General features: G+C 42.6%; 1 protein-coding gene across 1 annotated transcript; it reads left to right on the top strand.

The window, feature by feature from the left end:
• Positions 1-23,822: 23,822 nt before the first annotated feature.
• On the top strand, positions 23,823-71,720 carry ERCC6L2 (ERCC excision repair 6 like 2). Its single transcript, XM_033164043.1, has 19 exons — positions 23,823-23,930; positions 24,128-24,552; positions 27,416-27,535; positions 28,624-28,817; positions 30,946-31,107; positions 31,729-31,936; positions 33,864-34,004; positions 37,001-37,114; positions 37,443-37,562; positions 42,309-42,380; positions 43,817-43,962; positions 47,372-47,467; positions 47,581-47,680; positions 51,401-51,553; positions 52,957-53,037; positions 53,858-55,019; positions 57,328-57,482; positions 69,860-70,047; positions 70,726-71,720. The coding sequence occupies exons 1-19, from the start codon at positions 23,912-23,914 to the stop codon at positions 71,651-71,653; spliced, it is 4,584 nt and encodes a 1,527-aa protein (XP_033019934.1). The 5' UTR covers positions 23,823-23,911; the 3' UTR covers positions 71,654-71,720.
• The last annotated feature ends 369 nt before the right edge of the window (positions 71,721-72,089 follow it).

Raw genomic sequence — 72,089 nt, 5'->3', positions numbered from 1 at the left:
AACGCAGCTCGTTGGCCCCGCCCCACAAAAATAATAAAGCACAAATATCAACCAAAGGAGAACTTACCTTCCCAAATGAAGACGGGCCAGTCGAGCTCGTTTCACAGCAGGCCAAATATTCTGCAAGAAAGAGCTTTCACGAGTAAAAATAATTTCCACAAAACATGCAGTACTTTTTCTTCTAAAAAAAAATGTTTAGGGGTACTCTCATTTTGACTCAAGAAAATCACCTTTTTATAGTTCAAATTGGGGGGAATAAATACAGTAAATGGACAAAAGCACAAAGATTCACAAAATGTTTAGGGGGTATGCGTAACCCCCCCCCCAAAAAAAGCACTGAAAACATGGCTCTCCAAAAGAATTAATGTCAAGAAGATCTTGTCAAATTATTACAATGTAGCATAACTGGGGATCAATTAAACTGATGATATGGGTAGATAAATGGAAATTGATGATATAAATTAAACTGATTACTAAATCATTTTCTCAGTAACTGATAAATGGCATTTGATTATATGAATTAAACTGATAACTAAATCATTTTCACAATAATTCATATGCATGTCATTAAAGTTGATGGCTCTCTTAACTCAGAGAGTGAACATAAATGATCTTTTCGTTAATGATACAAGTTAATTTTAAATCAGTACAATTTCTATCAGGTTTAATAAATCCTGATAATTATGAATATGGAATCAGTGTTCCAGGCTAATACCTAACACAGTTCTGCATTAATTTAACATGTTTAATTGTGAACATTTGAACTGTGGAAAAATCCCAGTGAAATCAACAAAGCTATTTACTGTATATACTTGTTGTTGTTTTTTACAGTTTAAATGCAACAGTTTGTACTCTTGCACCATTTGCTAATGACCGGTAAAAGCCCATCTATTTATTGTACTAAGTTTATCGCATTGAATGCCGAAAAGCGCCATTTAACGCTTGGCTGCTGTACTAGTTAACTTACAAGTTAAATTAATATAAGATGTTTTTGACAGTGTGGAAAGAAACTAGGTACACGCCCACTATACATTTTCTCTGCTCACTGAACACAAAATTGAGGGAGGTGGTCTCAAGTGGAATATTAGGACGGAGAATTGCTCGGAACAAAACGTTTCATGACAAGTTGCTTGCTACTATTCAATGACCTCTGGAATAAACTGTACATAGCGTGTCTGAGGATGGATTCTTGGGCAGGGGATTCATTCATATGTACAGAATCCTCCCCAATTGCAACTGCTACTGTAGTTTAAGCATGGCCAAGAGCGACTTTAAAAGCCTTTCATGCGGAGGCAGATGAAACGGACAGTTATACTTCCCGGCTGGCATGCTTACTTTGTCTCTGCTGCAAAACAAAAGGTCTCTGTGCGAGGTCACTGTATAATGAGCCTCCGTTCAGCCGCAAATACATTGCCAATGTTTCCGTCCCAGTGCAGAACAAAAGGGGCATGTCCCAATTCGGGTCAACACTTTGCAACATCATCATTTGATGAGAAAAACAATTTTTTGTCATCAGTTGTGTGCTACGCATCTCCACTTCATGGGAAGCAGGCTTTCCGGATAGATACGACAGTGACTGTGATGTCAAATGCCTGCCATTGCCCTCTTTAATCTTAATTGATGGATATTGGCTCTGAACCTTACTGTAGGTCTTTCTTTCTTTCTTTCTTTCTTTCTTTCTTTCTTTCTTTCTTTCTTTCTTTCTTTCCACACTTGGTATATGTGTGTCAGTCCTGTTTGGTCCTCTTTTGTCCTTCAGAGTCATGGTCAGTCGAAAAGAGAGGGCTGCCTCCATTGTTTGGATGAAGATAACACACTTAGGCTTCAAAACATCAACCTAAATAAGTTTTTTTGTAGTTTACAATATAATGCATGCCTTCGTTGATCATCAGACAGCAAGATTTCTTCAGATCCAAGGATCCGAAAAGAATGCTGGTAGCAAAGGGGTTAACATCCTACTCCCCACAGACTTGAAACCCCAAGGAGGCTTCTTAGGAACACCAATACAGGTGACCGTCCAACTTTGCCGGATCGTTGCAAAGATAATAGAGATAAGGGAACGGGAGCCAGCTTTCACATGCAGAAGGACACCTTTGGATCCACACACCATTCGAAACTGGATCTTAAGTTGCTCCTCCGTTTGTGTAAAGAGGGGTGGAGTCCATCAAATCTCTTCTCAATTTGTAGTCCTCTATGCTACACCAGGGGTTGAATACTTTTGGACAACCGTCTAAAGGCCACTTGCCAGTCATAGGCAAAATTGGACAGAGCAGAAAACGGAACTCCACAGAATCCAATCTCTTATGAACATATCAGGCACACAGCTCTGACATATGCAACACATTATTCTGGTTGTAAACTGTGCTCCGTATTGACTTTTTGCAATTACAGTATGTGTTGTTCTGTTATTTTTGACATAACTGTTTTAAATGTGCCAATTGTTGTGAAAAGGGTGTAAAAACACATTGTATTAATTCACAGTGCCCTTAACACTTTGGGTCAGCCCTGCCTAATCCCTCACACACACACACACCCCATCACTGAGATCTTGGGGGAAGCCACTCACTGTTTGTGGTTCCCCATGGCTTGTAGCCCCACGGCAAGTATCAATCACGGGCCAGATTTTGTGGGTCCATCTATATGGAACTTCCTTCTAGCCGAGGTCACTATTGAACTTCTGTCTCCTATAGAAGACCTTTCTTTTTACAGCAGTAGGCATTTTAATTGAAGTTTGATTTGATAGTTTTAACTGATTTTTTTCCTTTACTTTTTGCATCGTATCCTCTTAAACCGCTTGGATAGGATAATAGTTAAGCTGTATATAAAATGTTTGGGTAAATAAAGAAATGTTTTAGCTGTTTACGGCTTTACAAAAAAGCAATAAATATCTCTTGAATGAGATGCCTGTTTCATGAAGTGAATGAGAAATGAAACACAGAACGGTAGAATATGGGGGTAGTACTCCAGCAATTTGCAGTTTTTGAAAGAAGGAAGGGGTCACGAGACCCAAAGATTTTGTAAAAGTGACTTGTTTACACTGCCTTTCTACAATGGCACCGCCCAAGAAATAAATCACACTCCTATGATTAATGAAAGACCCATTGAGGGAGCTGGGTATGTTTAGCCTGGAGAAGAGAAGGTTAAGGGGTGATAAGATAGCCATGTTCAAATATATAAAAGGATGTCATATAGAGGAGGGTGAAAGGTTGTTTTCTGCTGCTCCAGAGAAGCGGACACGGGGCAATGGATTCAAACTACAAGAAAGAAGATTCCACCTAAACATTAGGAAGAACTTCCTGACAGTGAGAGCTGTTCGACAGTGGAATTTGCTACCAAGGAGTGTGGTGGAGTCTCCTTCTTTGGAGGTCTTTAAGCAGAGGCTTGACAGCCATCTGTCAGGAATGCTTTGATGGTGTTTCCTGCTTGGCAGGGGGTTGGACTGGATGGCCCTTGTGGTCTCTTCCAACTCTATGATTCTATGAGACCCTTGTTCTTGACCCAAATGCTTCAGCATTTTATGGTTATTCTTAATGAGGACTACACACTTGGGGGTCACTTGAGATTGTCTGGGTAAAGCCAACAGACTTGTGATTTATTATGCAATTGTAATTTGTGGTCTAATATATATATATATATATACACACACACAGTGAAAAAAATCCCAGCTGCTATTTATTTATTTAAATAATTAATGTCAATATTCCACCGCAACAAAGCTTTCCAATTAGTTAAAAATGTCATCTCCAAACACTTTAAAAAATGTGAAAGAATAATATTAATATTTATTTTTAGCTGGTGTTACCTGTTCGCAGGTAACACCCAGAAGTGATACCTCTACCAATTCTTATGCAAGTGTCTCAGAATGCCTCACACAGATGCTGTGTACAGGAACAGAGGTATCATGTGAAGAGACCATTAATCATACACCAGGTGTGCTAAGTGCAGAAACATAATTTCTATCACCTAGGTTGAGCAATTTGCTAATTAACGTTTCCAGGGTGTCCTCCCCCTCCCCCCCAGCCCTTAAATTGTAAACTGAGAAAATGATGTCAGGATTACTTTAAACCCATAAATACCAGGTTGATTTGGTATGCTCCTCTTGGCTGCTAGCGCTGTAGGGGGAAAATAGTTGAATGCTTTCCAGTCATATAAAAGTCCCGAATTTAATAGAAGCAACCAGCCAAAAGTTGGCTTCCGTTCCACTTAATTTTGGTTTTGTAAATTACAGAGTGTTGTAAATAGGATGCTAATATTCTTATAACACACCAGCCCACTCTTCTGGTGCCTGTTGCCAACGGCTTTCAGAGTATTTGGGCGGGGTGTGTGTGTGTGTGAATTACGCTTTATAGCACTGTGTGAGGTAGACTGCTATTTTTATCTCTACATGGAGATAAGTGTGAATGCTGCGGTGGTGAATCCATCAACGGCATGCAGCCTTACAGTCCCGCAGGATGTCGTATCATTCTTGTTGCTAAATTGTAGTTAGAATACTGGAATATTTCACATTTCTGCATGGTTAGTCATTTGTTCCCAGGCATGGGCGTACATCGGGGGGGGGGGGTGGTTGGTGCAGGTGCCCCCTCTAAATCAATAAAAATACTTAATTAACTGACCAATTGCACCAATGGTGCTTAGAGAATAACTTGCACCTAAATATTAGCAAGACAAAGGAGGTGGTGTTGGACTTTCGGAGGAAGAGAGGGGAACTAGCCGTGTTGTATATGGGGGGTGGGTGGGTTGTGTGGAGAGAGTCTCTTCCTTTGAATTCCTGGGAGTTTACCTTAGTGAAGACCTCACTTGGAAAAACTCAGGTGGTTAGGAAGGCCCAACAGAGACTCCATTTTCTCAGGGTCTTGCGAAAGAACAATGTTATACAACAACCAATGACCTCCTTCTACCGGTCCACAATAGAAAGTGTCCTCTCATATTGTATCACAGTGTGGTACGTCGGCTTGACAGCCATGGACAGAAAATCTTTACAGAGGGTGGTGAACACAGCACATGATATTATGGGCTGTCCCCTGAGCCTGCTAGATGACATCGCAAGGGATCATTGCCTTAGGAGAGTGAGAAAAATTCTCAGGGGCGATTCACACGCCGGCCAGCACCTCTTTAATCTTCTACCCTCGGGCAGGAGATATAGAAGTATAATCAGTCGTACCAACAGGCTAAAAAACAGTTTCTATCCGTGGGCTGTTAGGCTGCTGAACGGAAAATGATATAGGGGTTTTTGGGGTTGGTGTGTTGTGCAACAAGCACACAGAGTGCAATGAGACTGAGTGTTTGGGTTGGAGGGAGGCTCGGTTAATTTCATTGTACACAGGTTGTACATTGACAATAAAGGTATTATTATTATTATTATTATTATTATTATTATTATTATTTAGGAAATAATGTTTAGGGAAGCTTTTAATGTTTGATTGTTTATTGTATTTTAATGTTTTGTTGGAAGCCACCCAGAGTGGCTGGGGTATAAATAATAATAATAATAATAATAATAATAATAATTATTATTATTATTATTACTATTAGCCACACAGCTGCCTACCTTTCCCTACTAAATCCACAAAGGCCTTACCTCTATTTATTGAATCAAATTTCACGAGAGAGCACTGTGTTTAGGTTTACATTCCGCTTTAGATGATCTTTAACTGTAATTTCCTTCGAGGGGCTTTTATAATGTTGCTGCTATTGGCAAAAGATTCAAAGCTTGCTTTAAGTCCTTTTGCTTTCCCAGTGCAATGTGGACAGCACATTGTCATGCGCCTTGATCCTTCAGTGTGCTGTAAATCAAGACCTAACCTGCAAGAATTGATCTCTAGTGAGTTAGATGAAAGGATCTTGCTTCTCGGGAACATTCATTCCTGCCCTTTAGCAGAGCAAAGCCAGTGTGCCAAATGTGATATACGATACAGATTACAGTCCAAAAGGAACTTGGCTTATTTTGCTTAGGACCTTTAAGAGACCTCTGATCACGATGAATTCTCTTCATCCTGGTGAAAGATAAACTGTAAACTTTAATTCAGAGCTAACTTTTGGTGAACTCTATGCACTCTCCCCTTCAGGTTTCCCAACACTTGCATAGTGAATGATGTAACTTACATTTTGAGTAATAATAATTCTGATTCCAGCCAAATGAAGTTATCACGTTATCTGGGAAATGGTTAAGATCACTGAGTTATCGGGTGTGACGATCAGATTTGTATCCAAATGTCACTCAGTAATAGTAATAGTAATAGTAATAGTAAGGCTACATCTAGGCCAGAGCTAGCAAAACATATCTTTAAGGGTGCATACTGTGGCTAGGGGACGTGGGTGGTGCTGTGGTCTAAACCACTGAGCCTTGGGCTTGCTGATCAGAAGGTCGGCGGTTCGAATCCCCACGACGGGGTGAGCTCCCGTTGTTCGGTCCCAGCTCCTGCCAACCTAGCAGTTCAAAAGCACGTCAAAGTGCAAGTAGATAAATAGGTACCGCTCTGGCGGGAAGGTAAACGGTATTTCCGTGCGCTGCTCTTGTTCACCAGAAGCGGCTTAGTCATGCTGACCACATGACCCGGAAGCTGTCTGCAAACAAATGCCAGCTCCCTCGGCCTATAGAGCGAGATGAGCGCCGCAACCCTAGAGTCGTCCGCGACTGGACCTAATGGTCAGGGGTACCTTTACCTTTACAGTAGAAGAAGAAGAAGAGTTTGGATTTGATATCATGCTTTTCACTACCCGAAGAAGTCTCAAAGCGGCTAACATTCTCCTTTCCCTTCCTCCCCCACAACAAACACTCTGTGAGGTGAGAGGGGCTGAGAGACTTCAGAGAAGTGTGACTAGCCCAAGGTCACCCAGCAGCTGCATGTGGAAGAGTGGAGACACGAACCCGGTTCCCCAGATTACGAGTCTACCGCTCTTAACCACTACACCACACTCTTTCTCCACATGACACACAATTAATTGAACTAGTGCTAGTGTGTCTTTAGTAGCAGTCATACAGTCAGTGCTTTTTTTCTAGAAAAATAGGTGCCGAAACTCACCATGAAGTTGTTTCAGTAAGTGCCACACTTTTTAATAACAGGAAAAGAGGTGCCAGTACTATGTGCCCTTGAGTACCCCCTGGGGGGAAGCATGGCACGCAGTGTTTTTATAGCCTTATTTTTTGATAGAAGAAGAGTTTGGATTTGATACCCCGCTTTATCACTACCCTAAGGAGTCCCAGAGCAGCTAACAATCTCCTTTCCCTTCCTCCCCCACAACAAACACTCTGTGAGGTGAGTGGGGCTGAGAGACTTCAGAGAAGTGTGACTAGCCCAAGGTCACCCCACAGCTGCATTCGGAAGAGCGGGGATGCGAACCCTGTTCACCAGATTATGAGTCCACCGCTCTTCACCACTACACCACACTGCATCCACCAAATAAGCGACTACGGTGGCAACTTAGGCTACCATGGTTTGACACTTGAAAACTAGACTTCGGAAAGCTTGTCCATCTATTCAGTTGTCTAGTAATTAGCTAGGGGTTGTCAAGGAGAACTGACTGAACTTGAAAACCTTTTGCAAACGTGGAAGTAGATGAGAAATAAAATACATGGGCAGGGATGGTGTTGATTCCTCAGCATGAAAACACAACTCCTCCACGCTCTTACTTTAGATGGACCAACCTCCTCTGTACAAACCGTCAGCATTCAGTAGGGAATGCCCATAAACTGGTTAAGGGGGGGGGGCTGTTTCAACAATGACTCAGGTTTTTAAATGAGTACATTTGAGAAGGTCTTCCAAAGTCCGTGGGGTGATGGACTGAGATGGCTTTTTGAAATTAGCATGCTAATAGTTTCAGGACTTATGTAGTCAAAACAGCACCAAACATACACAAGGTAAAAGGACCCCTGACCATTAGGTCCAGTTGCGGACGACTCTGGAGTTGTGGTGTTCATCTTGCTTTATTGGCCGAGGGAGCTGGCATACAGCTTCCAGGTCATGTGGCCAGCATGACTAAGCCGTTTCTGGCGAACCACAGCAGCGGATGGAAACGCCATTTACCTTCCCACCGGAGCGGTACCTATTTATCTACTTGCACTTTGACCGAGCAATGGGAGCTCACCCTATCACGGGGATTCAAACCGCCGACCTTCTGATCGGCAAGCCCTAGGCTCTGTGGTTTAACCCACAGCGCCACCCGCATCCCCTAAACATACACAAGAGGGAGGTATAAGCAGGCTTGGGAGAAATCACAGGGTTTGAAGATGTGCAACAAATCTGAATAAAATAATTCCCATAGTGAACCCCCAAAACCAGCCCAGTGAGGACTGAGCATGCTTAGTGGACATGGAGCACTGACTGGTGGTTAGGATTAAAAACAAGCAAGCAAGCAAGCAAATACACCCTGGGGAGACAAAATAGAATAGAATCTCCTAAAGAGAAGCTCTTCACACTGCAACATTTTATTGCAGGCCCGACTTGTTAAGGTTCTTATTTTCCTTCTGTAAGCCTGCACTTTAGATGCCGAGACTCCCTTCTGAAAAATGAATATTCAAATGTGTTGTCTTTTTGCTTTGGCGAAGCAGCAACATCAAATGCACTCTGTGCGCAACAGCCCCTACATGCAGATAACTGACAAATCCCAGCTACACCACCCGGTGAGGGTGATGTGAAAGCTTCAGTGTAGCCGTTCTCGAAACATTCAGTAGAATCGACTGATTTCTTATGTTTATACAGATCTGTGGAGCTTATTTAGCTGACAAATTGGATTTCATTTCCTAGTTAACTATATCTTTCAATGACCGATCATCATCGAAACCTGAAATAAATGCTACCTGATTAAAGTAGTAAAGGTTAAAATATTTAAAACACATGCCGTAGACCCGAGAAATCAAGTCAAGATGTGTATGGGTAAGAATTATTAGAGGGTTTATGAAATCTGCCCCGAACAAATTAATTCATCTGTTTAGCCAAAGGCCTGTCAATGAATTCAAGAGCCATTTTAGAAAAGAGAACATCTGTTGCATATTTAAAGGTTCTGTTTATATGTGAACATAGTGGATTATTCTGTCCGAGGGAGGATACACAGTTTACATAAATGTAGTCGGAAGTTAATTTTAAATTGCTCTTATGTCACTGAGGATCAAGATTAATCTAATAATTCTAAGTTTTTTTTGTTATTTTTTTAAACTCTCCAGGATCCATGGAAGAAGGTGACTTAGATCTGGATCGGGACTGGGAAAGAGATACAACAATATAGTATAAACACTTTTACCATCAACGCTCTCCTGCTTGGACTACTGCAATATGCTCTACATGGGGCTACCTTTGAAGGTGACCCGGAAACTACAACTCATCCAGAATGCAACTAGACTGGTGACTGGGAGTGGCCGCCGAGACCATAACACCAGTCCTGAAAAACCTACATTGGCTCCCAGTACATTTTCGAGCACAATTCAAAGTGTTGGTGCTGACCTTTAAAGCCCTAAACGGCATCGGTCCAGTATACCCGAAGGAGTGTCTGCACCCCCATTGTCCAGCCCAGACACTGAGGTCCAGCGCCGAGGGCCTTCTGGCGGTTCCCTCACTGCGAGAAGCAAAGCTACAGGGAACCAGGCAGAGGGCCTTCTCGGTAGTGGCGCCCGCCCTGTGGAACACCCTCCCATCAGTTGTCAAGGAAATAAACAACTATCTGACTTTTAGAAGACATCTGAAGGCAGCCCAGTTTAGGGAAGTTTTTAATGTTTGGTATTTTATCGCTTTTTAAACATTCTTTTGGAAGCCACCCAGAGTGGCTGGGGAAACCCAACCAGATGGGCGGGGTATAAAATTATTATTATTATTATTATTATTATTATTATTATTATTATTATTATTATTGTTGTTGTTGTTGTTGTTGTTGTTGTTGTTGTTTTTGTTTTTGTTGTTATTGTTATTATTACAATTGTAATAATAAAATTTAGGGCATTCAGATGGAAGCCCTTTATCCCTTCATCCTCTCCCAAATATGTTTCTTTCTTTCTTAAGCAAGCACAGGTTGTAGGGGTGGGAATCTGTGGTCCTTCGGATGTCACTACAACACACATCATCAGTGATCATTGACTATCCCACAACCTGAGGGTCTCAGGTTCCCTACCCCGGTCATATATATAGGCTTATCATTCAAAAAGCAATTAGGCTTTTAATTCATGGCTGAGAATGCCCCGGTTGCCCATATTAACGTTCTTTGTTAGGAGAAAGACAGAGGAAGTGTTGCCTCGCTCATTTTCCTTGAACTTCTGGTGGCTCTGAGTGCCATTGCACATGGTCTTCCTTTGCGTCAATTGCATGCATTGGGAGCAGAGGGCACTTTCTTGCAGTGGTTCCATTCCTACCACATTTGGTGATTTCAGAAGGGGGGGGGGGTTCCGATGTGGTTCTGCAGGGATATATTCTATTGCCCATGGTTGTTGTTGTTGTTTAAATAACTGTACGTGAAACCACCAATAAAGGTCATCCAAAAGTTTGGAGTAGATTGTCATATGCAGGCTGAATTGTCACCCAGCTCTGTCTCCTTTCTGTTGAAACCAGGCTTAGCAGCTTTGGGCCTTGAATGAGTAGCTGGCCATAAAATGTGGAATGGCAAATTATGTGGCCAAGTCCTGATTCAAAACACTGGTGGATGTGGTGGGTAGGAAGAAGGGTGCCGCACCATATCCCCTTCTTCTGCTTTCTTCCTGCAACTTTCCTGTAACCATTTTCTCTCCCCCCCCCCCCAGCAGGGTTCCAGATGAGAGTTTGCTCTCCCAAATGCACTTCTGGGACCTTGGTTGGAGGAAAAACACTGTCAGGGGGCGGTGGAAGACTAGCTGATTGGGGGGGGGGGTAATTGGTGGGAAGGGTTAACATTGAACAGGAATAAGTTAGAAGCAATGTGTTGGAGTTTGAAGGGCATTTGGAGACACATGTATGTGCACAGTCCCCCTTTTCCAGGATGCTTCTCTGTAGTGGACTGAGGTTCTCCTTTCTGCAGTGGTTTCATCCAGTGCCTTTTCAACCTTCCTTGTGCCTTGTCTGCTTCTGTCTTGCAGCAGATCCTGGGCTATCTTTGCAGAGATGTGCTTAGGTCGTCGCATGCTATGCCTAATGAACTGGAAGCATGCCCTAGAAAGGCCTTCGCCAACCTCATGCCCTCTAGTTGCTGGACAGCAACATGCAGTGCCCAGCATGGCTGCAATTCCCATTGGCTCCATATATGGCTGTGGTCTAAACCACAGAGCCTAGGGCTTGCCGATCAGAAGGTCGGCGGTTCGAATCCCTGCGACGGGGTGAGCTCCCATTGCTTGGTCCCAGCTCCTGCCCACCTAGCAGTTCAAAAGCACGCCAAAGTGCAAGTAGATAAATAGGTACTGCTCCGGCGGGAAGGTAAAGGGCGTTTCCGTGCGCTGCTCTGGTTCACCAGAAGAGGCTTAGTCATGCTGGCAACATGACACAGAAGCTGTCTGCAGACAAACGCCAGCTCCTTTGGCCTATAGAGCGAGATGAGTGCGCAACCCTAGAGTTGTCCACGACTGGACCTAACGGTCAGAGGTCCATTTACCTTTATCTTATGGCTGTGGTGGGCAGGGCTGATGGGATCTAAATATACGGAGGCTGCTGAAAACTTTCCTACGAGTTCTAGAAAACACCCAGCATTGCCCCTTGTCTGTGTTTTGCAAAAGATTATTAGTCACATTAAACATGCTGTCCTTTGGCGAAGAGTGACTATAGCGATGTCTCGGAGAACACCCCTACCCTGGGTTCCCTAAAAAAATATTTCAAAAGCCACTGGTTTAATATAACAATGAGTTATATTAAAGGATGCCAATTGATCTGTCATCCTAAGAGTGTCCATTCATTGATTTGGTGTGCAAAATAGTACAGGACATCTGAGAAACCTACTATCCACAAAGTTAAACAAAGAAAACAGCAGCCCTTTTACCGAGAGGTGGGATAGAATCAAAGATTTCTCCATAGTCATCTGCACATACATGTTTCCATCCTTCATACAGGCAAGTAAGAGTCACTATCTCAGTCAAAGGACACATTTCATAAGACATGTCTAGGTCCTGCGAAAGGTGTGGCCCGGGGAGAATCTCAATGGCTATTTAGAGAGGACTTCGTTTGGCGCTGGGCCTGAGATTCCCCATTCTGCCTTAACCAATTATTGTGCACTGTGTTCGCAGAATCAGAGTTAGAAGTGACCACGAGGATCATCTAGTAGTCCAACTCCTAGCAGTGCAGGAATCTTTTACCCAACATGGGGCTTGAACCGATGACTCTGAGACTAAGGGTCTCATGCTTCACCAACTGGATGCCACTGTTGTCAACAATCTTAGTGGGGGTGACTGAAGTCATGTCTTCTCCAGCTGATTCACTCTGTGGAACATCTGTTGTTGGCAATTTGGAGACAAGTCTATAAAGGTCCTGTAAGCCACTGAAAGGTTCTGATCCCTCTGTTTATTTACCTACATGTTATACATGTAGGCTCTCAGTGACGCTCCCTGGCTTTTTAACAGTTTGAACACTGGCTAAATGCCACTCTGAAGAAACTGTAGTTTGTAAAAATGGCCGTGTGGTCTGAGTTAAGAATGCACAGGAAAATAATACACTTTGAAAACCCCACACATTATTTTTAAACTGCAAAGCCAACACCCAGAAACTTTAAGAGCTGCGGTTTGTGACAGAGATTCTCCAAGATGTGCTTATTTGTCCAGAGGCCCTGGAAACACTGACATAAAACAATGGCTTTGAGTGCTTTAGGGGGTTAGATAGGAGGAGAGAGAATGGAATACTTCTGGGATGAATGCAGTCCAAACCTATGCATGTTTACTCAGAGGTAAGTTCCACTGAGTTCAATGTAATATATTCCCACATAAGTGTTTACAGGATGGCAAACCTCAGCGAATTGCAAATGAATATATTTTCAAACATGAGAAATAAAGAAGATTGGCAAACATACTGCATAAATCTAAGATACAATTGTTGCAAAACCCCTTTATAATAACATCCCATGCCGACTTTGCAAAACAAGACAAAAATAGAATTCCATAAGCAAAGACCTTTTAGCATGTTGTAGTAAAATCAACAAAAAAGCCCCAAGTTCAAAGTGCTAAAAGGGGTTGTAAGCCTGCAGGCAGCGCTTGTCTTTAATGTTATTTATCATACAACACTTTGTTTTGCAAGAGCTTTAGAAACAATTACAATGAATAAATAAAGCACGTAGTGCAGATTGCTCTCAGGGAAGTGCATGTTGAATTGCAATCTTAATTAAACAGGTTTGTAGACAAGCAGGAGTGTGGAGGAGCTCTTAGGCTGCACCAAAGACTTCTGTGTCAAAGAAGATGCAATGATCAATGAAAATAGGAATTACTCCCATGATACTAATCATAGGGGGTGCGGGCGGCGCTGTGCTATAAACCACTGAGCCTAGGGCTTGCCGATCAGAAGGTCGGCGGTTCGAATCCCCGCGACAGGGTGAGCTTCCGTCGTTCGGTCCCTGCTCCTGCCCACCTAGCAGTTCGAAAGAATGTCAGAGTGCAAGTAGATAAATAGGTATTGTTCCGGCGGGAAGGTAAACGGCTTTTCCGTGCGCTGCTCTGGTTTTGCCAGAAGTGGCTTAGTCATGCTGACCACATGACCCGGAAGCTGTCTGCAGACAAACGCCGGCTCCCCCGGCCTATAGAGCGAGATGAGCGCCGCAACCCCAGAGTCGTCCGCGACTGGACCTAACGGTCAGGGGTACCTTTACCTTTCTAATCATTCATTGCAGTACTTGTTTTCTGTCACCATAAATAAATATTTTTTGAGGTTAAGGGTGGTATTGAACACTATTCCTACTCAGAATAGACTCAATGAAGTTAACAGACATGATAAACCCAGGTTCATTAGAATGGGTCTACTCTGAGTAGGATTTAGTTGAATACAACCTAAAATACATTTGTAATCTCCATAAAGCTTTTCCTGCAACTACTATGTCTGGTGGGAAAGTTCTGTTGTGTTCTTGGAACCATGTTCTTTCTTTCTTTCTTTCCCCCGCTTTTAAGTGAAGTAACTAACACATAATAAAAAAACCCTCTGAAGGATAATTAATTACTTTGATTCAACGGAACCAGAGTCACCATAGAAGTGAGATTGCTTAACTTCTCTCCTCTAAGTGTTCACATGCTTTTTTGAGAAAAAGAAAACAGGGCCATTCCGCATAAAAATCAGCTACAAATCCAATAGAACTGACAAGCATCGTTATGTTGCTCATTCTAGCTAACTGTGTAAGCTGAGTGTTGCTGACATGATCCATTTATGGACAATATTTATTTAAGGACGCGATTTCAGAGTTTCTTCAGGTCGCCCATTAATTAAATAGACACAGTGGGGAAATGAATCAACAGTACATAGCATTTGTAGAATCAAATACTTTCAAGGTTACGCAAGCTGAAAGACACACCTTCCGATTTGCAACACATTTTGGAAAAGGTAATATTTCTGGGTGGCTAGGGAGATTTTTGGCTTGTTGGGGAAACATAAAGTGGCATATTATAGGTATATAATAGAGTATAAAACTCACTATAACCTTTCTGACAACATACTTCAGCATTGGTAAAATTATTTTATTTTTAGAAGTGAAGTGTCCTCTGAGAAAAACTGGCCTAATGATTTACAAAAAGGATTGTTCATCACTGAAGAATTACTAGAGATGCCCTAGATTGAAATGAACATTTGATCAGTCTAAAGCTGCAATATTGTCCTATTTTGAAATATTTCTACATCATAAATCATAGTAACACTAGTCAGCATTTAAAATGCTACTGTGATATCCTTATATCTTGCCCCTTTAGTCCTGATAATTTTCTAGATTGTCCCTGATCCGGAGTTTTAAAAAAGGTAAAGGATCCCTGACAGTGAAGTCCAGTCGCGGACAACTCTGGGGTTGCGGCGCTCATCTCCCTTTACAAGCCAAGGGAGCCGGCATTTGCCCACAGACAGTTTTTCCAGGTCATGTGGCCAGCATGACAAAACCGCTTCTGGCGAAAACAGAGCAGCACACGGAAACGCCATTTACCTTCCCGCTGGAGCGGTACCTATTTATCTACTTGCACTTTTGGGCGTGCTTTTGAACTGCTAGGTTGGCAGGAGCTGGGACCAAGCAACGGGAGCTCATCCCGTTGCGGGGATTCAAGACTCAGTGGTTTAGACCACAGTGCCACCCACGTTCCTTGATCCAGAGTTTGTTGTTGTTTAATCGTGTCCGACTCTTCGTGACCCCATGGACCAGAGCACGCCAGGCACTCCTGACTTCCACTGCCTCCCGCAGTTTGGTCAGACTCATGTTGGTAGCTTCAAGAACACTGTCCAACCATCTCGTCCTCTGTCGTCCCCTTCTCCCTGTGCCCTCCATCTTTCCCAACATCAGGGTCTTTTCTAGGGAGTCTTCTCTTCTCATGAGGTGGCCAAAGTACTGGAGCCTCAACTTCAGGATCTGTCCTTCTAGTGAGCACTCAGGGCTGATTTCTTTGAGAATGGATAGGTTTGATCTTCTTGCAGTCCATGGGACTCTCAAGAGTCTCCTCCAGCACCAGAATTCAAAAGCATCAATTCTTCAGCGATCATCCTTCTTTATGGTCCAGCTCTCTCTTCCATACATCACTAATGGGAAAACCATAGCTTTAACTATACGGACTTTTGTCGGCAAGGTGATGTATCTGCTTTTTAAGATGCTGTCTAGGTTTGTCGTTGCTTTTCTCCCAAGAAGCAGGCGTCTTTTAATTTCGTGACTGCTGTCACCATCTGCAGTGATCATGGATCCCAAGAAAGTAAAATCTTTCACTGCCTCCATTTCTTCCCCTTCTATTTGCCAGGAGGTGATGGGACCAGTGGCCATGATCTTAGTTTTTTTGATGTTGAGCTTCAGACCATATTCTGCGCTCTCCTCTTTCACCCTCATTAAAAGGTTCTTTAATTTCTCACTTTCTGCCATCAAGGTTGTGTCATCAGCATATCTGAGTTTGTTGATATTTCTTCCGGCAATCTTAATTCCGGTTTACCAGGAATCTTAATTCCAGAGTTTACCAGGGGGCAAATAAAACCAACAAAACCAGGACCTGCATTTTTTCCCCATTTGTGTTAATTTGAACCATATTCTTACGGTGTAATCCTCTGCGCATCTACCTATGACTAAGCTCCACTGGACAAACTGGGAGTTACTTCTTGGTAAACATGCAGAAGATTGTGCTGTCAAAAAGCAAAAATGCTGAAAGGTTTGTGGTGGCTTGAGGCTGAACGGTACACTGAAGTATTCTTTGCTTGCTTCCCCTGTGATAACAGATGACCCCCCCCCCCAAGAACAAAAGTTTATCTCTAGCCCAACAGTGAGGCGTGTTCTTGCAAAGAGCATAAACGTGTCACTACGGTTTCATCCAACAGAACATGTACTGTATCTTTCGCTCCATAAGACGCACTTTTTTCCTCCTAAAAAGTAAGGGGAAATACCTGTGCGTCTTATGGAGCGAGTGGTGGTCCCTGGAGCTGAATTGCCCAGGGGCCAAAAGCAGATTGTGCTTTTTATTTTACAAAGAGAAAAGGGAGTGTTGAAAGGACCCCACTCAGCAGCTGATCAGCAAGAGATCAGGAGAGAGATAAGAGTCCCGGCTCCCTTTCAGCCCCGCCCTCCTTTGTTGAATGTGCTGCAGAGGGAGGTTGTTTGTTTCCCCAGGACATGTGACTGGCTGATTAGATTATCTGTCTGGAAACTGTAGAAAAGGCTCCCTTTCCTTAAGATTTTTCAGAAATGTGAGTTAAACCCCATAAAAATGGGCCTTTTCCTCTTTGCTTTTCCCCCTTTGTAAAAAAAAGCTGCAAAACCTTTAGCTGATCCTTAAAAAAGGCCTTTTGCCTTTGCAAAAACAGCTGCAAAACTTTTAGCAGATCCTCAAAAAAAACAAACAAAAAAAAAAAACCAAAAAAACCACCAGGGCTTTTAGAGGAGGAAAACCAGAAAAATATTTTTTTTCTTGTTTCCTCCTCTAAAAATGAGGTGCGCCCTATTGTCCGGTGCATCCTATGGAGCGAAAAATATGGTATTTTGAGTAAATACCAGTTACATTATTTAGACCAGAGGTGGCTAACCCGTGGCCCTCCAAATGTTGTTGGACTTGAATTCCCACCATGCCCAATGGGAATTGTAGTACAACATTTGGAGAGCTACAGGTACCATATTATGATTTAGACAAAACAATGGCAGATGAAGATTGTGCTACATTTTAGGACAGGACAGATTATGAGACAGTAAGCCAGAGTGTTAAAAACCAGGGAAGGTGAATGTGCTCATTCATCTGGCTGATAGATTTCTTTATATCTTGATCAGGAATATGGAACATTGGAAAAAGTTTAGAGAACCTAAATTTGTTTTCTATCCACATTTATTTTTAATATTGCTTATTCTAATTAAGTGCATCCTATTTTAGATGTGTTGCACAGTCAGTTGTTAGGTAGGTGAGGAAGAATGAACCATTATGCATATTGGTAACATGCAACTGGCATCAGACAAAGTGGTCTGTGATATTACAGTATCTGGGATAGTTCAAATATGAAGAATACCAATCCTGATATCAGCAATGAATACCTTTTAATTTCCCTGCAACTCAGTTGTGTTGCCTCAAACACAGGATAAGGAAATGGCAAATATGTTTGCAGCTGGCGGAAAACTGAGGACACTGCTTCCTGTGTATCACAAGAAAACTGAGGACACTGCGGAAAACTGAGGACACTGCTTCCTGTGTATCACAAGAAAAAATGAATTCATGCATCTCTCATATGGTTAAATGTTTGTGTTGTATGGGCAGCTGTTTTATTTATGTATTTAATTTGTATTCCCCCTTTTTACCAAATGGTGCTCAAGGTGGCTCACTGCGATCAAACAGATAAAATAAACTACAACTAAAACAGCAACAGAGAACCAAGTAAAGAACATTAAAACGCAAGTAAAACATTAATTCAATCGAAGACAACCAATTAAAACCAAGCAGAGCATATTTTAAAGTCCGTTTATAGGTCTGCCTAAATAAAAATATTTCAGGTTGCAATCCGAACCCCTGAATTCAGTAGGACTTATTTAGGTGCAAACATGTTGTTGTTGTTGTTCAGTCGTTCAGTCGTGTCCGACTCTTCGTGACCCCATGGACCAGAGCACGCCAGGCACGCCTATCCTTCACTGCCTCTCGCAGTTTGGCCAAACTCATGTTAGTAGCTTCGAGAACACTGTCCAACCATCTCATCCTCTGTCGTCCCCTTCTCCTTGTGCCCTCCATCTTTCCCAACATCAGGGTCTTTTCTAGGGAGTCTTCTCTTCTCATGAGGTGGCCAAAGTACTGGAGCCTCAACTTCAGGATCTGTCCTTCTAGTGAGCACTCAGGGCTGATTTCTTTGAGAATGGATAGGTTTGATCTTCTTGCAGTCCATGGGACTCTCAAGAGTCTCCTCCAGCACCATAACTGCAAACATAACTAAACAAAATTCCAAACATGAGGCTTATGATCTGTTGTTCCCTAGAACTGCCACTCCGCTTTGCCCACAAGGGTGGTTTTTTTTTTGGTCTACTTATATTTTCAGCAAAACAAACCACCAAGTAAGAACACACCTGTCCATACAAAGGGATTCCCAGCTTAAGGTGCTCAGGATGTATTGTGTTCTGCAACCACTTCGTAATTCCCAAGCATTATGTATCTATGCACACTCCATGCTTTTTTTGTACTAGCATGGATTTGGTGGCATATTAAGTTCAAATAAACAAAAGTACTGTAAAAAAATTAAATACAGAATATTGTTGGTCCTCAAGGATAGAGCAACAGTAAGAATTTTCCTGATTAGTGCAGCTAGCTGGTTTTCTAAGATCCCATGTAGGGCAATATATATTATTTCTCAAGGGCAGGCAAATCCCTATTATTTATTTTATCATATTTAATGTCATACACTGACCTATGTTCACAGATCACATTTACAGTAAGTAGTGTATTTCTTGTGGCATGGCTTCAGAATGAAAGTAGTCAAATTTCCAGTTGTTTGTGTATTTTGGCTAGTGCCAGTTCGTTGGTACTAGATTACATTTGATTTTTAGCAACCTCCCTTCAATTCCAAAACGGCTAGCGTGAAATCCGAGTAGATATTTCCTTGTGCTGCAATAGTACTCTGATGGTTCATGTTCTGAGGATTAACCAGCTATAAACCATCTTTCATAGTTTCTGTTAAGACCGTGGTCTTCTCCAGAGACAAATGGATCAAATATCTGCTATGTTTGGAACTGAAAATCTCTACAGGGGAAACTGTAGTCTCGTTTCGAGGCTGTAAATCAATTATCCAGTGCCAGATTGGTGTGATTACTGTTGCGAAGTCATAGAAGAGCAAATATGGAACACCCATACTTTTTTTTGTACACAACGGCATTGTTATTAATTATTCCTATTAAAATTGCCTATATGGCTACTTGAATTATCTTGCTTGACTGCACAACATCACGAGAGCACTATAAAAATGGAAGCTTTTAATATTTGATGAATTATTGTATTTTAATATTTTGCTGGAAGCCGCCTAGAGCGGCTGGGGAAACCCAGTCAGTTGGGTTGAGTATAAATAATAATTAGTTTTATGAATGATGGTAAACGCGAGTCTGAGCAGCAGCTTCCCCAAGGGTTAGGCTTCCCATTGTAACCAAGCTCAGAAAACTACTCTAAGGAGTCCAAATTCAGCAGTGGGTTTGTACTACAGGAGCAGACAAAACACAGAATTGCTGCTGAAAGGCCATTTCACAGCAGGCAGAAAACAAGCAGGCGCAGCGTTTCCCCAAGATGGCGGTGCACTGATAGGCTGCACCTGTTGAATTTCTGCCTGCCGCGACGCTGCTGAATCATGATGCTGCCAGAAAGCAGCTCTAGGCGCAATAACTGCTCAGAAAAGTGGCTGCGCTTCAGAGCCTCGACCCATAACGACACAGGGCTTTATTTTTATTTTTTTCACAGCTCTTTGGCTTTGGCTCCTTTATTGCTGCGGTCTAAGCTCCAGCCACCGCGCCAAACGAACAAGCGGAGGCAACGAGCGAGCGCAACCCGTCCAACCTCCAGGCGAGCAAAGCGAGAACTGAACGCAGCAGGGGAAGCAGCAAAGGCCGGGAGGGGAGCACCAAACTTCGTTATCGCGAGAATAGCCGTTCGTTGTCCCGCTAGAGATAGGAAAAAAGTGTAGAGTCGAACGATTCGGAAGTCGGGAATTTCTTAAGATCAGGAACTCCTGCTTGCTCCTCTCCTTGGCTTGGGCAGGCTTCTTCTGCTCATCTCCCATCGTGCCCTGTGGGGATTCTTCTTCGGCGCCGACAAGCGAGGGTGAGACAAGGAATGACGCTCGAAAGTCTCTGCTGGCGGGCGACTCTGCACTGTTAAGTCTAGGGCGATTTCATCCTGAGAGGAGATGCACTGTGGAGACCCGGAATCCCGCGACACTACGGCTGGCTCTCGCGAGAGCTTTGAAATCCCGGAAGTGGCAGAAGCTGCTGCGGCGGCGGCTTCTCCGCACGTGAGTTTTTGCCTCGCGCGGGAGAACTTCCTTTCCCCCATCCCGGAAGTTGGCGTCGTTGCCCTTTAATTCTAGATATTCCTGCCTACATCTTAATGCTAAAACAATGAACAGGGTTGACTACTGCAAATCGACACCACGAAAATATCAACAATTATCTGAAATACAGTTTACAGGTAATGTCACCTGTAAACAAAACACTAAACGTCCATAAAAATGGCAATAGTAGTTTCTTTCCCAAATAGGTTTAAATTTGTGAGCCCTGCCCATGTTTCCTAAGGAGGTTTAACAAACTGAAGGGCATCGTCCTCTTCCTATGCTCCTCCCGATGGAAACATGCAGATGGGGACAGGTAAGTTTCTACAGAGTATTTTTTGTATTAGTGAGACTTGGCGGGGTAGGAACTAGGTATGTGCAAATAGACTAGTTATTGTCTCGCCTTTATACCTTTGCTTTAAGCCGCTTACATACCATCTTCCCTTGTATATCGTTTACTACAAAGTTATGCCTTGAATGCAGTTAAGGCAGAACTTTGTAGTTAACTGCATTCTCAGCGTATTTTTTTGGTTTAATTTCCCTTATTCTGCTTGTTAATTCGGTGCAATTCTGTTACAGTAGATTTTGACAGCTCAGTGACTAAAGGCATTCAGCAACGAAACGTTGTTTTACCAGGACGAAGTCCGAACGCTGAACCACTGGTAAATCGCAAGTGGACTCTTTATTTACTGCGTTTGCGATTGTTCAAGATAAATTATATTTTGGAAAGAGAAGAAATGAGCACTGAACCGCTGACAAGTGAACTCTTTATTTACTGTGTTTGCTATTGTTTAAGATAAAACTGATTTGGGACAGAAGCTACTTTTGCCATTTCTATGGATGCTTATTGTTTGTTTACAGATAGTTGCCTTGGTGATACTATCTTCTGCATCTTAATGCGTTGCCTTTGTGTGCGTTCTTGGGCTGAGGCTGCTCTAACCTGATGTCAGGGCTGATGGGGAAATCTGTGGCTCTCCAGAGGTTGCTGCATTTCAGTTGCATTTTCAGCCTGGTCAGGGGTGTTGTAAGGGCAGGGCAAAAGCACATGTCTTATTCATGGACATAGCTAGGATTTATGTTTGGGGGAGGGGTTAGGACACCCACCTGTTATCCACCTCTGTCTAGCAGATTTGGAAGTAAAAAAAGAAAGTAAAAATTAACACCAGGGAGTACCTTTCCCACAGTTAATGAGTACCGGTATATTTTGCAAAATTACAAAGAACACACCTTTTATCTTCTTATTTTTTTAAAAAAAATATCTTGGATTTGCTGAAATTTTTCTCAGCATTTCCTTCTCCAATTCCTCCTTTCCCCCAAATGCGGTTTTTCTGTGCGCACTCAGTAAGCATTACCCATGGGGACGCTCCCTTGCAATCATCACCCTTAGCCAGGTTTTTACTCTCCGCAATGTACCGAATGACTGTTCTAGGGTACAAGGGGAGCATGGCTGAGCAAGAGAGATGAGCAGAACCTTTTCTGTGGTTGGATAAAAGATTTATGCCTCTTTTACTAGATCTACTATGTCCAGCTCTTTCAGCTGCTCTTTGCTGAGTTTCTTCTCCTTCCACATGGTGTACCATAGTCCATTACTCAGTCGGGTTGCCAGTTGCTTTGCTTGAATGCGCCACAACATCATCCAAGTGACTTCAACAAGCATTTCAGTTTCAAATATTCTGATTATTTCTACTTTTTAGTTACTGGTAAGTATTTTTATTTATTTGCTTGATGGAAGGGGGCAGCTACCTCCCCCTGCCCCCTGGCTACGCCCATGGCCCTATTGGTTCAGAACAGATAAAAGAAAGCACTTCTTCACACAATTTGGAAATTGCTTGCACAGGAGGCAGTGATGGTCACCAGCTTGGATAGCTTCAAAAGAGGATTAGATAACCTCAAGGAGGCTATTGGTGGCTACTAGTCATAATGATTATGCTAATGCTGCTGAATGCCAGTTGCTGGAAACTGCAGGACAGGAGAGTCGTCTTGTGCTCGGGTCCTGCTTGAGAGTTTCTTACGGGCATCTGGTTGGCCACTGTGAGAACAGGATGCTGTTGGCTTGATCCAGCATGCTCTTTTTACATTTACTGTCCAGAGGATGTGGCTAATGAGCGGTCTATAAATACCAATAAACAAATAATAGTTTTCAGCTTCTGCTGTCTTTCCTGCCACCTGCTGCTTGCCGATAATTGAGTCAGTTTAGTCACATACTAGCCTCTTTCTCAAGAGATGTTTAGGCTGCAGCTCACTGCACACTTTCCTGGGCCAAAGCCCCTTTGTCTATATGTAGTAAGACTGTCTTCTGAGTAAGCATTCAGGGGATCAAACTGTCAGCATTTTATACTGATTTCTTGCAGACTGGTGTTTCATAAAGAACCCCACTTCAGCTATGCTTGTCGCCTTTAAATATATATATATATATAATTATAATTATACCGGTAATCAGTCAGTCAGTTTTATTACGGCAAAAGCCAGCAGCACAGAAAATCATAAATCCAAACAGAGAAAAATCGACAACAACATCACCAGAGATCAAACTATATTACACAAAGGAACTTTACAATGTGTTATTCAATAAAAGAGATTTACGCTTCTCAATAGCTAAAGTGCAGAATTTAGCCACATCATATGATCCTAGACTTGAAGAATCCTCCAGAAGATATTTTCGTAAAATTTCGGGGAAGGATTCCAAATAGTGTTGTAAGGGTGTAAACTTTGTTAAAAGGGGTAAAATAAATCGAGCACATTCTTCACTATAGAATTCGCAAAATAAAAGGATGTGAGTAACGGATTCTACCTTGTTAGACATGCAGGGGCAGAGACGCGAATGCATTGGAACCTTCATAAATTTGCCATACAGCACTGCTGAATTGAGGGGGAGACTTTTTGCCATAGTGCAGAGCACTGTTATTCGCTCTCATAGGGATGTAGGAGAAGAGGGACTGGTCTCTTAGCTTGATATGATGCCTCACCTAAGATCTCCTAAAGCATGGATGACTAACCTGAATCCCTCCAGAAGATGCTTGACTACAACTGTTGACTGCTGGCTGGGGCTGATGGCAGCTGGAGCCCAACAACATCTGGAGGGACAGTTTCCCCCTCCCCTAAAGTGAAAAGTACAGTTAGCTCAATGTGGTGCTTTTTCCAGCACGGAGGTGTCATTATTTTGGACAAAATGTTTTGATAGCATTTGTTTCGGGTGTTCCTTTATGGAGGTTAATCGTATGTTCGAAATGTTCGATACTTGCCTCTTGTTAATACTGATTTTTTGCTTATGCTTGTTTCTTTTCTCCCTTTCAGTTTTTTATAGGTATTTGGGAATCCATGCTTATCTGTAACTAAGAATGTGTGATGATTTGGCAGGTGGGTGATTTATCTGTTACCTTGAAGAGAATGGTGCTAGGATGTGTCTTGATTTTTGTAGGACTAATTTAAAACAGTTTGCATCCCAATTTTATGTGTGCTTATTCAGAAAAAAATGAGTAGAATTTAATTAAGTACAGTCCACTGAATTTCATTCAGGTTGAAACAATGTTTTTGTTGTATGTGATTTTTAACAGGCAGATGGCATGTTGGAGACAAATGCCTTGCTCCTTTTCCTGAAAATGAGAAGCTTTGTGAAGCCACAATAACATCCTTGGAAACAGATGAAAATGGGAATTCTTTTGCAGTTGTATCTTTTAGGGGCTCTCAAGAAAAGAAAATACTAGTAGCAAAACTCTGTAGTATCAAAACCAGTAAATATGCCCAGAAGAACTTAATATTTGATGATGAAGATTTGGAGAAGCCTCGTTTCCCTGGCAGAAGATTTCCCTCATCTGCAGTTGACTATGAGCTGTCTAAGGATGGAGATCGGATCCCATATACAATTAATAGATATCTACGTGATTATCAAAGAAAAGGGGCCCAGTTTTTACATGGACACTCTGTTTGTGGTAATGGATGCATTCTTGGAGATGACATGGGTCTCGGAAAAACAGTACAGGTATCTTAACTCCTCTCTGCTAGTCTAAGGACAAAAATGTGTTGATGTCTGGAGCAGAGTAAAGAATTGGCTGAGTTTTGTGAGGGTCTCTCATGTTCATGATGACTTGAGCTCATGATGATATTGGGCACTCACAAATTTTGTTGAGTTGCCAGTCATTTGAATGACGGTTGTTTTCTGCTTTTAATGGTTCTAAGTTTTTGCTAGGGGCTGCCATCTCTGTTTGCTCCGCTAATCAAGCCTGCTTACCCCTTTGTCAACTCCCCTTCCTTCATACCTGGTCACACCTGACCCTTAGCATCTCAGCTATGTCTTTGCCTACCCCCCCCCTTTGGTGAAATTCAACATTGTGTTTAGTCTGTGCCAAGTATTGCAGCTTGCCAGGTGGAACGATCACCCTTTCCTCTCCAGAGGGGGAGGACAGGGACGAAAAACCCATTGTGTGAACATCTGAGGACGGCTAAATGACTCCTGCCCCTTGATTTGTTCTGCTTCTTAGTATTGTGTTTGTCTGTAGCTGCTTTGATAATATTTATACCTGGGTTTTATAATTAGATAATTAACGAAACGAAACTTATTAAGCCACAGCCACGCCTCTCCCCCCCCCCCCGCCCCAGTTTTTCTCTCCTCGGTTGTGAGGCCTTTAGATGCTTCAGATGTTTAAAAAAGCCCTCTAGAAAGAATTAAGCTAATGATATTAATGAGAAAGTTGGAAGTCCATTCTTCTGTCCTGACCATGATATTTGATAAACCTGGAAGGCAAACAGATGGTGAGACTGGAGTGAGGTCTTTTATTTTCCAGAATTGTCGCAAAGTGGGAAATAACTTAAGACAGTGATCATGCTTTTTTTTTAAAGGCTGATTTCCTCTTGCTTTTTTATATTGCCTGTTGGGGAATTTTATTACACTCTTTCCCCAGACACTGGTATATACCACTGATTGCAAAATGGCAGTATGTGAGGAAAGATAGACTGTAAAATATGCTTTCTTGTCAGCGTGAAGAAGGAAGCCTGCAACATTATTTTCTCAGAATGGCAATTCATTCTTTCACTCCAAGGATGAAATAGCACTCTGCTGTGTGAGACATCCAGGGATTAAACTCCAGACTGGTTTTTATTCTACAGCTTCTTTCCATAATTTACCACTTTCTCTTTTTTTTTTAAAAAAAAAGTTTCCATGCATGGCTTGCCACCTATTTTGTGTGTCATTATACTTGATAATAGCAGTGGCTCATGATGAGAACCAGGAATCCAATTAGAAGCATCTTTTTCACAACAGTTTGAATTTCATTGTAAGCTGGAAGTGGATATGTGGGTGAATATTTTCTTTTCTTTTTAAAAGTATTTTCGTGGAATTTTATCCATATGACCCAAATAAAATAAAACTTCATGAGACAAATGCATAAAAACCAAGCTGAATCCAAACCAAGACTGGCATGGGATGTTACATTTACAAGAAGAAATGATAAAGCTGGTTAATGAATGGATATTTTAAACTTGCCTGTTTTTTTCATCCTGGTCACCTGGCTGAACAGTAAAATTATGTTCGCATGCACACGAAAGCTCATACCAAGAACAAACTTAGTTGGTCTCTAAGGTGCTACTGGAAGGAATTTATTTTTATTTTTATTTTTTGTTTTGACTACGGCAGACCAACACGGCTACCTACCTGTAACTAGTAAAATTCTGGTTTAAGCAAGATTACTATGTGAATGTGATTAAAGTAATATTGACTTTTTATGCTACAACAAGCTAAGGGCATCACTGCATGTAACTAAATTAGTGAAATCAAAGCAAGTGCTGCAAATTGTCTTATACGGGTCATTTTCTGTGCCTACATGGATCTCTTTATAGCAAGGGTGGAGAATCTGTGACGCTCGATCTATTTTTGAGCTCCAGCTCCTATCCACCCCAGCCAGTGTGGCCAAGGGTCAAGGATGATAGGTGTTACAACCCACCATCTGGAAGGCTACAGTTTGCTACCCTTTATTTATATGCTGCCCATTCCATCTTGGGACTTGCATTAGAACTGTACCTCTGGTGGGTCCAGATGCCCTGACTCTGATTCTGCCCAGGAAGGATGAGCCTTGTGTATCAATAAAAGGAGTGAGATACTCCTAGTAGAAGAGATTGGACTCCCAGTTAGGCTTACAAGCACAAATTACTTGCATTTGTTGTCAGGAAGACCCTGCTTTCTGCAGCCTAGTTGGCACATGTTTCCTCATCTTGAGAGCTGGAGACTGTGACAGATGAAGAGTGTTTTGGGGACCATGCCTTCCCTTCCCTTGCTTAGCTGTGGGATGCTGTACAGTGGTACCTCGAGTTACAAACACTTCAGGTTACAAACTCCGCTAACCTGGAAGAGTTACCTTGAGTTGAGAACTTTGCCCCAGGATGAGAACGGAAATCGTGTGCTGGCGGCACAGCGGCAGCAAGAGGCTCCATTACCGAAAGCACGCCTCTAGTTAAGAACAGTTTCAGGTTAAGAACGGACCTCCGGAACGAATTAACTTCGTAACTAGAGGTACCACTGTATCTGGTTGCAGCAGTGGGGTTGGCTGAGGTTCTGTTGAGATTCCTTGTCTTCGGATTCCTATATCTATATGAGGTCTGAGAAAACAAGTCTTAGCAAAATGTCTTTCCCGTTTGTTGTGGATCTCACCTGCTTGTTTGTGGAAAAGGCCGTTTCACCAGTTGAACCAACATCAAATTTCTACTTCTTCCCACAGTTCTTTGGATATGCGAACAGAGCTATGTAGTCTTTCGCTGTGCACCTTGGAGTTCAAACCAGAGTTTTGTTCGGAGTGCAATTTGGTTATTATTTTCTCTTTCTTAAACACTTCAAAAATTGCGTTTCTTTCTAGGTTATTTCCTTTCTGGCTGCAGTGCTGCACAAAAAGGGGACACGTGCAGATATTGAAAATAACATGCCTGAATTTTTGCGAAGAACTCTGAAAAAAGAAATGCAACCTGCTCCAAAGAAAGTAAGCTTAGGGGCATCTTGAAGATACAGTACAATCCAAACCATTTTTAAATGGAGATATGCTTTATGTACGTGAGGTTCTATGGACCACAATTACACAGCGTGACACCCCCCCCCCCCACACACAATATATTATAGAATATGGTGGTGGTGGTTGGTGGCATGGAGAACTCTGATCCATAGGCTTCCTCGTCTCCTGTGATAATTCAAGGACCATTTGCTGACCCTTCCAGTAGCTTAGAGAATAATTGCACTTGCCTGGAAAACATTTATTTGTGACCCCGATAAAGCCTAAGCCTAAGCAATCTCTACAGGCTTCAGATAATTTAAGTGGGCTCTTGATTCCTAACAAGCAGCTGAAGGGGGATATGTTTCACTTCCCCATTAATATACAGGGGGATTCTTTCACCTTCTTGCCTCTGTACATCTCACCCCTAGTTGGGCTGGCCTTCAACGTGACACTACTAGGTTCTGCTTCCTGGCCTACCTTTTGTTCCTACCTCTTTCTTAGTCACCTGTGTTAAAATCCCTAGGTGGTTGGTAACAGGACGCAGACAGATCTTCCTTCCCTGCTTTGAGAGGGTGACTTTCTAAGGTTGATATAAATTAAAAACAGTGGATTTTGAGGATCCCACCTCCATCACCACGAAGAGTCTTCTCTCAAACTTTGCTTGTCACCAGATCTTGGCTAGGAGCCAACTGACACTCTTTGACATTCCCTTGCCACCTGTTCTTCCCCTCGTCTTGGGGATTTCCCAGGTTTGCTCCAAGTAGGCATGCTTAGAACTTGCATGTCCCTGAGCAAAAATGGGGAGAGGGGTGTTCTGTCAACTGGCAGGCCTCCGTATGGGCTGCTTGCCATAGAAACAAGACGGTGGCTACATTGAAAGAAACTCTTCTGGCTGGGTCTTAATGAGCTTGAAGAACCTTTTTATTCTGGGTTTCTCTCACTGTGCTGTGCCCAGGCAGCTGAAAAGTATAGGATAGCATAGGAATATTTACAGTGTGGGGGTTTTGTACTCAGACACAGCTTGTATGTATTCAGCACCTTGTATCTATTCAGAAACCACATCACATTCTTCTTTCCAGCCTTTCCTGATTGTGGCACCCCTTTCTGTCCTGTATAATTGGAAAGATGAATTGGATACCTGGGGCTATTTCAAGGTGATAATTCTGCATGGCAATAGAAAGGACTATGAAATGAGCCGAATCAAGCAGGGGAAATGTGAAGTCGCACTAACAACATATGAAACCCTTCGCCTATGTTTGGATGACCTTAACAGGTAACACAATTCTAAAAGTTACCTCTACTGCAGACAATAAGTGTGTGGTTGTTGTTGTTGTTTTTACATCCTAAAGGTACTCTTGCAAACCTAGGACACCGAACGCTTGAAACCTTTGGGAGAAATAAGAGAAAATGCATTGAGCATATATATTGTGGCTGTAATCCTATGCACACAAGTTGTCAGTGATTCCATTGCAAACTGTGGGACTTAATTTTCAATTAAACATGCATAGGAGAATGAAAATGTCTTCAACTGCATTGCAGAAATATATGCGCAAAGGGGAAACGGTCAATTTTCTGTTTGGAGTGGAGAAATACTTCTCTAGTGTTTTTTAATTGCAACGAGTGACATTTGATGAAGGCTGGGGCAGGGAACATTTCGGCAACCACCAGTAAGAGGGTGTAGGGAAAGGGGCTGTAGCCAGAAAACCACTCTCACTCTAGGTAAGCTTCAGTAATGCAATAGAACCATGATCTTTCTGAAATGTGAAACATTTAGCGCTTTTATGAAATGCTAGCCCCGTTTCCTCATGTAATTTTGAAAAATGTATTCAGTAGACTGACCACCAACCCTCACTTCTCCCCTACAGTATGAATATATCACTCTGAAATGGATTCTTGGTGGATGGCAAATAATGTATTGTACTTGGTTTAATCTCCCGACCATCAGTTCTAAGTCATTCTTAATTGGTGCGATCAAATGTTATTTAGCCCTGTTAAGTCATGGCTGTTATGGACTTCTTTGGATAATTACAAAATCCCAGCTGAAAGTTCTGTTCAGTTCCTCTCCCTGTCTCCCTTCAAAGTTAAACCCTTTCTCCCTTATACAGAAATCAGTTCTTTTCTCTGGCTGTTTGGAAGGAGTGTCAAGAGTTTCTCTGTAGGTACAAAGAAGCAGGAAAGTCTGGTCACAGTCAGTTGGCGCAACCCAGTCAGATGGGTGACAAGCAAGCAAATAAATTATCTATCATCTATCTATCTATCTATTATCTATCTATCTATTCCCAGGGAAAGATAAGCCAGGTCTCTCTGATCAAGCCAGGTACCTGGGCATCTCCCAATGGGCCCTGCTGGCTGAGCTAAGACCGTACTAGGTGTTCTGCAAGCTTGCAAGGACTATACTGCACTTGGCAATGCTGTCTTAAAAGGCCCTTGTCCAATTCTGTCGGTACTGACATCTGTGCTGGAGGGGATGTCAGTGGGTGCTCCTCTCAGAGAAAACCAAGCAAGCTATGTCCACAGGCCAAGGAGGCTCAGGGGAGGGGTTGAATCCCATGAGTGGAATGGTCTGTATTTTCCCCTTACCTGTTTCTTCTTCAAGCTTGTATGAGGGGCTGGGTTTGGGGGTCGTCATCGTCATCCATATAATTTATTACCACCAAATTTCTGAGGGTGGTGGAACAGCCAAGCAGCAGGGGGGGGGGGGTTGTAGGGAAAGTGGTGGCCTTTCAGGTATTTGGGGCTTGAGCCATGACAAACATGCAATATGGAGCATAGATAGTAGGGAGTGCATTGAAACTTTTTTTTTTTTTTTTTACTTTTCAGCTACATTTTTTTAAAAAAACTTGCTGTATTTTTTAAACCCCCCTTTTTTTGATACTCTGTACTCTCATTCTAGGGGGACCCAGGTGGCGCTGTGGGTTAAACCACAGAGCCTAGGGCTTGCTGATCAGAAGGTCGGCAGTTCGAATCCCTGCCACGGGGTGAGCTCCCGTTGCTCGGTCCCAGCTCCTGCCCACCTAGCAGTTCGAAAGCACGTCAAAGTGCAAGTAGATAAATAGGGACCGCTCCAGCGGGAAGGTAAACGGCGTTTCTGTGCGCTGCTCTGGTTCGCCAGAAGTGGCTTTGTCATGCTGGCCACATGACCCGGAAGCTGTCTGCGGACAAACGCCGGCTCCCTCGGCCTATAGAGCGAGATGAGCGCCGCAACCCCAGAGTCGGACACGACTGGACCTGATGGTCAGGAGTCCCTTTACCTTTACCTTTACTTCTCCCAGAACCATGGAAAGTTCAGTCTTGAGTGTCATTGTTTTGCATAATATGGGAAACCTCGTTGGCAATAGCTTATGAAATAATATATTTGGAGGATTTAGGGAGACTCTCCTAATTTCTGGTTGTTTTCACAGCTTAGAGTGGTCGGCTGTCATTGTAGACGAAGTGCATAGAATCAAGAATCCGAAATCGCAGATAACCCAGACCATGAAGGCTCTAAAGTGCAAGGTTCGATTGGGACTTACTGGGACGATTTTGCAGAACAACATGAAGGAACTTTGGTGTGTCATGGACTGGTAAGCAAAATAAAAGTGAGCCTTGCAAGTATAGGTTGAACGCTCATTCACTGTTGGTGCCATTTTATTATTTATCTACATACAAAGATAGTGTTTTTGCACAGCGTTTTAGTTATGGCACGGCCAGTTTTATAAATGCTCCAATACAGTCGTACCTCGGGTTACGTCCACTTCAGGTTACATACTCCGGTAACCCGGAAGTGTTTTTCGCCGCGCACTTCGCGCATGCGCAGAAACATTCTGCGCGGCCTGCGCATGCACAAAGCGCAATATCGCCATTCAGGTTACGTACTTTATGGGTTACGAATGGCACCGCGGAACCAATTAAGTACGTAACCCGAGGTACCACTGTATTACGTTTCAGTCCATGTGGTGACATGGACATCACTCTTAGGGGTACATCCTCAGGTACCTAGAAAATGAACATATTTAAAAGTATGAATGGGAATTTAGTTAGCCAGCAGATGGAACACAACAGCAGACAGAGAATCTGGATGTTTGGTTGTAGAATCCTACTGGATATGTGAGTGCCGGAGTGACACACAAGAAATCACAGCAGACGGAAGAAAGAGGTCACAACAAGAATGATAATATGTCTACTGATTTTTTCCCGTCTCTTAGGGCTGTTCCGGGACTTTTGGGTAATGAAGTGCGCTTCAAGAAGGAATTTTCTGATCCAGTAGAACATGGTCAGAGGCACACTGCAACCAAAAGAGAACTAGCAACAGGTCGAAAAGCAATGCAGAGGCTAGCTCAGAAAATGTCTCGCTACTTCTTAAGGCGTACAAAAGCTCTTATAAATGACCAGTTGCCCAAGAAGGAGGACAGAGTAAGAATGATAAGCTACAAAAAATTTGTCCATAGCTATTCAATGTGGATTTAATGGTGGTGTAAACCACTGAGTCTTGGGCTTGCCGATCAGAAGGTTGGCGGTTCGAATCCCCGCGACAGGGTGAGCTCCCGTTGTTTGGTCCCAGCTCCTGCCCACCTAGCAATTCGAAAGCACATCAAAGTGCAAGTAGATAAATAGGTACCGCTCCGGCGGGAAGGTAAACAGCGTTTCCGTGTGCTGCTCTGGTTTCGCCAGAAGCGGCTTGGTCATGCTGGCCACATGACCCGAAAAACTGTCTGTGGACAAACGTTGGCTCTCTCAGCCAGTAAAGTGAGATGAGCGCCGCAATCCCAGAGTCGTTTGGGACTGGACTTAACTGTCCCGGGTCCTTTACCTTTACCTAACCTTGTAGACATCTGGGGTGGGTGGGAGATCCACTCTGTCTTTTGCATGTGGGAATGCACATGTGTTTGTGCACTAGACTGGGGCTGGTGGTGTTTTGAGGTGCAGTTATGGGAAATCCATTTGCTGTTACCACTGCTCTGCAGGTACGTAGGCATGAATGGGTCTAGAGGAGGACTGAATCGTTTCCTTGATTGCTAAAATGTGTTTTCCTAATAATTCTAGCATTGTGAGTCAGTGTAAGGAAAGGGTCAAATATTGCTGTTAAGCAATACTGTTTTTGTCATTTGCAATTTTTCTCAATATGGGACTTTCCGCAGACAAATGATTTTTCTCATCTAACCATTCATGTTTTGTCCAGAATTTGTAATTACAAGCCCAAATAACTTCCGTAGCTCAGTCTGCAAGCCTAACGTCTTCAGTTCCCATGCAAAAATTTGTTAATGGACCCGAGTTCTGAAGAGGGATTCATTTAAAAGACTAGCGAGAGGCTTTTTGCTCTCATACTTTCTTTTCTTATGATAAATGCATGTAAAAATGATAAATGCATGTAAAAACCTAATTGAATTGTTAAATGGAAAAACACTGTCTGGGCTTCGCATCACCATCATGAAAGAGTACATGCATTTCGCTTGCCTTGCCTTGTACGTTGAGCATAAAGAGTACATTTTAGAGAATACACAATCACACATACTTTTAATAAAGATGCACATTTGTCGGCTGCTTTTCCTTCCTTATTTATACCTACCTTTTAGCCAAAGCCTGTAATAATACAGTCTAAACTGGGCTTTCTAAAGAGAAGATTAACAGCAATGCCACTCGGTTGCCTTTAATCTTGCAGCTTTCATTTCATTTCATTCTCTTGATAATGTGAGTATATGTTCAAGATACTTTTGGATTATTATAGCACAGCATGGTGCTGCTGCTTTGTGGGTGGCCTAAATTCAGGAGTGATCTTGGGATTTCTGCATCCTGCTGGTTTAGACCAAAAGATGTCATGGAGATGCCACCCATGGTCTTTGAGAGGAAGGATAAAGTTTTGTCATACCACTGTACAGAGCCCCTCCCTCCTACATCAGCAATTCAGAATGTCAATGGATATCTTAAGAGCTGGCTGTTTCCCTTTATCCCCTTTGTCTGCATTAGTGTTCTGCAATAGTATGTGCCAGGAAATGGCAAAATAGATCTTTTAAGTGGTTCGCAATCTTTGTAGCCTTGCACTGATGCATTTTGGGGTCCTTTCCCCTCCTGCACATACTGGTTGCAGATTGAGAAGTATTGCCACAATTTAACTTTCATAATCGTAACAGAATGTGTCATTTAAATCTAAGATATTAGCCAACTACATCCCCCCCAATTAATATGGTGCTAAAGTTTACATTTATTTTGCAACAACAATGAAACATGGCATTGAGTTGGGTTGCGCCTGTCACGATCATTATTTTCTTGCAATTGTTCATAATAGCTTAACATTTTTATTTGTGGTGGTTTCTTCCCCCCGCTTTGCATTTTATCCTGCCAGATGGTGTATTGTTCTCTGACAGAGTTCCAGAGGGCTGTGTATAAGACTGTGCTGGAGACAGAGGATGTGCACTTGGTGCTGCGAGCAGGTGAACCATGCAGCTGCAACAGTGGTCGCAAAAGGAAATATTGCTGCTACAAAGTAAGATGTTTGATCGTATTGCCAATTTCCCTTCTACCATGTGCATCTGGCGCACTCTGCTTCCAGGCTGGCTTTTCACTCATGGACCTGAAAGTGGGGCACAGGCGATTGATACAACATGGCATGAAACTCGCTTACTCACCCCTCTGGCAGTCTAGGTTTTTGGATTCCCAGCACTTTCTTTTACCACTCACTTTTCTTCTTTCCGTTTGGATTTAATAAGCACTGAGGTTGAGTTACTCAAAAAGTCATCATTAAATAGCAGCCAAAACATGTTGTTGTTGTTAGACTTGTTCCTCTTAGACAGGGGCGGAGGGAGGGGGGGTGCGGTGGGTGTGGTCCGCCCCAGGTCTCACCACTGAGGGGGGTGACATAAGCACTCATCGCAGGGCCTGCAGTGCGCCCGAGCCACGCTTCTCTCCTGCAGTGCGCCCACAGTGCGCCCTGTCCCTATGGGCAGCTCTCCTTGCCCCGCCCCTTGGCATGCCACCCCAGGCACCTGAGCGGCTTCCTCCACCGCTGGTCTTAGGTTTGGCATTTAAAGTATTCACCCTTTTAAAAAGAGGCCAGAAATGTTCCTGTTAAGTATTTTACCAGAGATCAAAAAAACAGAAAGAGTATTGTGTATGTATGGTTTAACAGCAGCGAGAATGCTAGTGGCAAGAAATTGGAAAAATAAAGTTGCACCAACCACAGCAGATTGGCAAAATCTAATGTTAGAGTACTTGCAACTAGCCAAAACAACGGGTAAAATAAGAAGACAAATGACACAAGAAGTATGGAAAGAATGGAGGATATTTAAAGAATATTTAAGGAATAATGGTATAAATGGAATCCTAGTGGCAGATGTAGACTGAACCCTCAAACAAGTAATTAGAAATTTAAAGATGAAAAAATGAAATAGAAATAGAAATTATAACTGTACACTATATAAATACAATTCTACAAAATACAATGAGGATAATTGGAGGTACGAGAAGGTGTGTGTGTAAAGGTGGGTGGTAGTTATGTATGTAAATATTTGAATTTGAAGAAGTTGATGTATATGGTGTAGAAGAAGAAGAGAAGAAGAAGAGTTTGGATTTGATATCCCGCTTTTCACTACCCGAAGGAGTCTCAAAGCGGCTAACATTCTCCTTTCCCTTCCTCCCCCACAACAAACACTCTGTGAGGTGAGTGGGGCTGAGAGACTTCAAAGAAGTGTGACTAGCCCAAGGTCACCCAGCAGCTGCATGTGGAGGAGCGGAGACGCGAACCCGGTTCCCCAGATAACGAGTCTACCGCTCTTAACCACTACACCACACTGGCTCTCAGTGTATAGGTGTTTCTGTGTGTTTTTAAATAATAAAGAGAGAATTAAAAAAAAAAAAGTATTCACCCTTTCAGATCTAATTTTTGATACCACATAGAGTTTTACTGGTTTACCTGGGAGCCTGCTTCTTCAGATGCAAATGTGGATTGGCTGGCAACAAGTGAATGTTGCCCTTATTAGTTACACATATAAGGCATAAATGGAACGGTGTGGGAAGCAGCAACGTGGGGCGTGCGGTAGGGAAACTGGGGGTCATCATGTTCAAAAGCAGTTGCATGTGCTTAGGCTCAGATCAGACGTAATGCCAAATTATGGTTTGCCAGCTGAGAAGAGTTTTGTGGGCACAGGTGCTCTTTCCGCTGCTTCTCAACTTCCTGGCTTTCTTAATCCATAGCTTGCAGGCATCCACTTTGACAGAATGTGGTTCGGTGCCTCGACCCACGGCTTGAAGTGGGTTTGGAAGCCATACCTTCAAATACTGGTTTAGAAGGGAGGTACTAATCATCGGTTGCCCATTTAGATGTCATGGAAAACCTGCTGATAAAATGAGGGAGGGTGTGTGCTTCCAGTTGCCAAACCGTGACTTGGTGTTTCAGCCACATTGAGCCTTTGTTTCACATAGGGTTAAGGGACTAAGCCGTGTAGGTTTTGAAGATTACTCCCACTGCCTGTGGTCTTTTTTGCACTAATATAAACATTTCCTTTACACGATTCTCTTTGTGCTATTATAAAACCTTTTGTGGCGGGTGGTTTCTTTGCATCTGTGCTGTCATGACTGGCTTCAGCCAAAACAGCTGACATAAAAATGAAATAAAATGAAGCCCCACAAATAGACAAGGGGTGAAGAATAACCCCTTGTAAAACATTGTTATGTATGGTATACTTTTTCAACAGCATTGGTAAAATAGTAAGCAGACAACAGGTAGAAAATAATTGAGGAAAACACTTCTGGAAAAGCATACCTTGTTGTTTAGTCGTGTCCGACTCTTTGTGACCCCATGGACCAGAGCACGCCAGGCACTCCTGTCTTCCACTGCCTCCCACAGTTTGGTCAGACTCACGTTGGTAGCTTCGAGAACACTGTCCAACCATCTCATCCTCTGTCGTCCCCTTCTCCTTGTGCCCTCCATCTTTCCCAACACAAGGCTTTTTTCCAGGGAGTCTTCTCTTCTCATGAGGTGACCAAAGTATTGGAGCCTCAGCTTCAGGATCTGTCCTTCCAGTGAGCACTCAGGGCTGATTTCCTTCAGAATGGATAGCTTTGAACTTCTTGCAGTCCATGGGACTCTCAAGAGTCTCCTCCAGCACCATAGGGGTCTTAATATTTTTTTTAAAGGACACCAACCAACCATCCAGTTTTTGCAACAGGCAAGACCATTTCTATAGAGGTGGGAGGAGGGAGATCTGTGCTATAGGTTTGTACTGTCCAGGGGAAATTATTACTGAGCAGTAAAATGGGAGGCCCTGCAATGTCTGCATTCTTTTCAATGCCGTGCATTCAAAAATTCCTGTCAGTTGCATGCAGAGTAGATGCACAAGGTGGTTGAGAGTGGCCTGTACCACTTCCAAGTGCAGATGGGGCGTTGCCATTTTTGAAAGTTCTGCCAAAGCTTCCTGTCAGTGATCTGCCTTGAGCTTCTCTTCCCCTTTCTAAGATGGTTTATTTTTATATATATTTCTGCAGACAAATGCTCATGGCGAAACAATGCGGGCATTGTATTTCAGTTACCTGACGGTCCTTCGTAAGATTGCTAACCATGCTGCACTGTTACAAACGGACAACACGAGCAAACAGCAGGTCAGTTTCCTTTAGCCCACAGCATTTTGAGGGAGAACTTGCTGCTAAATGACATTGCTTTTCCCATTTTGATCTTCTGTTAATTGTTCATACTGTTGAAAATTATTTCAATCTTATTCAGCTCATATTCAGAAAACACAGTACTAATTCCTATAGCTTTTAATCTATTTTTCAACCCTTAAAAGTTAGTCGGACCGTCTTGCTTGGTTTCTTCCCTTGCTCCTGTAACTGTTGAAAAAGTGTTTTCGATTTCTTCTTAGGCCCAGGATGTTAATTACAGATTTGCCAGATTTTATCCTGCTTCTGCACAATTTGTGTTTCATTTCAGGAAGCCTACATCACAAGGGTGTGCAGCCAAGTGTTTTCCAGATTTCCTGATTTTGTGAAGCTTAGCAAAGATGCAGCCTTTGAAACCATTTCTGATCCAAAGTATAGTGGGAAAATGAAGGTAAATATATGAAGGGATTGAAGTATATATTTTGTGGCAAAAAATATTTGGTATTAGCTTTGATTTAGCACGCATGGTTTCTTTAAGATAAATTTCCACTGTTTACATTTCCATTACCATGTAATTCAATGAAATTTGAAATTTTCTGCATATTTCATTGTTATTCTACTCATGACAAATACGTTGATGCAAATTTATTGCTACCAGTACAAGAAACTGAGTTTCTGTGCAAACAGATATAACATCTATGGGCATGTTGAAACTCCTGTGAATCAGGTTGTGTATATATCGAGTTTGCCTGTTTCCACCCTAACTTTATTGCAGGTAAGATACCTGGAAAGAAATAGACCAGAGCACACATGGAAAAGAATGAACCTTCTTCTCCATGTAATCAGGTGCCTGGCTTTACAGTCTTCTGCATTTTTATAATCTATACTTTACTACTACAGATGCACTTTAAAAAATGAAAATAGCAAGACACCAGTAAAATAAAAGGCTTTAATCAGATATTGTTGGCCTCAGGAGATTTGTTCTAATTTTAAACAGTCTGCCAAGCTGCAGCTAAGAGAAGGTTATGAAAATATTGCAGAGACAGCTTTTAAAATTAAGTTTTACTTCAAAAGCTCAACTATTTTAATTCTGGGGTTTTTAACATATAAAAAGGCAGGCATAACCAATGTCAATAAACCACTACGGCCGAAAGATTGAGCAAGAGTGAAAGAGCTGGCTGAATAGCTATGGCAGTAGTAAGGTGGGGTTTGGGATTTTTAATTTTTTTATTGCATCGACTTGTGCAGTTTGCAGAGTATTTCAGCTCTGCCGTGCCCCTGCTTCTGTTCGTCCACAGAATATCAAGGATAACTTCTGTGTGAAATAACACAGGAGGAACCTGACACGACATTATTGGGCACTACTTAATGAGCGTTTTTCCTGAAATAAGACTGTTGAAGTGTCCTGCTGATCAGGCCAGTGACTTGTCTAGTGTGCTGGTCTCACAGTGACCAATCAGATGCCTGTGGGAAGCCCCAGAGCAGGAACTGAGAGCAATATACTCTTCCCATTGGTAATGCCAGCAACCAGTACAGTCGTACCTTGGTTTGCAACCGTTTTGGATTACAACCACGTCAAACCCGGAAGTGTGTGTCCCCTTTTTTGGATTACAACCCTCTTTTTTTGGGGGGGGGAGGCCCCATTGGCGAAAGCGCGCCTTGGGTTACAACCTGTTTTGGTTTACAACCGGACCTCCGGAACAGATTATGGTTGTAAACCAAGGTACCACTGTATTCAGAAGTAGGCTAGGTTGAGAAGCAATGACTGTAATTTTGTTAAGAAGCCTGAAGCTTTCTTATTAGGTATTGTAGGTACAGACATTGAAAAGAAGGACATTAGACTTTTCCAATACGCAGTGACTGCAGCTAGGATTTTGCTAGCACAAAAATGGAAACCAAGAAGAATTACCGACGAAAGAAGAATGGACAGTGAAATTGACGGAATATGCAGAACTGGGTAAAATGACGGGAAGAATCCGGGAACAGCGGGACCAGAAATTCATCAAAGACTGGTTAAAGTTTACGAACTATTTAAAAGACAATTTACAATTGAATACGCTGATAGGATTTCAAGAAGTTTTGTAGTTAATGTGTAGAAATATTATTGTAAGTAGGGTAGTTAAAGTAAGCAGGAATTTTATGATAATGTAAGCAATGGTTGATTAAAGAAGTATAATATCAAGATATAATTCCGAAAGCCATGTGGAGGGATTGAGGGAAGTCATGGCTTTGTAAGCCAAAGTGGAAAATGTATGAAAATGTTGGAATTATTTTATATTGTAGTAAGGTAAAGGTAAAGGGACCCCTGACCATCAGGTCCAGTCGTGTCCGACTCTGGGGTTGCGGCGCTCATCTCGCTCTATAGGCCGAGGGAGCCAGCGTTTGTCCGCAGACAGCTTCCGGGTCATGTGGCCAGCATGACAAAGCCGCTTCTGGCGAACCAGAGCAGCGCACGGAAACGCCGTTTACCTTCCCGCTGGAGCGGTCCCTATTTATCTACTTGCACTTTGACGTGCTTTCGAACTGCTAGGTGGGCAGGAGCTGGGACCGAGCAACGGGAGCTCACCCCGTGGCAGGGATTCGAACCGCCAACCTTCTGATCAGCAAGCCCTAGACTCTGTGGTTTAACCCACAGCGCCACCTGGGTCCCCATATTGTAGTAGTATAGTGTAAAAAAATAAAAAAAATCATATAAAAAAGAGAAGCAATGACTGGCCTAGTGGGCTTTATGCCTGAGTAGGCATTTGAATCCTGGTCTCCCAGGTCTTAGTCCAACACTGTAACTGCTACACCATATTGGTTCTCTCTCATATCTGTGTTGATCTGCTTATCTTTTATGCTTTGGGCATTCTGGATTCATACGGTTTCCCTTTTCAGTCTTAGCTATTTGTTCCTCACCTTTCTTCTGATCTGCCCTGCGGAATACTGAAATACCTACCATGCTGTGGAGGCCTCGTAAATTCCAAAATGACATGACATTGGTTTATTTTCTTTAAGCAAAGTGGATTTGTTTTCAGGATACCCATTTGGGAATTAATTATGTGAGCATATTTGTTCTCCTCGCTTTCCCCCCCTGGTTGTTTTGTAGGTAAACTCATTTTACCCTTTAATTCGACCTCCTTGTACCTAAGAAAATAGAATTGGAGTCTGAAATGGCAGGACTTGATTATTTTTTACCCATTAAAACGATCCAGTTTTGACAATTTCTAATTGAATTGAAAACCAAAGCTCTCCAAATATTTCCAATTCGTGCCTCTTCAATTCACCGTGAAATTGGATGATTGGGCCTACAGTGTGGGTTATGAATAGTACGATTGCTGCTTTGTATTCAAGATTTTATCTGCCATTATAGAATTAATCAGATAAGTCTCCTCTTGTCATTTGGAATGTTTTGCTTTCAGGAAAATCTGTGCAAATTAAGAGGTTAAGTATTTATCACTGAATCAATAGCATTGTTTAAATATTTATTGCCCATTGGGAATAGGCTACAGACATTGGACAGAAAAATTCCTCTTTCCCCTTTTGTGTCTTGCTTCTGCACGGTGCTCTGGATTTACTGTTTGCCAGATGTGGACATGCTTCTTTTGAGAATAACAGTATCACTGTTATACAGAATGCTCTGGATTATTTGCTTCCCTACCAGAAGAGCATTGCGTGTGGGCGGATTATTGGCATTTTAAGGTCTGTGCAAAGTCTGGGAAGCCACGACCTACTGTAAACAGACCAACAGAGGACACTGGAAGCGGGGAGGGACATACAGCTGGCTGATTATTATGAGAAGCCAAGTTCCAAGAAGCTCTGAACTTGGATGTTGTGCAGCAGGCTTAAAAGAGCGCTGGCTCACTTCAGGGTGACTTATTATGCTCTGGGTTTTTAAAAAAATGTCCTGTGGTCATGGCCTCGTAGATTAAGGCTATCAAATGATGGGCAGCTATAATGCTACAAATGTGTGATTTGCCATCCTTGCATTGTGTTTGCATTAAGATCACACCTCCTGCACTGTTTCATGGATTTTCTTTTATAGCTGTTTTAACCAAAGTCGTGCATTATCTGTACATTTTGTAAAATGTGCACATCTATATCTCTGATCGCCGAAGAATTGATGCTTTTGAATTATGGTGCTGGAGGAGACTCTTGAGAGTCCCATGGACTGCAAGAAGATCAAACCTATCCATTCTCAAAGAAATCAGCCCTGAGTGCTCACTAGAAGGACAGATCCTGAAGTTGAGGCTCCAGTACTTTGGCCACCTCATGAGAAGAGAAGACTCCCTAGAAAAGACCCTGATGTTGGGAAAGATGGAGGGCACAAGGAGAAGGGGACGACAGAGGATGAGATGGTTGGACAGTGTTCTCGAAGCGACTGGCATGAGTTTGGCCAAACTGCGAGAGGCAGTGAAGGATAGGCGTGCCTGGCGTGCTCTGGTCCATGGGGTCACGAAGAGTCGGACACGACTGAACGACTGAACAACAACAACAACAATATCTCTGATCGTTTGGTATCCTCTTACAGAGCAATCCAAACACAAGATTCACTGGCATAAACGAAGTTTGGAATAGGTGCGTCTCCAGCAGAACTAGCTGAGTCTGGGCTCACCTGGGGTTAGGCCAGCTGGGGTCCCTCATCCTGGCTCAGCTGGCAATACACTGGTGTAAGCCTTTCATTCTAGCACAGCCGGAGCTCTCCTGGGGCAAGTTCCACAAACGGGGCATTCCGGGGTAGTGGCAGGGGACAAGCCATAGCAGGGAGAGATTTTCCCCTATTCCAAACTCCATTCATCTCAGTCAAATGCAACCCAGCATAAGTTACATTGGCAAATAGCATGGTGTAAAGCAAACACAATTTTAAAGGCTGGTTTTTGCCTCTGCTAGGCTTGGGATGGCTCAGCTGGTGGTAGGCCTACTCCTGAACAGAGTTTGGAACAGGGGAAGTTCACACCAGGATAATATATCCCAGCATAAATTGCACTGGCTTCCTGTCGTTTCCATTGACCTGCTCATGTTTTTAGTTTGTATGATGTCAGTTGACTTGTTTCCTCTTCTTCTTCTTCTTCTTCTTCTTCTTCTTCTTCTTCTTCTTCTTCTTCTGGATTTTTTTGTTGTGTTTTTTAAATCCCCAACTTTGGGAAATTGTAATATATCTGAAAGTATATTTTGCCTGAGGTTTATTCAATAACTCTTTTTTGTGGTTTACTTCCAGGTCCTTCAGAAACTTTTAAATCACTTCAGAAAAAACAAAGATAAAGTGCTCCTTTTTTCCTTCTCAACCAAGGTGAGCTTCCTCTGATTTGTAACAAAACCGACTATAGCTTTCTTTGTTACATGGTTAAAAACCAGTGTACTCTATTTAATACAACAATAAGTACTAGTACAGTTCAAAGGAAGTAGAATAAAACGGCAGGTATACAAAATTAAAACTTTGTATTTTTAAAGAAAGATAGAAATTCCGTGTAGGCCTAGTAGGTAAAGGCGACTGATATATTTTGTAGGCTGTCATGCAAAATATTGCGAATAATGCTACAATCTCTGGTTTTCCATCTTCGAGAAATAAAATGGGCAATTCCAGACTTGGAACTTCTGGGCATTCTTCTAAGCAGTGGGACAATAGTCTTTGTACGAGCTAATGGGGGGCAACATAAGAGAACATGGAACTGACTATAACAATGTATAGTAAAGCCTAAAGCATTGAATATATCTGCATCATCATTCACTTAAAGTATTAAATATGACAATAGCCCAGTCTGCACATCACAGTAATTCACAGTTCATAGTTTACCAGGTCATTGCTCCTGCTTTGCGCCTCCCTTCAATCCAGCAGCAGCAACAAACCATCATCCTCGGCTTCACAGTATGACTGAACCAGGAGTCGTGGTTTGTTTTACTCAAAACAAACCATGATTCGTAATCCAAGAACAAACTTTGTTCTTGTTTGGAGAAAGTCAAACCATCACACACACACACACACACACACACACACACCCCTGAACACTTTTGTGTAGGGAAAACTTGGGAGTCTTTCCTCATACCCCGTAACAATCACACCTGTGGCTGTTCAGTTGCATGCTCCCTTGTGCGCATGCACACACAACAAACAGATGCATGTTACAATTATTATATTATGAAGTTTTAATGCTTTTGCTCACACAGAAGGATTTCCTTGTAGGAAAAATGTAGGGTGTGAGGTAGCGCTTAGATAAACTGAGGATGCGATCCTGTTCACACTTCCTGAGGGGAAGTCACATAGAACTCACTGGGACTTACTTCTGAGCAGAGATGTGGGTTATCCTGTGAAACTTTCTTGTCAGTGCCTAGGCCAAGCTGTCTTGCCTCTTTCTCTTATGTGTGAATTCCTGCAACTGACTAATGGGATTTGGGAAATGGCAAACTTGAGATAAGGCAGGATTGCCTGGATTGAATTAAAAAATGAACATAAACATTATCTGAGTTCTCCATATCAAATTAATAGTCCGTTGCTTCCACTGGAAAAGCAGCACACTATTTAAACATAGCACTGCAGTAAATGGAAAATGGAAATGTTAAGTGTTTCTGCAAGTTAATTAAATATTTGTGAATCTGTGACTTTGGAGAAAGAGTGATGGTAGGAAAACTCTGAGCTGTTACAGACCTTCAGGACACTTGATCCATCTGGTTTATTGTGGTTCTTTTTAAATAGTACTAATTGCCTGGTCTCCCCATCTCTTCCACCAGTTGCTTGATGTTCTGGAGCAATATTGCATGGCATCTGGGCTAGATTACCGAAGACTCGATGGAAATACAAAGGCAGAGGACAGGGTCAAGATAGTAAAAGAGTTCAACAGCATGGAAGAAGTTAACATTTGCCTCGTTTCTACAATGTAAGAAAATGCTGTGTCTGCTTTTGTCTAGGTAGTTAGAGATTTATAGCAAATTTACTGCACTCCCACTTGATTGATCTTGCGTTTTGTCACTTCCTTGGGAAGAAGCAATAACATTACTGTCTGCTGTTATAAGACTGGGAAGTAGACTGCATCAATCAAGACTGTTAGGGTAGAAATGAGTCATATCCCTTACGTATTTCCATATTTCTTCGGTCTTCATCTTCGTCTCCCCTTTCTGAGGATCGCTTCAGATCGAAAATGACGAGTGATAATATTAGATAAATAAAAGCCCCCTTTTTTGTTGCGCTTTTGGAACCAGAATAATCTTGAATGCAGTTGTTTTCAAAAGCTACCATCCTCAATTTCGTTTGAAAGAAATTAGTAGTGACATGCACAAATAGAAACTCAGAAATTCAATTGAAAATTCAGTTATGGCCTCGGCTGTATTTCATGCTTAGAGTTAATTGGTCTATATTTTTTAACTCTCCCTTCACAATATCACAGCCCTGTTTACAAGATGCCATTTTGTTTGTCACTCACAAAGCCCCCAAAAAGAGACCATTCTGTTTTGCGACTTGCTGTATTTAATACCAATACAGTAGAATACTCTTCAAGGCCTCCCACTTATAGGGCTAGTTTCAGACGGTAGCATTGGGTGATCATACCTGCTATTCTGTGGGGTGTTGCAGGCTGCCTAACATCTATATGAAATCGTTGAGAGATGGAATCAGAGGGTTGGATGCCGGCCGTGTCCTGATGATGCCTAGTTCTATTTTTATGTTGCAGTTGGATGCAGTGGGGGAGGGTAGGCTGGATGAGCGCAAGTAAGTTGAAGTTATGGCCTTGTGGGTTCTTTATAATTCGTAGTTGGCTTCTAGGTGTGGGAACTGGAAAATTTGCCTGTTGTAGATGGGATTGTGTTGCCTCTGAAGTAGCAGGCAAGTAAAGGTAAAGGACCCCTGGACAGTTAAGTCCAGTCAAAGGCAACAATGGGGTTGTGGCGCTCATCTCGCTTTCAGGCCAAGGGAGCCGACATTTGTCCACAGACAGCTTTCCAGATCATGTGGGCAGCATGACTAAACCGCTTATGGCGCAACGGGACACCATGACGGAAACCAGAGCACACGGAAACGCCATTTACCTTCCTGCCGCAGCAGTACCTATTTATCTACTTGCACTGGTGTGCTTTCGAACTGCTAGGTTGGCAGGAGCTGGGACGGACCAACGGGAGCTCACTCTGTCATGAGGATTCAAACCGCCGACCTTCTGATCGGCAAGCCCAAGAGGCTCAGTGGTTTAGACCACAGCGCCACCCACTCCCCCTAGCAGGCAAGTAGTCTGGGGGTGATCCTTGATCTGTCTTGTCGCTGGAGGTCCAAGTAATAATAATAATAATAATAAATTTTTATTTATACCCCGCCCTTCCCAGCCAAGAACCGGGCTCAGGGCGGCTAACACTAATTAAAATCACAGTAAAAACATAAACACAATCAATTTAAAATAACAGATTAAATGTCCACAGAGCCTAGAAGCACCTTTTCATAACTTGGACTAGTATGCCATTTGTGGACATTCACGGACAGGGATGGTGTTGCCACAGTGACCTATGATGACTGGAACGTGCTGTTTGTAAGGCTGCCTTTAAGATTGGTCTGAAAGCTACAGCTAGTGTATAATGGGATGCTGTGCGCAACTCCTACCCATGGTATATAATACCACTGTTAAAAGAGCTGTACTGGCCTCTAGTTTGCTAATAGGCTAAATAAACAGTTTTGATATTGACCCACAAAGCCCTAAATGGCTTAGGACCAGGTTATCTGAAGGAACACTTCCTGTACAGACTGGTCCAGTCGCGAATGTCGTTTACCAGGACTCTCCTAGTTGTGTCACAGACTGTGGAAGCTCATCTTATGGGGGCCAGGGAGAGGACTTTTCTTTTCTTTTGCGGCTCCCGCTCTTTGGAATAGGCTCCCCTGCAGAAATAAGGCATGCATCCACTGTGATACAGTTTCGGGTCTGATTACTGATGCCAGCCATGTCCCCAAGCTTCTTAAAACATTGGGCTGACTGTTAATGCTAGTATATTTATTTTATTGTTGTTCCTATATTTTTAATTAATTTTATTGTAAACTGCTTTGAGATGTTATCCTAATAGGTGGTATAAAAATATTTTAAATAAACAAATAAATAAAATAATAATATTGTATCAGGGAAAAATAAGCCCAATTAAAAAAACCGTAATTTTTCTCAACTCTGTTTCTTTTGTTTTCTATTTCTAATTCCAATAACTTTTCTTAAAAGAGAAGACCTAAGGTATGGGGAGGGTATTTTTAGTGACTTGAAGTTATTTCCTGCCCATTGAAATGTAATAGGATTACTCACTGGAATTTGGTGGATTGGGTCCAAAGAGAGACTGCACACCCACGTGATGTTATTGGATGTGATGTAAAATTCCTACAAAATGCTTCCGATTTCATCTTTGAAGCCTACCCAGAATTTGAGCTGCTTTATTAGTAAGGATAATGTGTTCAATACGCAACTGTTGGAGGGGAAAAATGCCACATTGACACATATAATTTGACTCCCTGGAAAATACATGCAGGATAACATATCTCTGATCCGAGCAAAAACTCTGAGGATTTTACTGAAAGCAAGTCATCTCACCTTGTCCATGAAACTTGTCAATATGGTTGAGGTTTAGCCATTTTTTTTTTTAGAAGAGTGTCTTCTTAATGGCTTATTTTGGACTGTTTTCGGTCTAGTTTTATTAAGTGGTGGGAAAGAATTGTTGCAAGGAAAGTAGAAGCGTAACGTTTTAAAAGTTTAGTAAGCTTCATTTCCTTGGGAGTTTTTGAGCCCAAGTGAACATAAATTGTGTCCTGTCCCTTCAAACTGATGTACAGCACATTAGTTTAACTGAATGTGACAAGAGACTTTTTCCTGTAAATGGAACTGCGTAGTTAATGTAAACCTCCATACCCCCTTCTTTCATCCTGTATAGCTTTGGGGAAGAATGAAAATGACCTTGAGGTACCTTGTATAAAACAACATAGTTGGAAAATGTACATTGTTTTTAGCTTAATAAATGTGAATGTCACTTTCCATCGCTAGTATTGTGAGATTATGGAAGGTGATGGGACAGTAGCTCTATTGCACAGGAACAGTTAAACTGCAGTAAGTTTGTTCGTTATGATGAGAGAAATACTATTTGTGGTTTCTACTGAAAGCAGTATAGTTAGTGGCATTATTTATAGCCTTTTGGAAACTTGAGAGCTTTCTGCCTGTTTGTCTAGGAAAAATGCTCGTAACAAATAATGCTACTTTACGTACAAGTGGTGATCTCATTTTTTATTTTTTTTTGAAAAACACATTCCTTCACCTCTTTGTTTCTTCTGTTGTCATAAAGGGCTGGTGGACTGGGGCTCAATTTTGTTGGTGCAAATATCGTTATACTGTTTGACCCAACATGGAATCCAGCTAATGATCTTCAAGCCATTGACAGGTATAGGCAACATGCTAAAAATGGGTTACTTTAAAATATAGAAGTTGTTTCTCTCTTTTTTCTTTTTCTTTTATTTTCTTCCCTTTTTTGACCCTGGTCTTCGGTTTTTTCAGAGCTTACAGGATTGGCCAGTGCAGGGATGTGAAAGTATTTCGGCTAATTTCTTTGGGGACAGTGGAGGAGATGATGTACTTACGGCAGGTTTATAAACAGGTAAGGTTTTCACTGTGTTTTTGTTTGCGTTGCTGAATTTTTATATCAAATCGCCGCACTTGTTAACCAGTTGTTTGTGTAGGAATTAAAGTTGACCTAATACAACACAATCTTTGTCTTTGCTTTATGGCTTTTAGGCTAATTTAATAATTCTCAAATATAATTTAAACTCTTCCTAGAAAGAATACAATGAAAGAACATTATACCAGGGTGCCTGCAATAATGTTCAAATTTAATCCATCATTTACTAGTAAAGGGCAACATTTATCATGGCAGAGGCCTAAATACAAAACACCTAAACACTTCTGACACTCCTCTTTATTTCTTAAGAAGCACCTAGTTCTTACAACGAATTATCAAGTTTCACTTTCATTTACATCATTTGTGCCCATGCCTTTTGATTTTGAAGCATAAGTACATATATAATTGCTTTGGGTCACATTAATCTTTTTTATACTTTTCTTTTCTCATTCCTCTTCCCTCTCTTCTTTGCTCCTTGCTTCGCTTCCTTTGTATTCTCTCGACTGTCCAAATTTAGATTATAAATTCATTAGGGCATGGAACCCTCTTTTTATCACCTGCCTCTTTTTATCACATTGTAAAATGCCATATACACCGGTGATGCTCTATAAATAAGTGCCCTGATAAACATTAAGAGTTTTCTGACATTGTTCACTGGCCTTCTAAAACTTAACGTATTTTACGCTCCATAAGACACACTTTTTCCCTCCTAAAAAGGAAGGGGCAAGCCCTGTGTGCCTTATGGAGCGAAAGCTTCACTCCCACTGCCTCCCCCCATCCCCCACCGCGTTCAGCGGGGGGTGGGGGGAGGCAGCTGCAATGCCTGCTTTTGGGACCGGTGGGCAGCAGGGAGGTTGGAGGATTTCCTCCACCACCCCACGCGCTGCCCGCCGATCCCAAAAGCAGGCTTTTGGGATCGGTGCAAGGTGCGGGGTGGTGGAAAAAACAGTGGGGATGCTGCTGCTTTCACCACCACCCTGCGCCCCGCGCGCCGATGCCAAAAGCAGGCTCATCCCCTCTTGCTTTAAAGGGACATGGGGAGGAGAGGAGAAACGGAGCGTTCTCCCCTCATCCCCAGGTTCCTTTAAAGCAAGCGGGGATGAGCCGCTGTGAAAGGAGAAGGGGCTCCCCCTCCACCGCCCCCTCCCTGTCTTTTAGAGGAGGAAAACCAGGAAAATATTTTTTCCTGGTTTTTCCCCTTTAAAAAACAGGTGTGTCTTGTGGTCCGGAGCGCCTTATGGACCGAAAAATACGGTATCTTCTCACGGTTTGACTTGGTGTGTTATCTGAACCTGGGCTCTTCGTTTCTCTCTCTCCAGATGTATCACAAGCGGTAACCAAGGTTTATTCTTGGATTTACAGCTCATGGTTTGCCTGGAGAGCCACATCACTAAACCATGACCTAGCTTATGGCAGGAGGATCGGAGGAGGAGTACAGCAGCTGCAATCTCCTCTGCAGGGAACCTTATTGTTGTGTGTTTGCAGTAATGTGTTATGTGCATTAAACTCCTTCAACGTTGAACTCCTTCTCTTGACCCCTGGCCGATAAAATATTAAAATAAAAATAAGAATTACCCAAGAACCAACATTTAATGGTTTTAACAATACTGGGTTATATCCAACTAAGTTCTACTCAGAGCAGCAAATCCATTGAAATTTACTGGCTTAAATTCATGCATTTTAGTGGATCTATTCTGAGTATGACTTAATTTAAACATTCTGTGTGGAAATGAATTGTTCTCTACACAAATTGCAGTTAATATTCCTCTTGAAATAATTTGAAATAATATTACTAGTGTTGGTCTCACTGTTTATTTGGGGAGGAGGAAAGTAATGTTGCTGGTAATGTGATCAGCTCAGAATAAATAATTGCAGAGGTCCTGAAGTTCAGGTCTTTTACAGAAAAACACTGTCAAAACAGAGCAGTTTTTAGGCCAACTACCTTTGACAAGACTTTAAACATTCTTAAAAATCCTGCCCGCTATACATTTTGTTAATTAGCTGACAGGCAGCATTAATGTATGTTTGAGAAACTTGATTGAAATCATTGCCTTGTAAATTCATGTGAAGTTTCCCAATAGTATTTTTCAGATGGTGTCATTCCATGTATCTGTGTAAAACCTTTTAAAAAAATCACAATGCCGTTTTTTGCAAACAAATTATACTTTCAATTGTGATAGTGCCAGGATTTTGACCAGCAAGTGATTACACCTTTTTGTTAGATTAGGAAGAGAGTATTGCAGATATTAATATTGTGCAGCTTGAAGCAACTAGAAGCATAAGACCTGACTCCTGTTGGAAGAAATCATTGTCCAGACCCATAAAAATATGATTCAAACTTTTACTTGCAGAACTCTTCAAAAACAGAACATAAGCATCAAAGATACATCTAAAATATCCATGTGCTATCCAGCACAGGCTCAGCATCTTAGAAATAAAAGATAGCTCCAAGAATTAAAATGGTGCCTCTCTCCCCTATTCTAGTCTGCCTAAGGCTATGCAGCTCCTTTTGGAGAGCCACTATCCTATCCTTTTGTTCTCTATCAGAGAAAGGGTAACAGCCACCATCCTTTCAAGATGGTGAATTTGCAACTCAATACTTTTGTCATCTGATCTCAAGTTATAACACTCACATGTTAGCTAGCATAAAACAACAGTTACTCAATTATCAACTCATCCAGAGCTTTGAGTCCACTTAGAAAACTACTGTGGAAAAATGCCAATGTTAGCAATACACATTTAGCCATTTTCCATTATAAACCTTCATTGATACGCATACATTTTCCATTTCTGTGTCAATTAAACCAATTACACTTAACAGAGAGGTCAGGAGATTTTTATGGCATTTGGCACTTCAGAGGACAAGCCTCACAACATGGTACAACGTAGTAAGTATCAAGTGAAACCTGCAAAAAATATTGCAGATCTGTAAAAGGATTTCTCCAGTGTTGGGCTCTAGGCAGCCTCAAACAGGAGCTTCATGTTGCTTTTCAGGCATGTAGATTTTTCAGGAAGGATGAGTGGCAAAGGATGCCTTTATTTTCCTCCTATCTCCAATGTCTTCCCCTATTGTGCTTTATACTGTGCCACCAGCCTCAGATCTGAGCATTTTATGGCTCTACAGCAAGGTGGTGGAAAGGGAGAGTAGTGGGAATCGTTTCTTCACCAGTTGTGGTCCCACATTGGATTTTGCCCATTGACTATGAGGAAGGGGCAAGTAGGCTGTTTCTCAAGTGCAGATGTAGCCTGTGGATCATATATTGCTTTCCCCTAGCTCATGTTAACTAAATTCTCATTTGATTATTGAGGATGGTGGCAATGGGGCTGTGGCCTACACCTGGAGAACATCTACTGTCTAGCTTGTTTCTTTATTTGCAGTATGTAGCTGGGTAGTTGTTGGGTGTGTTGCAAACAGTGTATCTGCTGGAGTACATTAGTACAGTTATTTGATTTCCTATGTAATATAGGGTACATGGGAGACTTCAGACCACATTTTCTTTATTTTTCCAATAACATTATTCAGGTTAATATTACTCCACAATAGTGGCATCTGCCAGGGAAAATAAAACACAATATTTTACTCTCTTAGGAATTTCTGCCTGCTCTGGCTAAATCTGCACATAAACTGTAAATGCCAGGAAATTCTGACATGTTGCAGGACCATGCTCCTGAATTTTTGTGTGTTCTACTCTGTTTTAGCAACTGCATTGTGCTGTAGTGGGAAGTGAAAATGCCAAGCGGTATTTTGAGGCTGTTCAAGGATCAAAGCAACATCAAGGAGAACTTTTTGGTATTCATAACCTTTTCAAGCTTCAGGACCATGGATCCTGTCTGACAAAAGAGATTCTGGAGGTGTGGTGTTTTACCTTTGGCCTTTTGAATATTTGTGCATCTTTTCTCTATATCTTACCATGCATGTGAAGAAACACGTTTTGAAATGTGGAAGGATTTTCACGACAGTAAAGTTAGTATTGTTGCTTTTCTCACCACATAAGAGAGATAGTTGCTAGTGTAACTTTTCCTTAACTTGTGGCTGGGGAAACTTTTTTTGTCCCAAGGGCAGCATTCCCTAATGGGCATCCATCTGGGGGACACATGCCAATGGTGGCTGGGGCCAGAGGCAATAAGTAGGCTGAGCAGTTGGTGTAACCCTTTGTACAGTAGGCTACCTTCCAGTCAGAACCCATCTTTCCACCCAAGCAAGCAACCAGCATGTTCACAGTTCAAAGAAACATTTCAGCCAGGCAAAAGTACTTGAGAAAGGCACAGAATATCCCCAAAGAGAGAGAAGGTATAACCTGGGAAGAGTCCTGAAGGCTTGAGCTTCCTCACCACCACATTAACTTGATATTTTAATATTTATTTGTTTGAGAACCTCCAAACCTGTTTTTCATTGAATATGCTCCCAGATCAAGGTACATTGTAGTAATTCAAAATAAAATACAGTTAAAGCCAGTATAGTTCCAAAGAGCAAACAAGAAACAACTTAAGCAAGTCCATCAAGGGCAGAGATGCCCATCTGCACCAATCAAGCTGATATATAGATATAGATATAGATATAGATATAGATATAGATATAGATATAAACACCCACACCACACACCACCTAGTGCTGAAAACCCATTATAGCAGCAGTCAAATGTGAGAGGAGGAGGCAGTCCCTGAGCAGAGAGTCATTACTGAGAAAAGCCCTCTCATTTGTGGCCACATAGTGGATATTTTAGTTATTCCCATATATCGTACCTCGGAAGTCAAACAGAATCCGTTCTGGAAGTCCGTTCGAATTCCAAAACGTTCAGAAACCAAGGCGCGGCTTCCGATTGGCTGCAGGAAGCTCCTGCAGCCAACTGGAAGCCGTGGAAACCAAAGAACGTTCGCAAACCAGAACACTCACTTCCGGGCTTGCGGCGTTCGGGAGCCAAAACGTTCGATTTGCAAGGCGTTCGGCTTCCGAGGTACAACTGTATATATATTCTTTATTACTACCCAACCAGAAAAAAATCAGGAATTAAGGTCTGCTAACTCTGTCCTTGAATGCAAATAAAACAATTCCCCCAAGCCTGCTGGTGCCCCATCATATCTCACTATGTGTGTCAGTGTTGCCATTTTGGCTACACAAGGATCAGCACTCACGAGAATGGCTCCATTATTAGTATCTAGATCAGGCATGCACTGATGTGCAGAAAGGTGACTGATCAGACCTGCGAGTCTACATGATGTAAACTTAACCATTAGTAAATTGCTTCATTTTTTAGAGAGAGGGCCAAGTGGAAGCTGGCGTCATGACAGCTACTACATGGTTAAAAGAGGAACCCCAGGGACACACAGCAGAAATGGTAAATTGTCAACTTGCCTTTCTGTTTTCACATGTTATGAAATGTACTGCTTTAAGATTTTGGATCTGCTAACTATGATAAAGTTTTGAGCTGTCAGTTGGAGTAGACCTGGAGGAAACTGGAGGGGGAAAACCTAGGAGGGCAGGGTTAGAAGTGTCCTAAACTTCTCCGTACTTCAAAACATTTCTGTGCACATTATACAAAGTTACTTTTTTGGCTTACAAACTTATGTGGCTTTTTTCATTTTGAATCTGCCATGGTTTTTTTTTTTTTTGGCAGAACAGCATATCATACCAAATAATAAATGGAAAGGTAGTAACAAGGAATTGAACAACAAATTATTGGTATTTTTAAAACATACAGTTGTGAAGGAAAGAAAATGTGGCCATTAGAGGTTGAGTTTAATGGTGTCTTGTTGGCTGATGGAAACTTTTCTCCTTCCAGCAAGTGGGTGGCGCTGTGGTCTAAACCACTGAGCCTCTTGGGCTTGCCGATCAAAAGGTCAGTTGTTAGAATCCCTGTGACGGAGTGAGCTCCCATTGCTCGGTCCCAGCTCCTGCCAACCTAGCAGTTCGAAAGCATGCCAGTAGTGCAAGTAGATAAATAGGTACCACTGCAGCGGGAAGGTAAACAGCGTTTCCATGCGCTGCTCTGGCATTCGTAACAGTCCTCCGTGCGCCAGTAGCGGTTATTACCCCCTGTTGTAATAATTATGACTATGGCATGTCATTTGAAGATTGAAAGTAAGCATTGATAGTTTAAAGACAAGTTTTAAATTGCAGTTTTGTTTCATATTTTCCTGTTTCTCGCATGATTTCAGCACGCAGAGGGTGGTTGTGAAGATCAAGACACTCCCAGTCCCAGGAAACTGTTGAAACGGGAAGAGTTTGATTGTGGCAGTGACTTCAGTGACGAGGAGCCTGTGAGAAATTCCAAAGTGAAAGCAGAACAAAGCCGATCTTGCAATACAAAAAATAGCAAAGTTCTGCAGGGGCAGCTCACTTTGCTGCAGTGTGGGTTTCCTAAACTACTAGAAAAGGGCACTGAAATTACTGAGGATGATAGTTGCATTACTGTCTCCAGTGGTGAAAGTGTTGGCGGTAAATCAGTGTGGCAAATATCTAAAGAAAGCTCCCGAAATGAATGTTCCCTGAAAACAGAGGACCACTGCAGTACTGCAGGACCTCAGAGAGACTTATTGTCACCAATCAAAGCTGCGAAACAAGAGTTGCATAGAGAAACTACAGGCTGTGATTATCCTGTTTCACTACACCCTGAAGAAGAAAAGGACCCTGGAAATAAATACAAAGACATGCATATTTTAAATCAAGTTGGGGTCGTTATGGAGACAGAATGCAGTTCAAGTGACAGTGATGATATCATATTTCCTTCTCAAGCTCCTAGTGACCAGAAATCTGTTAAAAGCTATAAAGGTGCAGCAACAAATTGTGAATGTTCAGGCACAGAAAAAAGCTCCACGCATACATCTTTGCAAAAGCATTTGACTTCTGAGCACAGTAGCAGGAGTGTTTCACCTTACAGCAAAATGACGCCGTTTCAAAACATCCGAAAGATCACATCAGTGAAAGAAGCAAGTGATATCAGTGATGAGTCTGATGATATTGAGATGTCTGGATCAGGAAAGCAGAAATTCACCGGCATTCTGAAGGAAAAACGGTTCTGTAACAGGGGGCTCGATACCTCCTCCACAAGAACTGTGTTGCGCAAGAACAGTTCAAGTGTCGGGGAAAACATTGATGAGTTCTCATCACCTGAAGACGGCTTCCCAATTAATATACGAAGAGAGAGGCTAAATAATGAGAGGTGTGGAATTCAAATTAAATCCAGATCACCAGTGTATCCTAAGAGTCCCTCTTTGACTCTGAGAAAACGAAACCATTCCAATAAGCACCAGACTTCTTTCAGCGAGCAAACATTTGAAAGCCAAGGAAAAAATGTGGGATCCCTGGACAGACTTCTTGGTAATTACAAATATATCATACAGTGCAGAATAACCAATAGGGTTCTGTGAAGCAAAGGCACTTTGAGTTTTCTCTAATTCCTCAAATAAGTGTATTTACAGCAGGACAGGGTTGGAAAGAATTTCTTTACAAACGTGGAGGATTATTTTGTCAAATAATTGTAAAGACCTGTTTCTAAAACAAAAACAAATATTGGTGAAGACAAAGCCATGGCTGTCTCATAATCCTATATCAACAATTAAAGCTTTATTTGAAATTGCCATTAGAGCTTAGAATAAGGGGAGCTTTTGAGACAGGTTTAGTGCCCATCTGCATTACAGTCTAAACTAAGCTTTATTTCAAGTTAAAGCTTTCCTCTGTTTTATTGGTCTTACTACCGTATTTACTCGAGTCTAATGCGCCATCGGATCTAATGGTCACCTCCATTTTCAGAACCTTGAAACCAAAAAAAGTATTTGCTGGGAAATGTAAATGTGCCATCGAATCTAACGTGCGCCTTAATTTTCGCAACGTAATTTGGCCAAAAAAAAAAAGGTGAGCACTGGATTTGAGTAAATATGGTAGATTTGCTGTTGCTCTTATGCTCTTATCTGTTTAGATTCTAAATTGTGGAGTGTTTACTTTAACCAAACACTGTTTGTATTGTACAGTGGTGCCTCGCAAGACGAAATTAATTCGTTCCGCAAGACTTTTCATCTTGTGGTAATTTCGTCTTGCGAGGCACTGTTTCCCATAGGAACGCATAAAAATTTAATTAATGCGTTCCTATGGGAAAGAAGTCCGGGGGCGCCGGTCGGAAGGGGCGCTGGCCGATCGGGCACCCAATCTTGGGTGGACTGCGCATGTCTGTACATGCGCATGTCCACCCAAGATGGCGGGCGCGATCGGCCAGTGCCCCTTCCAACCGGCACTGGACCGCGCCGCGCCACGTTTTAAGGCTGCAGCGGGCGAACAATGAGGATTAACAGAGCGAAAGCTCCACAGCTCAGATGCATCTGTCAGCAGGACAGGCAAAGAGCAATCAGGCCTGGATTTAGGCTGACGCCGTCACATGACAGCAGTGGGGCTGACTTGGGATCCAATGGATCTCGGACTGGCTTCTGCCTATATCTCTTCCTGCCTCCAGAGTCCCCCATTTTGGAACTTCCCACTGGCTGCTGCGGGCATCAGCAGCGGCGGAGGAACCCGCTCCAGCGCCTGGGGCGGGGCAATCTGTGGGGCCTCCAGAGCCTGCCTGCCTCCTCCCACTCAGCCGCCCTACAGCTGGGGGAGAGGCAGCGGGCGGACCGTTTGGGCAGGAGAGACGTGTGGCTCAGGCGCGCTGCAGGCCCTGCAGTGAGTGCCGTCCAGCATTTTGTCACCCCCCTCAGTGGTGACACCCGGGGCGGAACGCACCCACCGCACCCCCTTCCTCCACCCCTGGGCATCAGCTCTTCTGCCCACCTGCTTGTCGAGCAGCCAGAATGGGGAGTTGGCATCACTTTGTAAGTGGACGCCAGCAGAGCTGAGTGGAGGGACAGCTTTTGCCCAGTTCAGCCCCCTGCCAAGCACAGCACAGCACAGCACAGAAGGGGGTTTGGGTTTCACCTTAAGAGAGGTTAATCTTCCTTAAAAGGTTAAAAGTTCAAGGTTGTAGGTTTGAAATGTGCCTTCCGCTAACCAGGCACATTTGGGTGAATTAAGAGTCGCTAGGTTGGACGCGGGTGGTGCTGTGGTCTAAACCACAGAGCCTAGTGCTTGCCTATCAGAAGGTCGGTTGTTCGAATCCCCGCAACGGGGTGAGCTCCCGTTGTTCGGTCCCAGCTCCTGCCAACCTAGCAGTTCGAAAGCACGTCAAAGGGCTCTGGCGGGAAGGTAAACGGTGTTTCCATGCTCTGGTTTCGCCAGAAGTGGCTTAGTCATGCTGGCCACGTGACCTGGAAGCTGTATGCCGACTCCCTTGGCCTATAGAGTGAGATGAGCGCCGCAACCCCAGAGTCGTCCGCAACTGGACCTAATGGTCAGGGGTCCCTTTACCCTTTACCTTAGGATCCTCAAGAATAGAGAGATTCAAGAATAGGCTCACGAAGCTTAAAATTTGCTTAAGTGTAGATGCAAACACAGACCAAAGTTCAGAAAGAAAACTGTTTAGTATACAAATAGTGTGTTTTTTTAAAAGGACTTAAAGAAAAGAGGGAAAGTGCAGGAGATTCAGGGCTCTGTCTTCCCCTAACAATGCCTGCTGGTTGCAAAGGTTCCTCTCGTTTCATTGAATGCCTACCTGCCAATCGTGTTGTATCCTTAGATGTGTTTCTTTTTCAACTGGTAGGTGATGTTGCAGAAGTGTCGTATGTTCACTCAAATCAAAATGTGGTTGGTTCAAGCAAGGCAGAAAATCAGATGAGTCGGTGGGCAGTGAAAGACGTGTTCGAACTGCAGCAGTTTTCGCAGCTCCCTGCAAATGTAGCAGTACGCCCTGCCAAGGTAAAGAGAAGGATTTGTGGAATGTTTTCTGTTTCTGTTGCTGTTGGTTTTCGACCTCAGCATTTCCCTTGCTTTTTAAACCTGCCTTTTTCAATATTAGCAACTGTGAGTGATCAAAGGCCTAGCTCCTTGGAGAAGGTGCCTCCAACAGAGTCCAAACAAAGCGCTTGCTGCTATTTTTGTATCAAGGGAGCTAGGAGTTCGGTGGATAATATGTTACGAAAGATAAAATATATTTTCACTGGGAAATACTTAACAGATATCCCAAGGATGTGTGTGCATGTGCTGATATGTTGTGTACCTTTGTTTGCAGTACGTTGTTTGTTTGTTTTTAAGACAAAAAACTAATATTGTAAAGCACATGCTCTGCTTTCCTTTGGACCACATCAGCGAGGCCAAGGTCTTGTCGTCTGGGCAGCCCAGGACCTCCATGAACATTGCCCAGGCTTGCGCCCTGAGGAGGCCACTTTGGTGCTGCTAACACAGCGGTTTGACTTCACCCCCATAGGCACACTTCATTGTCTCTTGAGACAGACGGATGCCAGCAACAATATTGTAAAGAAAGCATAATGCATACCATTTCCCCATTTCGGGTTGATAATACATGCAAACCTAGAAGCCTGTTTCCTATGCATGTGTTGCTTAATTTAAATAATAGATATTTAAGCACACATCCTCCTTTGTCTCTTGGCCTCTATTTCCAGTTTAGTATTTATATTAAAAAAAAATAACTGCTGCATAAGTTCCAAAGTTTTTTTTCTGAAATTCCGGTGACCATTTTCGCTCTGCCATGCTCAAGGTCAAAAAACAACTTTCCACCAGTTTAGTATTTATAGGGCACAACATTACAGTGATGGTAGAAACTGCACCGGACAAACGTCTTCCTTCTGCGCTCCTTTTAAAGACACAGCAGTGCTCTCAGGGTCTGACATGGCAATCATATGCTGCTTGGCTCCCTAACCTGGAGCCTTTCTCTCAAACCCTCTTTCCCCTGCCCCCTAGATTCTCTTCTCCTTTGGTTTGTTCCCTTTCTTCTGAGACATCCCTGAGGTCAACTTTCAAGTCAAAGAAGGTTTCAATCCCAGCCAGACTGACAGCTATCATCTTTCACAAAAACTGCATTGTGAACCTTTTCTTGATACATTTGTTCCCAGCGCAGTTCACATGTTGATGCAAATATCAGGTTGTATCCAAGGGAGTTTTCCCATTAGGTGCCGGGACTTCCACCTGCGCAGCGGGACTTCTGTCCCTCCTCTCCTCTTGCACCCTGCTCGGATCTGCTGCAGAAGGTTTGGAGAAACCCAGTAATAGATTGGGTGCTGCTGCACAGGTCAAGAAGAGGAATTCTGTTTGTGTAGGTGGAAGTTCTTGTGCTACTGGCACAACTTTGTTGGATACAACCTATTGTTACTCTCCCCGAATTGGTTTCAGTCATACAGATTAAAGAGCCAAAGTATCTGCCCCTTTAGCAGTAGCTTTTATGAAGAAATTAAGAAAGCGTTTCCTAGCAGAGAGATAAAGTGATGAGGAAAATCTGACCTACTTAATTTCTTTGTCAGCTACTGTCAATGGCATGGAAGCACAGCTAGAAAGAAGCTGGCAGTCGTACTTTTCCCATTTACACATTCTTTGTGTACTTAAGCTGCGTGTAGGGTTGCCTGTGGACTGGTTTCTGCATCTTTCAAAAGCTTCAGGGAAGGCTACGGCTGGAAAATCTGTAGCTTTCCCAGATTAGGGATTCAGCATTGGGGAAAGCTGCATCTGTTTCATTTTGCAGGGATAGAGTTTTCGCCGACGGGACTGGCGTGTGTGTGGGACTGATAGTCACACATCCAATGAGGCAATTCATCTATTTCTTCCTCATGTGCCAATACTAAGAGCAGATCCACACAATACATTTTAAGCACATTTATCACTCATGTAAAGCACACAGCTTTGCCCACTGAAACATTGCGCCTGTAGTTTAGGGATGTTTGGGACTGTAGTTCTGTGAGGTTGAAATTACAGTTCCCAGCATTCTTTGGGGAAAGTCGTATGCTTTAAATGTTTGCTGAAATGCTTTAGGTGTGTGCTGTGGATCTGCTATGTAAACAACTATTTTGTACCTCTATCCTCCCTGAGATTTATATGTGCAGTGTATACACACACACACACATATATGCACGCGCGCAGAATAAGATTTGTAAGATTTATATGTGCAGTATAAGATTAATTATAGTGCACGATATTTATTTATTTGACTTGTTAGCTGTTCACTACAAAATAGTCTCCAAATGACTTATAAGCCCGTGATATGCTTTCATTGCTGTTAGTAATGTATGTTAGTTAGTAAGTAGTTTTTCTAAATTATAAAAAATATTAATGCTCAAAGTAGTATACCATGGGTAGGCAAACTAAGGCCCGGGGGCCACATCTGGCCCAATTGCCTTCTATATCCGGCCCGTGGACAGTCCAGGAATCAGTATGTTTTACATGAGTAGAATGTGTCCTTTTATTTAAAATGCATCTCTGGGTTATTTGTGGGGCATAGGAATTCGTTCATTTCCCCCCCAAAAAAAATATAGTCCGGCCCCCCATAAGGTCTGAGGGACAGTGGACCGGCCCCCTGCTGAAAAAGTTAGCTGACCCCTGTAGTACACAGATATATCAGCTCTATAGTCACACACAGATCCCTGAAGACTCCTACAGGTTTGCAAAAGAAGAGAAGAAATGAGAATGTTTTTTGAAGATTTGCTGACCCTCCAATCTCTGACCCTGACTCCAGTTTTTCCTTTGTGACCCAACTTCTATCTGAGCACACAATTCTCATTGGGGCCGTCGGATCTTCCTCCCCGATCTTGCTATCTCTATTCATGACCCTGCCCACTTAGTTCACCAGCTCATAAAAACACCAGTGCAAGAAAACCTTTAAACCTGCGGTGCATCACTTCTCGAACAGTGCCCTTGCAAGCCACTTACTTTGGCTTTCGAGGCTGCAATATATGTTAACCTTATTTGTCCCAGAAAGTGTTAAATGCAGGGATGGAAGCAGGAGACGACAACGTAATGGTTGTTAAGAATCATACCTTGCCAGCACGTGGATTGGCACCACATGCAACCCTTCTATGGAGATGGAGTTGCCAGATTCTTGATGTACATTAGATACTTACTTGGAGAGAAGTCTGAACAGGAAATGGAACCTCAGGGCTGCTGGTGGTGGTGAAATGCCTAGAGTGATTTCATTTACTGCCTTTACCACATACCGGTACTTTGACAAAGCCATTAATCTTTCTGCAGTCTTTGACTGCTATGTCCTCAGTGTACGGCTAATTTTCATGTGCACAGTTTAATTGCTGATGATTCATATAATATATTTTTTTAAAAGACTACACTTTCTCTCTGCTTTCCTCTTCTTTCCTCTAACTCAGCCCCTGTAATAAACTCAAATAACGTTTCATGAAATAGGAAATCACGGCTGCTCTGGTCTCTTATCTTTTTTCTGCTGGCTATTCGCTTATTCTTAATGGACACAGTTCTAAGAGGAAGTTAGTCTTGTTTAGGTTCCACTGAATGAAGTGGAAACAGCTTAAGCCGTTTGCTTTTATATACAATCTGCTTTTATATACAATTTGTGTTTTTCCAGAAAACATCTCTGCTCATGTTATAAGCGTACTGAGGAAAATATAATAGTGGTGCTATTGTGTGAGTTTGCCATAGTAGCAGCACTTGGTAAACATGTAATTGGTTGATACCTAAATGGTCCATTCTTAAAACTTGTTTCAGAGAATAAATACTTATAAAATCACCATTTTACAGTGTGATATCATGAAGTGCAGCGATGCTGGGGGGGGATTAATTAATCTACAAATACAGTGGTACCTCGCAAGACGAATGCCTCACTAGACGAAAGGCATTCGCTAACGAAAGGGTGACTCGCAAGATGAATTTCCCTATGGGCGTGACTCACAAGACGAAAACTTTTCGCGCCCCCCCCCCGGTCAAACCGCGCTTTCCCCGTCCGTGCTTCGCAAGACGAAATTTTCACTAGACGACAGCACTCACAGAACAAATTAATTTCGTCTTGCGAGGCACCACTGTACAACTCTTTCAATGCATTCTCTGCATAGCAGAGAAGATATTCTGGGTTGCAGGTGTTGGTCCTAGTGCTAAGACTGGGACAAGAAGTCCCCATCACCCACAAAGACTTAGTTGGAAAAAACTAAGTTGAGGTTATGAATGAGTAAAGATCTACCATCTGTTGTCATTCAGTCGCTCCCTTGACCCCAGTACTGACTGTTTTTCCAAGGACTCAAGCAGGGATATTTCCCAGCCATGCCACCTGACACACTAGCTAAGTGGGGGCACCTGAGACCGAACCCAACAAATAATTTGCTCTGCCACCAAGCTGTTGCCACTCCCTTTCTGTGAGGATAAGGAGTAATGTGTTTATTAACATATGAAGTAATCACTTAGAACGGGTCGGCAACCTAAGGCCCATGGGCCACAAACGGCCGACTGGGTCATTTAACTGGCCCTTGAGCTGCCCCCGAACCAAGCCGCCTGCTCAGTGAGTCCCCGTGCGCTGCGCTAAACTGGCACAGCGTAGCGCGGGGACTCGCTTTCGCGGTGCCGGAAATCACATCTGCGCAGACTCTGGAAATTGCAGGTGTGCATGTGATCTGGCCCACAGAGGGATCTCCGCTGGAGTGAACCGGCCCAGGTGGTGTAAACCTTGCCGATCCCCGACTTAGAAGCACCTATTAAGGTCCTGTTTCCTGCCTTTCCCTGGGAGTACCCCCGGCCAGTAAAGAGAGCTTCCGGGAGGAGATGCCGTCTCCCACATACTGTGTAGCCTCCAAAAGATAGACATGTAGGGTGATTTGTGGGGCTCTGCCCCACAGCCATGGTAATGATCAAACAAATGGGGCTGTCTCCCAATCCCTGACTGGAGCTGGCTAGCTGAGTGAGAAGCTGTGACTCACATGGATGGGCAAATCTGTTAAGATTTCCACATCTATTTGAAATTTTTCCTTTGAAAAGTCATCCATAGGAGTCATCAGTGTTTTAGTGTGGATTTCCCCATGAAGGGGAATTGATTCTTAAACCACGCTGCAAAATGTAGCTCTGTGAGGTGAACTGGGGTCTCCTAGCCACTCCCAACACCCTCATCAAACTGCAGCTCCCAGAATTCTTTGGGGGAAGCCATGACTGTTTAAAGTGGTATCGTAGTGGGTTCCATGATCACAGCAGATGGTGACAGCAGTCACGAAATTAGAAGACGCCTGCTTCTGGGGAGAAAAGCAATGACAAACCTAGACAGCATCTTAAAAAGCAAAGACATCACCTTGCCGACAAAGGTCCATATAGTTAAAGCCATGGTTTTCCCAGTAGTGATGTATGGAAGTGAGAGCTGGACCATAAAGAAGGCTGACCGCCGAAGAATTGATGCTTTTGAATTATGGTGCTGGAGGAGACTCTTGAGAGTCCCATGGACTGCAAGAAGATCAAACCTATCCATTCTTGAGGAAATCAGCCCTGAGTGCTTACTAGAAGGACAGATCCTGAAGTTGAGGCTCCAGTACTTTGGCCACCTCATGAGAAGAGAAGACTCCCTAGAAAAGACCCTGATGTTGGGAAAGATGGAGGGCACAAGGAGAAGGGGACAACAGAGGATGAGATGGTTGGACAGTGTTCTCGAAGCTACTAACATGAGTTTGGCCAAACTGCGAGAGGCAGTGAAGGATAGGCGTGCCTGGCGTGCTCTGGTCCATGGGGTCACGAAGAGTCGGACACGACTGAACGACTGAACAACAACAACAAGTGCTTTATAGGTATGGTGTGAATGTGGCCCTGGTAACATAAGAACATGTGCTCGGACAGAGGCACCAAGTTGCACACAACATGGGAGGGGAGCACTTGTGTGAGACATTACACACGTTGCGTGCCTGCGCCTGTTGCATCGGCGGAAGCCCAAGTCTGTAGCTTGGCCACGCGGCGTGGTCTGGCGTCGCACTCGGCTCCTGGCTCCCTTGCCGCAGCTGACCTGCAGAGGAAGTGAGATTGGCAGGGCTGAGACGTGAGAGGATTTATAGTCCCTGCTCACCCACCTGCCCCAGAGAAGGGTACTGTCCTTTTGCCGCTGCTCCAGGCAACCTTGCAGGGCCCCCACCCTTGTGGTGCAACACCCCCGGGATGCTCCGGACGGTCCTGGCCGCCCCATCGTGAGAAAGGTGCTGAGCAAGTGGCGGAGGGGCCGTGCTTTACCCCCTTCTGCCCCATCAAGATTGTGGGTGCCTCAGCCCCATCCCAACAGAGCTGAAAACACCTCAGGCCTACAGAGTTGGTGCCTATGTGGTGGATATCAGATAAATTTCAGATTATCTTGCTTCAGTTTCTTTCAGCTCTGCTACTGCTCCTTCTGGAAATACTAATATATTGTTATGTATGTAAGTTTTGTCATTGTTTGAGGAGGTATATCTAATTTGAAAACATTTCAAGGCAATAATAATAATAATAATAATAATAATAATAATAATAATAGCTGTTTCCATTCAAAATTGAATAGCTGGGAGCAAAATGGAAGAATACCCTTATGGGGTAGAGTTAAATAAAACTGGATATATCCTTTCTAATTGAAGTGTGTCAACTAAAATGTTAAGCTTTTATTTCTATTTTGCTTATGTTATAAGGGAAAAAATTACATTAGTGTACAGCTATGTTGGGGGGAAAGCCATCACATTCTGACTGGTCTGAATATTGGGTGTTCCGGGTTTATTTCCTTTAATTTATTTTGCTTTAAGGGTTGCCTGCCTCCTTTTTTTGAAAAATAAAAAAACCCCAACAACATAAAAGTAACTTGGGCCTTCTGGAGTCAGGGAAAACATCCTCTTCTACTGTTTCCAGTCTATTTTGAATTGGATGTCTGGGTTCCTTATTTGATTCCTTAATTAATTTATGTGTTAATTGGCAAAAACAGCTCCTGTGAAACAGCCTAAATAAGAATTCGAAATTACTGGTTTCTGGAATGGCCCTCCTTTGAACACTATGTGTAAGAGATCCTCTTTAATCAATGCCCACCCACCCTCATCCTTGGTAGCGAAAAGGAGGGAAAAAAATAATTATATGGAAAGGAACAGGATACATTTAAAAGGTTTGAAGAAATAATTTTCCGCATTAGAATTAATTTGCTTTTAAAAATACTGTACCTTGGTTTTATGTGGAGGCTCTCTCTCTCCCCCCCCCCTTCAGCAATTGCTTGTTTTCAACTTAAGTTTACTTAAATTTTTACTGAAAAGGAATATACAAAGACAGCCATTGAATGGAGGATTAATCGCTATGGCAACTGAAATGTGGTGACTGAAAAGGGGGAGGATGTCTTCTCCCCTCAGCTTCCTGCCAGCTGTCATACTCAACCTTTTGCGGAGTGAATCCATTCCAAAATATAGACTATGACCGGCCCTAAGAAACTATATCTGTATTTTTATAAATTGGTACAAGTATCGCACTATAAAAGAAGACTTAATCCCCTGAATTGGATGACAGGCACTTGGCACTCTTGACAGTGTTTTGACAGAGAAATAACAGGATGCTTTGTAGTAAAACCTGGATTAATGGTAAACCCCTCTTTATGTTATTGCAGTGTGGTGTAAATGAGGGAAACTAAGCATTCTGTCAGCCGGGGGTGGGGGGGACTTGGACGTCCCCTTTCTATGCCCAGTGCAGGTTTAAGTGCTCTGCGGAGTACTGTAAATACAAAAGTAGCATTATTAAGAACTCTCTGTGCCACTTGCATTTTGTATTACATAGGTATTTTTCATAGGTCGTGTAAACAAAAGGATTTCTGTCAGCTGCAGTAGATTTGAGCGCAGAGCATCTGTGCAGATCTTAGGTTCGGCCAGAAAGCCAAAAGAGGATGTACAGCCCATGGGTTTTCCAATTGTCTTATTGGCCTGTGGCAGTGAGTCAAAGAAAGAAACAAAAATAAAAAAGTACAAAATCTCCACAAACATATTTCCCTATTATTGAACATCTCAGTTTCACTGCACAACAAATAGCTAACCTGTAGTTTTAAATGTCTTGTAAGTGAAACTGGTTTTTTTTTATGGTTGGTATGGTGAAGCCACTCAGGTTTGCTAGCGGGGCTGCTGTGGTGACGTTTAATCTGATGATACGTGCTTTGGCTTTTAATGCTCAACTATTTCTAAAAGGATTAGAATTTGGAGATGAAGCCTTTTCTGAACTTCAGTGATGGTCGTGGTGCAAACAAGTGTTGCATAAGTAAGTGCGACTCTATTCTTGGGTCTGAGATGGGCAACCAAACAGCACACTTCTGGATTCATGTCTCTGATAAGCTAGTTCAATGCAAGGAGGTTACTGGGAAGCAGAAGCTGGTACCAGGGGTCAGCAAACTTTTTTCAGCAGGGGGCCGGTCCACTGTCCCTCAGACCTTGTGGGAGGCCGGACTATATTTTGAAGGGGGGGAAATGAACGAATTCCTATGCGTCAACTGAGTCAACAGTGTGATGCAGCAGCTAAAAAAGCCAATGCAATTCTGGGCTGCATCAATAGGAGTATAGCGTCTAGATCAAGGGAGGTAATAGTACCACTATATACTGCTCTGGTCAGACCTCACCTGGAATACTGTGTCCAGTTCTGGGCACCACAGTTCAAGAAGGATACTGACAAGCTGGAACGTGTCCAGAAGAGGGCAACCAAAATGGTCAAAGGCCTGGAAACGTTGCCTTATGAGGAACGGCTTAGGGAGCTGGGTATGTTTAGCCTGGAGAAGAGAAGGTTAAGGGGTGATATGATAGCCATGTTCAAATATATAAAAGGATGTCATATAGAGGAGGGTGAAAGGTTGTTTTCTGCTGCTCCAGAGAAGCGGACACGGGGCAATGGATTCAAACTACAAGAAAGAAGATTCCACCTAAACATTAGGAAGAACTTCCTGACAGTGAGAGCTGTTCGGCAGTGGAATTTGCTGCCAAGGAGTGTGGTGGAGTCTCCTTCTTTGGAGGTCTTTAAGCAGAGGCTTGACAGCCATCTGTCGGGAATGCTTTGATGGTGTTTCCTGCTTGGCAGGGGGTTGGACTGGATGGCCCTTGTGGTCTCTTCCAACTCTATGATTCTATGCCCCACAAATAACCCAGAGATGCATTTTAAATGAAAGGACACATTTTACTTATGTAAAAACATGCTGATTCCTGGGCCGTCCGCAGGCTGGATTTAGAAGGCAATTGGGCCGGATCTGGCCCCCGGACCTTAGTTTGCCTACCCATGTGGTACACAATAGAGGAAGATTTGCCCTTGATTGACCTGTTGCCTTATTACAAGTGCACCCCTGAATCTGTACTATGCAGAGGGTCAGAATTTCATTTAAAGTTCTTTGTCCATAGTTGAGTATAGTCTGAGTTGATATGAGAGTTTGGTGCTTGCAGAGTTGGAAAGGACCCTAAGGTTCAACTAGTCCAACCCGCTACGATGCAAGAATCTCAACTAAAGCATCCATGACAGAAGGCCATCCAACCTCTGCTTAAAAACCTACAATGAAGGAGTGTCCACAACCTGTCAAGGGACTCCGTTCCACTGTTGAACAGCTCTTACTGCCAGAAAATTCTTTCTGATGTTTAGTCATAGACTTGTAGGGTTGGAAGGGACCACAAGAGTCATCTAGTCCAATCCCCTGGATTCTGGGAATCTTTCACCCAATGTGGGGCTCGAACCTACAACTTTGAAATTTAAGAGTCTCATTCTCTACCGCCTGAGCTATCAAAATCTTCTTTCTTGTAATCTGAATCCATTGGTTCAGGTCCTAGCCTCCGGAGCAGGAGAAAACAAGCTTGCTTCATCTTTTAGATATTTTAAGATGGCTATCATATCTCCTTTCAGTCTTCTCTTTTCCAAGATAGCATTCAACCATTCCTCATAAGGCTTGGTTTCCAGACACTCGATCATCTTGGTTGCCCTCCTCTGCACACATTCCAGCTTCAAATTATGCCATTTCTCAGTACTTGATTGTCACCTGTGAAAATGTTCTGGATGTTCGTTGGGATGGATGTGCTGCATTTTAAGATGTTTAAAAATTGCCGATGGACCCAGAAATCCTGCATCAACGGACATTGCTGCTGGGTCTGTTTAGTCAGGTGGATTTTACCTAGAAAGCTGAGTAAAGATACTTCAAGGGCAATTCATGATTGCTTGAAGCTTGCTCTGCTTTTAACTTTTTTTACCCTCCAGGCAGAAATTTTTCTAACAGTTGATTTTGTGAAAAATTTCTTGAGGTGGGGGGAAGAACACAAAACCTTTTTAGACACATTTAGAATTGTTTTTGTCCTTTTCCAACTATGGGTGCTATCTGGGTATTTATTTACAGTGAACAGTATTACAGTATTAGTTTTACCAGTAATTTTGTTCCATTACTAACACAAAAATTGGCTATTTTCCAAATAGACTTAAAAAAACACATTTTGCATTTAAACGTATGTGTTGGTCAAAGCATTTGCTACTGTTTAATGAATGAGATGAATAAATTAACATTCTGATGTTTTAAAAAATCTTTGAAAGGTCATATGCTAGTTAGTCTGTTTTCCATTAATACCATTATTAAATGTTAATACCCCTGTGAATTCTGCAGTGGCTAATAATAAAACTATGTGGATTGGGAACTGGAGTCCCCAGGTCCAAATCCAGCCCTAGATTGCTAACCTAGGGGAGAAACAAGTATGTGAGGGAAGTGGTAACTATGGTGAAGAGATTTTTTTGGAAGCCCAACTTGCAGGATAGATGGAGTTCCAGCCAACTCCCTGTTTAGAGAAGTTTCTAATGTTTGATGTTTAATCACATTTTTAATATTCTGTTGGGAGCCGCCCAGAGTGGCTGGGGTATAAATAATAATACAGTGGTACCTCTGGATACAAAACACCTCCGGTTGTGTATCCTTCAGGATGCGAACACGACAAACCCAGAAGTATTTTTCCAGGTTTCGCCACCCGCGCATGCGCAGAAGCGCTCTACCACCGCATGTGCAGAAGTGGTCCCTCCGGTTGCGGAAACTTCGGGATCCGACCAGAGCTCTGGAACGGATCCTGTCCGCAACTGGAGATACCACTGCAATAATAATAATGATAATAATAATATTCCCATCCCCTCCTCCAAATGTCCCTCCCATAAAGCTAGCTCTAAAAATCTCTAGTGAAAAAGAAAGACCTCTAACCAAGGTAGACGTAAAAAGTTTTGAACCGTATTGCATATATCTTCTGATTACGCCTTGCTGGGGCACCTTGCTGTTGGTGCCGTTATTCCTTTGAAGAGTTACATTGGTGAGAGAAGCATTAACAGGACCCCTCATCTCTCTAGGTTTCCAGACAGTTGCAGGAACATGATAATGCTTAGCTCACCACAGCCAGAAGCAGTAGACAGCAGCCCAAACGACTAAACAACAACAAGCACCAGAGAAACACTCTGCAGACTCTGGGCTACTCCTGTCAGACTTGCTTTCAGTGCTTACCGTTCTGCTTGCTTTTGTTTTAATTTTATGGTGTTGCTTAGTTTGCAGTGTTTGGACTTCTTCCTGTTAATTTTATTGTATTTTAAATTTTACATACTTACTATAGTTTTATTTTAGATGACTGTTTTAGTTTTTTATTGTTGCTGTTGTCTTCATTATTTCCGTTTTCATTGTGCAGGTTGCCTTGAGTCACCTGGGTGCAAAAATAGCAGGAAATTGGTCCTGGCTCGTTTGAAACATCTCCTGAAATGATGTTACTGAGGCCTTTGCAATCTGAATTCTATTTTACCAGCCAATATTTATTAACTTTTAAAAAATTATTCTTACTGTAATTGTGCATAGTGTATTTTTATGAATGTACAAGTTATTAATATTTAAATAAATGTGCTACTAACTACTACTACTACTAATAATAATAATAATAAATTGTTTTTGTACGCTGCTTGAATGCAGCCCGTTGTGGAAAAGTAGGGCATAAATGAGACCATAATAATGAAGTGTACATGGCCAGTTTCTCAATGACTAGCTCTCCCTTTCCCTCTCCCTCTCCCTCTCCCTCTCCCATTTTAGAAGGCACCCTTTTTTGGTGTCAGCAACCTAACTATACTGAATACATAGACAGTTGAAAGTGGTGGTTTTTCACAGAGCATTTTTTTGACACGTTTGGGCTCCAGGGACAAGTTATCACTTATTAAAACATAGCAGTCCGATTCCCTAATAGATATATCAAACAGCTGTTGGGAGACTTTGACGTTAACAACTCAAAAAGGCCACCTCTGTCCCCTGTAAAAAACAACAACCAAAAAACCAAAACCAAACCTCAGCTAGGAGCGTAGGACAAAAGTTAGGTGAAAAATGACTAACATGTTACATTTCACATTTGGTTTAGGAAAGCAGGAAGAGTCCGTGGGAAGCTTTCTCAAGGAAGAAGAATACCAAAATGGATAATTCAGCAAATGAAACCAGCAAGCCTTCAGTACTTTACATTAGACATCCTGTCTGTCAAAAGAAGAAGGAGGTTCACCGAGTTGGCGCCATTACCTTCCTGGTTGGAAAAACGCCCCAAAGAATCCGCAGGTAAGAATACAATTTGCAAAAATGACCTCCCATTTCTGTCTTTTCTCAGTTTGCTTTATACAAACTTTAGCTTTCAGTGGGGATTATTAATAAAGTTGTGTTTAAAAGCAGTATTGTTTTGAAACCTTTGTGATTTTAAGTGTAACCTTTTGAGAATAAACAACAGAAAATATTGTGGAAAGACAGTAAAACGAACAGTTCTGATGGTGCTTTGCAAAGACCTTCAGTCAGGTTTGCTCAGCTTTCCTGAGAGGTTAGAGCATGTTGGTTCTTCTAGTTTTCTATTAGAGTAATCTTGTCTAAAACATAATATTGATGTATCCTGAATTTTTTCCACAGTAGCTTAGTGTTCCTGGAATTGTGTCCTCCTCTTAATGGTTGGAATTGCAATTTTTAGAATAACTTTTATTGTCTAGCCAATAAATGTGGGGAGGAGAGGAGGGAAAGTCCCACAGACTTCTGCTGCTGGGACTCATTAGGTGAATCTCACCTCATATTTTTGCAAACCATGTTATATCTGCTTTTTGTAAACCATGGCTTGGCAATAATTCTGACACCTCGAAATTAGTGTTACTGATTCATGTTGTAAGATATCCATCCATCCATCCATTTTTTGTTTTGTTTGTTTTTTACATAATTGGGATAAGTAGTTTTGCTTTGTTTCACTGATGGCTGTAGGAAACAGTTTGAAGAAATGGCATCTCATTTTCAGAAGGCTTCAGTGGAAGAACTCGCCAAGCATATTATCAAAACTACATCAGAAGAAAGGCAGAAAATGCTGAAAGAATTTTACAGTGCAAAATATCCAGAGTTAAAGGACCTATTAAAAGTTGATGTTCCAGTATCTGTTTCAGAAGGAAGTGAGGAAGGAGATGTGCACAGAACCCCATTTAGAAAAAGAAAGGCAATTTCTAAACATGGAAAATCAAAGTCTGAGTCTTCAACAGATCTCTACGGCGAAAAAAGACATGACGCAGTAGCAAAGCAGTTTCAGTTTGAACCCTTCATACAGGCTGCTGTGTGCCATAATGTGGAAGATAAACAATTGCCCACTGTCATTACCCAAGATAGCATTAGTAGGAGAAACAGCCAGGCATTCAAAGACTTTATGGCATCTGACTCATTAAGCAGTAAATCAGGAATAATTGAGGGGCTGTCTGCAAATACTACTAAAGGACAGCCAAATTTGAAGGGGATGGAGTCACCAAGAGAACCCTTTCTGTCTCCACCAGAAAGCAGACATGCTCAAATGTGCAAGAAAAACTCTTTCGCAGACATGCTAGGAGACACCTCTATTTTAAACGACCTCTTCAAGAGCCATGAAAATAGACCAACAGAGGCACCAAGGAAGACTCTCTCCGGTCCTGCAGAAAAAGCACGAACTCGGCCAAAAGACTTCTGGGACATGCTGAATGAACCGAATGATGAGAGCCTCGAAAAACTCACAGACGTGGCAGTCATAGAGAAACTGTGTGAAAGAGCTTCTCCGGCCACTTCATCCAAGAAGAAGGAAGATGACGAGAAGTCTCTTTGGAAGAAAAATGACAATTTTTTATGGAAAAGATATGCAATGGACACAGATGACAAATCTTTGTCTGGCACATGATGTCTAGTTTCGAAGAAAACGAGAGAAAAACATCCACAGGTGTTAACAAAAAACATCACACACACACACACACCCAGAACTGCCCAATGAATTTGCAAGCTCTTCTCGACAATTTCCTTCCCCCTCCTTTCACAACTCCTTCAAAAGAAAGGAGTAGTAAAAGGAAAATATCCTTGAAAGGGGGCTGAAGAAATACAAAACACATTGCATTAGTATTAAGAAAAAGAATGTGTTGCTCTTACAGCACCTGTGGAGATTTCCCTCCTGTTTGGCTGTTGACTTGTGATTGCTCTTGCTCCTAATTCAGTTTCAAATAGTTAAACTTGGGGGGGGGGGGGAAATGTTCCAAAGCCGTGAGTCTTCCCCATAAGACAGTGCAGCACCCATATCAGAGTCTCGTTGGAGTCCCATTAGAGTCCCATTTCCCCTGCTTGAC

This window comes from Lacerta agilis, chromosome 11 (genome assembly GCF_009819535.1).
Source record: "Lacerta agilis isolate rLacAgi1 chromosome 11, rLacAgi1.pri, whole genome shotgun sequence".
NCBI classification, from domain to species: domain Eukaryota; kingdom Metazoa; phylum Chordata; class Lepidosauria; order Squamata; family Lacertidae; genus Lacerta; species Lacerta agilis.
Note: the sequence above shows the minus strand (reverse complement) of the source record. Positions and strands in the feature narration are given on the sequence as shown.

Bases quoted from the DNA above. Each gene is read 5' to 3' on its own strand.
- ERCC6L2 (XM_033164043.1), top strand. The intron at 31,937-33,863 runs GTAAGAATGATA...TTATCCTGCCAG, and splicing joins TGCCCAAGAAGGAGGACAGA to ATGGTGTATTGTTCTCTGAC. The intron at 43,963-47,371 runs GTAAGAAAATGC...GTTGTCATAAAG, and splicing joins ATTTGCCTCGTTTCTACAAT to GGCTGGTGGACTGGGGCTCA.